The following is a 60,948-nucleotide window of genomic DNA, read 5'->3' as shown; positions in this document are numbered from 1 at the left end:
CAACTAAAACCCATCACAGAATTTTAAAATGCTTGCTGACGTCACATTTAAACGTGGCAACTGAACACGCCATTGTGCTTTGAGGAGTGGTTTTAAGTAGATGCGGGGTTATTGAACTAAGATTTACCTATAATTCTAAGTTCCAAAGTTATTAAATAGTTATATTGTAGTCATCCAGGATCAGTGAACAGTGAATTTGAAGAATTGTACCGCATAATGGAGTTCCACCCCGGTAAATAAAAAACAATTATTAATTTTATTCAGCCATGTTGAATGTCCTTGACTAATTTGCTAATTGAGTTTTATGTAGGCTATTTTCATGGTTCGATCAAACTCATCTTGAGAAAACTGTGTATTCTTTGTGGATTTTGCTTTTACTTGGAAAATAGAGCTCATTTAAATTAATTTTTTTTATACTCCTTTCAAGTTCAGATCTCCTATCTTTTGAAAGATGATCAAATAAGTATCCATTGCATAGTCATACTATTTCAGCCTAATATAATATGTCTGTATACCTGTATATTAATGAAATATTATTTCACAGTAATTATATCTTGTATTCAAATCGAAAATTACATGTGTTATTTGACCAAGGTCATCCGATAACAACTTGATAAAGAGTCGAACTGTCTAGTCATTCAAGTTTTTGGACTTAATGACCTATTTCTTCTTATTCCCATAGGAATAAAAACACCTCCTCGTATTTCTTGCTTCTTTTTTTTTGACATTGGTAGATTGGTAGTAACACCATACTGTGTTTTTTAGCATCTACTATGAAATCTTAAAAAAACAAAAAAACACCTAACACCACCAGGGACAGACCACTCCTCGAGCAACGATCATTGAGGAACAACAAAAAGGAATCACTGAAACACTGGACAGCTTGTCTAAAAAAATAGAAAAGTTTAGGGGAACTGTAAAGGATACAGAGTATGCGCGATTAACATCTCGTCTAGGCCATATTTCTGCCCGTGTACACTTGTTGCATTGTCCTACAGAAGAACAGGAACCTTTCAAGAAATCTGTTTCTCTTAGAATATTAACACTAGAGGGTGAACTTGATTCTAGAGTTAACCCCATAGTTACCTCTACTCCTAATGCTCCAGTCAATGTATCTAGCTTCACTTACTCCAAACCTGTACAAGTACACAAATGGGGTATTTCATTTTCAGGTGAAAAACAGCACACTGATGTGATGTCATTTTTAGAAAGGGTTGAATGTCTTCGAGTATCTAGAGGTGTTTCTGAAGAGGATTTGTTTGCTGCTTCTGCTGAACTGTTCATCGGGACAGCTTTTACATGGTTTAGGAATAATAGGGGTAATTTTTCGTGTTGGTTGGATCTGATTAAAAAGTTGAAGTAAGATTTCCTTCCATACTCGTTCCAGGACGACCTACTAGATCAAATTAAGAATCATAAGCAGAAACCGGGGGAATCTGTTACTATGTTTATTAATACTATATTAGGTATGTGTAGTCGTTTAGACACTCCTTTGTCAGATTTAGCTAAAATTAAAATCATCCTTAAATGTCTATTACCCTTTTATCATCAACAATTAGCTCTTATGGACATTCAGAACATTGATGACCTTACTATAAAGTGCAAACGTTTGGAGGAAACTTTATCCTGGTCTTCTCAACCTCCATCCACATCTCGATCCTCTTCTAACTCTTCTTCTCAGCCAACTTCCTTTAGGCAACGTTCTTGGCCAAATAAGGGCCATGATCATAATGTTTCGGTTGTTAGTTCTCTTGTCTGTTGGAATTGTGATCAGCCAGGTCACCCGTTTTACAATTGTGGGATTCCTCAAAGTCGTATTTTCTGCCATGGTTGTGGCCGAGAGAACACCCTTAAAGGAATTGTTCTAAGTGTTCGGGAAACGAGACTTCGGAGGTCCGTCCCCTGAACGTTTCTCCGTCCAACACTCAATCAGGGAATCCAACCCCATCGTCAAACGAAACTGCTGGACCAAGCACATCCAGCAACCCAAACCCATCTTCACGAAAAGGGAAGGGGGTGTCATTCAAGAAAGCAGCACACACCACAAAACAAAATTAAACCAGAAATTAATTTCTATAGATGATACGTTAGATTCGCTTGATTCAAATGATCACAGATGGTCATTTACAAATTCTTCTTTGATTGGTAGTGTTCAACGTAACAATAATAATGGTGATAGTGATGTAGTTCCATTAACTGTATTAGCTTCTAGTTTTGTTAATGATGATGATACGTCTAGGTTAGTTCCATATTACGGTTGTAGACAACCAAATACTTTAGATCTAGATATTAATTCTTTATTAGTTAGGAAACAAAATGATAATAGGCCATATCTTCCTATTCAAATTTTAGGATAATCGTGTTTGGCTTTGTTAGACAGTGGCTCTAATATTTCATTGATAGGGGCACATTCGTTAAATTTATTGAAAAATTCTAGTATTCCCATTATGCCCATTTCATCCTTGCAAGTATCTACTGCAGATGGTACAGTTCAGTCCATTACGGGCAAACTCCAAATTGAAATCACTGTGGCAGATTTATGTAGAGAAATTACATTTTATGTTATTCCTTCTGTGCAGAATTCTATAATTCTAGGTATGGACTTTTTCAATGCTTTCAATAGCACCTTAAGTTGTTCTGATTTTTCTTTTTCCATATCTGAATTTAATTTGTCTACCCTTAGTGCTATTCATGATTTTGCTAGTTTATCAAGCTCTGAACAAAGGCAATCAGAGAGTATGATCTCTAAATTTACTACTCTTTCTTCAAAAGACAAACTAGGTCGTACGTCGTTAATATCTCACACTATCGAAGTGGGAAATCCCACTCCTTTTAGGTTATATCAGTATCCCATACCTCAAGCCTGGCAGGCAGATTTAGAAAAAGAAGTAGATTCGATGCTTGCTTTAAATATCATAGAACATTCAACGTCGTCCTATTGTTCTCCGCTCTGGCTAACGAAGAAGAAGGATGGATCCTTCAGGATCTGCTTTGACGGTCGGAAACTAAACAGTATCACAACGAACAGGGATGCTTATCCTATCCCCAGAATAGATGTGATTTTGAGCAAACTTCAGAATGCCAAATACATTTCTTCTATTGATTTGTCTAAGGCCTTCTTACAGATCCCCCTGAGTGAAGAGAGCAAGAAGTATACTGCTTTTGCTGTCAGTGGTAAAGGATTATTCCAGTTTGTCACCATGCCTTTCGGTCTTGTTTCTGCTCCTCAGACAATGTGTCCCCTGATGGATTTAGTCATTGGTCCACAGTTGGAGCCCTATGTGTTCTATTATTTGGATGATATTTTGGTTGTCACTCCTGATTTTTCCCTTCATATGGAAATTTTAGATAAGTTATTTTTACGTCTTAAGGAAGCTAATCTAACGGTCAATCTGGATAAATGTCAGTTTTGTCGACCTAGTCTTAAGTTCTTGGGTTATGTTGTGGATAACCAGGGGCTAAGGACTGATCCTGAGAAAATAGTTGCCATCAAAAATTTTCCTATACCTAAGACCACCACCCAAGTCCGTAGGATATTGGGAATGTGTGGCTATTATCGCCGGTTTGTACCGTCCTACTCTACCTTGTTGTCACCTTTTACTGATCTTTTGAAGAACAGGAAAAAGGGACAGACCATTACTTGGACTCCTGAGGCCGATGAAGCTTTTAGGCGCGTTAAAGATGCTTTAACAAGCGCTCCGGTCATGATGTCACCTAATTTTGATGAGCACTTTTATCTGATGACAGATTGCTCTAATGCTGCTTCTGGAGGCGTATTATTTCAGTTGAAAGATGGCTCTGAACACCCCATAGCTTACACTAGTAAGAAGTTGAATAAGGCCCAGAAAAACTATTCAACTACGGAGAAAGAACTCTTAGCTATCATCCATGGGTTAGAAGCGTTCCGTTATTATCTGGAAGGTCGTAATTTCACTATAATTACTGACCATAGTTCCTTAGTATGGCTTCATAGTATGAAAAACCCTTCTCAGAGACTTTCTCGATGGATATGCAAACTGGCTGCCTATTCATATAAGATTGTCCATAGAAAGGCAAACGGAGTAGTGGTCGCAGATGCTCTTTCACGTGTCCATGATATTAATGTTCTAGATCTGTCTTCTTTAACTCCTGATGCGTGGCATCAGAATATGATTGATAGGGTTACTCAAGACCCACAAAAATATCCTGATTTTAAGGTAGAGAATAATGTTCTGTACAAACACATCTTAAGTCCGATAGAGTCCTTATCCAATATGTCGGAGTGGAAAATAGTTGTACCTACGCCAAATAGGGAAAATATTCTGCATATGTTTCATGATGAAGTTACGGCTGGTCATTTTGGTTTTTATAAGACTTATCACCGTATTGCCGAATTATATTATTGGCCTGGTATGCGAAAGTCTATTAAAAGGTACATTTCTAAATGCATGGTTTGTGCTACTTGTAAACCAAGTAACCTACCACAGGCTGGACTTATGGGTTCCTTCAGGAACATAAATTTTCCTTGACAGATGATCTCAATGGATCTCATTGGACCTTATCCTCGGAGCTACAAGGGTAATACCTATTGCCTGGTAGTTGTGGATTATTTCACTAAATTTCCTTTAGTTTGTCCCCTTCGTCAGGCCACAACTCCAGCAATTTTGAAATATTTGGAGGAACAAGTCTTTTTGGTGTATGGTGTTCCCCAAATTGTGTCATGTGACAATGGTCCTCAGTTTGTATCAAAGGCCTTTAAAGATCTTTTAGCTAAATATAAGGTTCAGAAGATCTTTTATAATGCTGCTTACCATCCACAAGCAAATCATACTGAGAGAGTAAATCGCAGTATTGTCACAGCTTTAAGGTCCTATACATACCCAGATCATAGAGCTTGGGATCAATATATTCATTCCATAGCTCAAGCCATAAGGACTTCTGTCCATGAAGTTACCCAGTGCTCTCCAGCATATCTGAATTTTGGTAGGAATGTTGCTTTATCATGTGATTATTTTGGTGTAATTTCAGACAATTCCGAAAATCTTCCTAAAATATCTGAGAAACTTCATCGCTTAGATGATCTCCAGATGTTACCTCATATTTTCGCAGACATTAGGAAGAAGTTAAAAACTTCTTACCTAAGGAACCAGCAACACTATAATTTGAGGAAACGAGATCTGCGATTCTTTGTTGGTGATCGAGTATTAAAGCGCAATTTTGTCAAATCCAGTAAGGGTGATGCCATTTCTGCTAAGTTTTGCCAGAAATATATCCCATGTACTGTCTTAAGGGTAATATCTCCTTTGATTTATGAATTAAAGGACAATTCGACTAATAAGCGAATTGGTCAATTTCATATAAAGGATTTACTGCCTGACAATACCATGGACGATGCTGGTTCTTCAACTTCATCGGAAGAAGATTAGCTTAACAGGGTTGTTTGAGCTAATCTCTTCCTGTGTTTGCCTTTAGCTCGATTTTATTATGGTATAATATTGGTTTTGATTTTTTTTAATCACCTGATAGTGCAGGTCCATAGTTCAATTTTCATCCTTCGGCATGGTTTGATGACTTCTAACTTATTAATTACTAGGTACCGAATTATTATGTAATACTGCTTATATGAGTTATCATTTTTTTTGTATTATGAATTGCATTTTAATCATTAGGGATCAATACTATCAAGTATTAATCCAGCCAGTAGTATTACTAAGTTTGATAAACTTCACTTGTACTTTCAGTTTTTCTTACTGAACCTCTTACCAAAAAAGGGTTGTTGATTATTAGACATTTAGATATGTAGGCCCATACAGGTACTCTTGCTAATACAGATGGAACTATGTTACACTGCCATATCTTAGGTTGTCATATTTTGGTTATTTTATTATCTACTTATTATTATTTTTTATATATATATATATATATATATATATATATATATATATATATATATATATATATATATATATATATATATATATATATCCTTTTACATCATGTTATTGGACTTGCCATAATGGAAAGATGTGATCGGGAATTTGTTATTGGGTTACTCTATTGACATTTGTCACTGATATTAAAATAATTCAGATCCTTTCTTTTCTCCACAGTATAATTCTGGAATTAGTTGGAATTTAGAGGTATATATTATGAATTCTTGAGTCTTTCATATTTCTTCTTAGATACTAGTCTGTTGATGCTCAAAGTAGGTGAATACGTGGGTTCGAAGTTCAGCAAGGCGCCATTGCTATCCGATTTCGCAATCTATGTCTTTCATTGAAGAGTAGACAGATGTTTATCTATCATAATATTTCTGGTCAGGGAATGTCTGCAGCATGTCCTAACCACTCTTGTGTAATTAGTCCAAATATTCCATGTATACTACCACATGAGTTTGTTTATTTTATGTCTCTTGGTTAATAGTATATTGATGCTTGGACTCTCCCGATACTTAGAGTCATGAATGTTAGTAATTAACCTGCTTGGACAAATGATTGATTTTTTTTTGTATATCACCACTTCTTACCTTTGGCATCAGTCGTTGCTTAGATTCAGGAGTATTTCCTGGATAATTCTATGTATGCGAGAATGCATGAATCTGCAGTTTTATTCAAAATTGGTAGCTCGTTCTCGTCATATTTTTTTTCTATCATGGAGTCATAGAACATATATTATAAGTTCATCCTTTAGTGCTATTATTTAATTCAGATAGGCTCACATTACCGGATGAGGGTAGATGTAGAGCTAATTTAGTTTATTTACTTAGTATTAGTGAGAATTGGTCCATAAACCTTCCTGATCATTCTTCTTTGGATATGCTTTTGTGAATCTGGTGTCCACTGATAGTCCGATTTTGGATGAAGTGTCCGATTCTTCACTTATTTATTTATATGATTTAGTATTGATGTGAATTGGTCCATAAATCTTCCTGGTCGTTCTTCATTGGATATGCTTTTGTGAATCTGGTGTCCATTGATAGTCTGACTTTGGATTGAGTGTCCGATTCCACATTTATTTTGGTTAATGTATTTGCATTCCTTTGGTATGTTTAGTATTTATATTATTTGGTATTGGTGAGAATTGTTCCATAAATATTCCTGATTGTTCTTCTCTGGATATGCTATTACGAATCTGGTGTCCATTGCTAGTTCAATTTAGGATTGTGTGCCAACTAGGAACTTTGGATTTAGTGCCAATTCGACACTTATTTGTCATTATAAATTATGTCTCATCTTTAGGTTGTTTGGCTTTTAAGGAAAAAAAACAATCACTTTTACTAGGACTTCGGGTCACATTTTACAATTTCTGTTATTTGCTGCAGTGACCATCCTACTTTCCCTTGATTATTAGTTGTGATTATTTGTAATCTTGCGAATCAACCGGGAATGATACACTAAGCACTACTACTCTAGTTTAATATTTGAAAAAAAATTTTAAATAAAATTTTTTTTTCTCGTGGTTAAAAGGGAATGTGACGTTCCGCCCCTTATAGAATCAATTATTGATGGGAAGATATTATTTAATTATCGAAAATATTATTTAATTATTTTCAGAATTATTTTCTTTCAATGTTTATTAAAATACAACTAAAACCCATCACAGAATTTTAAAATGCTTGCTGACGTCACATTTAAACGTGGCAACATTGGTTTCCCCACTTTGACAGCTAGGGATTTTGAGAATTGCCACGAGGTTCTTGGGCCGTTGAACTGAACACGCCATTGTGCTTTGAGGAGTGGTTTTAAGTAGATGCGGGGTTATTGAACTAAGATTTACCTATAATTCTAAGTTCCAAAGTTATTAAATAGTTATATTGTAGTCATCCAGGATCAGTGAACAGTGAATTTGAAGAATTGTACCGCATAATGGAGTTCCACCCTGGTAAATAAAAAACAATTATTAATTTTATTCAGCCATGTTGAATGTCCTTGACTAATTTGCTAATTGAGTTTTATGTAGGCTATTTTCATGGTTCGATCAAACTCATCTTGAGAAAACTGTGTATTCTTTGTAGATTTTGCTTTTACTTGGAAAATAGAGCTCATTTAAATTAATTTTTTTATACTCCTTTCAAGTTCAGATCTCCTATCTTTTGAAAGATGATCAAATAAGTATCCATTGCATAGTCATACTATTTCAGCCTAATATAATATGTCTGTATACCTGTATATTAATGAAATATTATTTCACAGTAATTATATCTTGTATTCAAATCGAAAATTACATGTGTTATTTGACCAAGGTCATCCGATAACAACTTGATAAAGAGTCGAACTGTGTAGTCATTCAAGTTTTTGGACTTAATGACCTATTTCTTCTTATTCCCATAGGAATAAAAACACCTCCTCGTATTTCTTGCTTCTTTTTTTTGACATTGGTAGATTGGTAGTAACACCATACTGTGTTTTTTAGCATCTACTATGAAATCTTAAAAAAACAAAAAAAACACCTAACACCACCAGGGACAGACCACTCCTCGAGCAACGATCACTGGACAACCAGCCTTCCTGTACCTCCAGCAGGACCGCTGCAAGCGAAAGTTAGCACCACTGGGTGCTCATTACATCAGCCAGACGATTGTGTAAAAGGGGTTTGTTTGGGGACATTTGATGCGTTTTTAGTAAAGACAGACTGTTTTTGTGATATTCAGGACATTTTTTTTATAGTTTAATTGCACACAAATTTTCCCTGCTTCATATTTTTATAGTATTTTTTTTTAACATAATATTTAATTGATAGCGATCCCCATACTGCATAATCCCTAAGGTAAAGATCTCTGAGCTCAGATATTTTCCCCTACAAAAGTTGTTGGTACTCTTATTTTGATTATTTTTATGCTGGTTTTCCTTTCTATATAACAATTTAACATTATTTTAGTCTACTTTAAATTAAATTCTTCAAATTAACTTCAACTATTAGTCAAAATTTCAATCATTCACATTATTTAATTTTAAATTAAATTCATATAAACTTCTGGGCTCTATTCCTTCAGAATAGAGTTTGGTTTCACTTGTCATTATTATAATCTACGAGTTAGAAAAAGGATCTGTTGTATCCAACCGTAGGATTATTTATTAGGTAAAGGATTGTACCTGTCTAACTCACCTTGAGTTACTTATATATTATTTACCGTATCAGGTAATATTTAATTAAGGTGTACGTATTATAAACGTACAATTGTTATTAGGTGAAGGTTGTTATTACTAACCAGGTTTAAGTTGTACTTCCTGTATTAGAGGTACCCTTATTCAGATTTTCTAACCTTATTAAGATTATTCTTAGATTATATTTGTAAGGTAATTCTGTAACTGACTTTCACTAGTATCATTTTTTTGTCATGTTAGAGTCACATACTAGTTACTTGTCTTAACTCGGAGATTGTGTAAATCTAGTAGTTACATTCAATAAATATACATTTATTGTGATTTTCTTTCTTATTACTCCTTTATAATAACATACTTTATAACTTAATAATCTTTAATAACATTTAACATACTTGTACTAAAAATTTAATATACTCACAGCAGCGTAGAATACCTGGAAGAGGGTTAATCTAGTTAGCCTTCTTCTGGCGCCCAAAAATTTATTCTATTTTCATTATATTATTATATTTACTCTATCTATTTTGTGAACATTGTCTTAATATCTTCTTTTCTAGCCATCATTGTCATTTCCTTTAATTTATTGTCCAGCCAGAAATAGCCGTGCAAATTGGCCGAATCCTTCCTTGAGTGTCAAGTGGCCATTCTCTTGCATATTGAGCTAGCTATTCAAGTTACATCTATCTATTCATAATTTTCATCTTCAGTCCTATATCAATTCTATACTCTTCATCTTGGCATATTTCCATACAAGTACTACTGCAAAGTAGTATTTTTAGACTTCAGCTTCTTCAACGCAGAAGCCACATTGTTGTTCCTTTGGCTACATTAAGTAGATCTTCTTTTTCCTTCGTCTGTTGGAGTTTATCACTCTCTGTGCATTCACTCCAACAGAAAATCTTTTTCTTTCGGTTACAGCTTGTCCCCATTAGGTAAATTATTCCGATTCATTTTTTTGCACAAACTTACTCAATAAGAGGTCCTTATAACAAATTCACAAGGTGCCAGGCAGTACCGCGGTCGGAAAATTGTTTAAACAATTTTTACACGAATTCAAAAAATCAATTTTTTCACTTAGAACAAATTTGTTTCAGGTTCTCTGGATCAACCTGAGCAAAAAAGGTCTCTTGTGATTTTTCTATAAAATTGACTATTGTCGAGTTACATGCAATTTAAAATTTGAAAAACGCGAAAATAGCCATTTTCAAGGCTTAATAACTCGATTAAAAATTATTATAATGAAAGTCATAAAGTGACCAACTCAAAGTTTAAAGCCCGCCCCCCCTGCAAGAGCCTGAAGAAATTTTTTTCATTATTTTATTACTATTATTTTTAATAATTAGAAATGAGCGCTAAGGACGTATTGAAGCGGCCGTCTGCGAGAGAGATGTACAATTCATTGGACGTTTTAAAAAATATCGATTGGAAGTCAAAAATACGTTTTAAAAAAATAAAAAAGGAATTTTGAGGTTATATGTATTGTACACTCGACCTACGGGTATATAAAAAAATAGATATGTTTTGTAGAAGCCTCATAAAATTTTTAAATTAATTACAACTAATCATCATCAACTCGTACGCGTCCACTGCTGGACATAGGTCTCCCTCAGCTCTTTCCATTTATCTCTATTTTGTGCGGCTTGCATCCAGTTACCGATAACATGTTTCAAATCATCGGCCCATCTGGTTAGTGGGCGTCCTCTGCTCCGTAGTGCTTCTTCTCGCGGCCTCCACTCGACAATACGTTTTGTCCATCGGTTGTCTGGCAATCTGGCGACGTGTCCTGCCCAATTCTACTTAACGACGCGATTTTTTCGACAGCGTCTGTTGTTTTTGTTCTACGGCGTATTTCTTCGTTGGGGATTCGGTCTCTCAGGGAGACACCCAACATCTGGCGCTCCATAGCCCTCTGAGTTACTCGAATCTTGTTCACTACCTTTTTTGTTAGTGTTAATGTTTCGGCTCCATAAGTGAGTACAGGCAACACACATTGGTCAAAGATTTTCCTTTTGAGGCATATGGGCAAGTCCGATTTAAATACATAGTTAAGTTTACCAAACGCTGCCCAGGCTAATCCTATGCGACGTGGGAGTTCGCACGTCTGGTTATCTCGTCCCAACTGAATTTCATGTCCCAAGTACTTATAAGATGCAGTCTGCTCAATATTCATTCCATCAACAACAATATTACGATTTAGCACCAGATTAGTCATTATTTGCGTCTTGTTGATGTTAATCTTTAGTCCGACCTCTAAGGAAGCGTAATATAATTTGTTCAACATTATTATTGCATCATCCATACGATCGGCTATAAGGACGATGTCATCTGCGAATCTCAAATGACTGAGCTTCTCTCCATTTATATTGATACCATATTCGTTTAGACCTGCCTTCTTAAATGTGTGTTCTAAAAGGGTTGTGAACAGCTTTGGTGAGATGGTGTCTCCCTGCCGTACTCCTCGCTGTATACAGAATGTATTTGTTTGTTGTTCAGACAGTCTTACGCTAGCCGTTGCCGTTTGGTAGATATATTTGATCATGTTATTGTAGCGATGGTCTATTCTGTCAATGCTTTTAACATTTTCTGCTGGCTTATGGTATCGAATGCTTTCTCGTAGTCCACGAATATCAGTGCCAATGGTTTGTTGTATTCCGCAGACTTCTCTATTAGGTTTTTTATTACCAATAAGTGGTCGTTAGTGCTATATCCAGATCTAAATCCAGCTTGTTCTCTAGGTTGATAGAAGTCTAACTTAGCCTCCAGTTTTTTTTTTGATAATTTTTGTGAAAAGTTTATATATGTGTGATAGCAAACTGATAGGACGGTAGTTTTTCAGATCTGTTATGTCACCCTTTTTGTGTAATAAAACAATGACTGCATTGTTCCATTGAGAAGGAGTTTTTCCTTGGTAAATGCATTGGGTGAAAAGTTTGGCCAAAGCCTGGATAATTTTATTTCCACCTTGTTTGATTGCTTCGATTACTATTCCGTCATCGCCAGGGGATTTATTATTTTTCATTTCTGAAAGTGCCTTTTTAACTTCATGTGGTGTTACTTCTGGCATTAATTCTGATCCCTGGTTTGTGATTTTGGGCAGGGGCTGATCTTGCCTTTCGTTGGTGCTCTCATACATTTCGCGATAAAACGATTCGACAACCTTGAGGATTTCGGCTTTATCCGTGGCAATGTTGCCATCTTTGTTTCTGATTTTGTACATATTTTTGTTACCGATGTTATTCGTATTACGCCTCAAAACTTTTAAACCTTTGTTTTCTTGAATTATGTGAGTTATTTCTCTTGTGTTTTTTCTCTTATGTCTTTTCGGATTGATCGGTGGATATCTTTATTTAATTTCTTCAGTGTTGTGTAGTTGGAGCCGTATTTTTCCGTCAACTGTCTTCTTTTACTTATTAACTCTTTGGTATTTTGGCTTAATTTTTCTTTATGGGTCACGACAGTCGGGCAGCACTCCCTTTCTGTTTCTTTTAGTGCTTTCGTTATAACATTATTTGCTTGTTCAATGTCTTCTATGTCGTTTTCAAGGTCTTGTATACGTCTGGTTAGTACATCTTCATAGAGGTTGTTGTTTCCTGGGGGAATCCATTTCGTCTTTCGTGTTTTAAAGATCATCTTGGTTCTTTCGAAATTGACATTTAATCGTATCTTTGCTCGGATTAATCTGTGGTCGTTTCCTACCGAAAAGTTGTTAAGTATTTCAATGTCTTTAATTATTTCTTTTCTGTTTGTTATGATAAAATCTATCTCATTTTTGACACTGTCATCTGGGCTTATCCATGTCCATTTACGCTGAGGCTTTTTATCGAAAAAAGAGTTCATCATGGATAAATTTTCCTGGTGTAAGAAATTAAGCAGTCTTTGTCCTCGTTCATTTATGTCGCCATACCCATACTTGCCCATTGCTACTTCTGCATCATCTTGTTTGAAGCCAATTTTCGCATTAAAGTCGCCCATAATTATTGTATAATATGCTGGTGTAGTATGTAATGCTGTTTCTAGGTCATCATAAAATTTTTCAATTTCTTCATCGGAGTGGCTAGTCTTGGAGCATATGCCTGGATTATCTTAAGGTTATATCTTGCATTTAGTTTGAAGATGAGGTATACAATCCTGGGACTTATGCTGTTAATTTTAGTTATATTTTGGGTGTGTTTTCTATGTATAATGAATCCTACTCCACCGTGTGAAGTGTCTTCTTCTCCTCTAAAATGAAATAAATGTCCCGATTTAAGAGTAATTTGGGCGTCTCCTCTTCGTCTGATTTCGCTGAGGCCGATGATGTCCCATTTTATTGTTTTCAGCTCTTCCTCCAGTTCCATCATCTTCTGGTCCGATATAAGAGTTCTAACATTGTATGAGGTGATATGCATTTGTCGTTCTTTGTGGTAGCCTGATCTTTTCCGGGGATTCTTAGCACCCTTTGCTCCAACCCTTTTCCATCCGCTACCTTGGTTGGGGGTATTGGAGCCGCCGGAGACTGAGGGCCGTTCAGTACTATCGTATTTCATGAAAATTTGCCTTTGGGGTTTTAAGCCATTAAAACGCCACGCTTGGCTAGTGCGTGTTGGCGAGTTGGACTGGATGTGGAGAGAGGAAAGGGTGGAGATGGGATTGCTTTGGGTTAGGACATGGTTTCCCCGGTGAAGGGATGCTGGGGAAATCCATGAGCTCGCGTGGGCAGGTGTGCTATTCCTGAAGTAGATCTATTCCCTACCGGGATCGCAGAGAAGTATCTACCCGCTACCACCGTATCTACCCATTACAACTAAACAAAAAAAAAATTGAAAAATTGACGTTTTTGTGGGGTCAGGGGGAGGGGGTGGTGGGCTAAAAATGCAATTGGTCTTATTTTTTAATCACATAAAACGTAAAAAAAAACGAAAAAAATATTCAGGCTGTATCGATCTCAAAAAATATCATTAAGCCCGCAAAAACCCTTACATAACTTAAAAAACATGGTTTTTGGGGGGTTTAAAGGTGTTTTGCCCAATTTTGATAATCCTAAAATACTCAGTTATTTCAAATTATACATAATCTATTAACAAAACCTAGAGTTGTTCTATGTTGCAGTCTATAAAATGAAGAAAATCCCTAAAAACCCCCTAAAAATACAGTTTTCCTGATTTTTCAAGTTGGCGCACCTAACGGAAAAATCTGAAAAATATCAGAGATATAGCATTTGATAAAATACATAAAATGCAAAAAAACTGGACCTGCAGCCCCCTCAAAAAAAATTTATAGGTTTTAAAAAGTTAAAAAAAATTTGAGGTTATGTACACTCCACCTACGGGTCCATAAAAAATGGACATATTTTGTAAAAGCCTCAGCTACACGTATGAATTTTTTGAAATTTTTAAATCAATTTCAACCCAACTAAAAAAAATTAAATCTAAAAATTTACGTTTTTGGCTGTGGCGAGAGGGGTAAGGGGGTGGCGCGCTGGAAATCCGCGTTATCTCATTTTTTAGTTGCATAGAACGTAAAAAAATTAATAAAATTGAATTCTGGAAGTGAGGGCATTTTGCCTATACGGGGGGTACCGCCTGTTTGGCATTTACCGGGAGAGATTGAAGGAAAAATTTATTTCATTTTATGTCTTAAGAGATTTGCTGTGACATCTTTGGAACCATATCGCAGTATCACTTATACAATGAATCATCATACTCATCCTCATCCTGTACACTGTACACTGAGACGACATGCAGCGTGACCACAATGGGATTAACAGTGACGAATTTGACGTACTTACTCGAGTCAGACAGAGATGAGGGATGCGTGCTTTCTCCGTTTCTGTTTAACATAGCTCTTAATTATGTTCTTTCCAAACTAGACTTCGACACAAATGGGATTCAATGGACGTTAACCACACGCCTAAGTGATCTAGAATACGCCGACGATATCTGCCTGTTAGGTCAAAGGTTCCAGGATGTGGCCGACCAATTGGAAACACTTTCCACCGAGGCCAATAAAATAGGTTTGAAAATCAATATTAGTGAAACCAAATCCATGAGAATAAATGCAAGGAACAACACGCTATTTAATATCGACAACATGCAGATTGAAAATGTGGAAAACTTTACGTATCTTGGAAGTGTCATAACAGAAAGCGGAGGTACGGAAGACGATATTCGTATGAGAATATGAAAAGCTCAACAAGCATTTAGCATGCTTAACGCTGTTTGGAGGTCTGGAGAATATACTACAAGGACAAAGATCCGAATATTCCAGTCAAATGTTATGTCTGTTCTACTCTATGCATGTTAAAACATAAATTGGAAATAAAATTTGATAAGATGTTGATATGTCATAAGGGGATCTAAACGTGTTACACAATTTGAAGAACAAGTCCTCGGTTGCTCAGAATCGGAAGAGATATAGGGGTGGTTCTTAACGGGATGTTATTAATATTCTCTTATTAGCTTAGACACAAAAAAATAGAAAAATTAAAATAAGAATGTCAAACAAAAAGAAATAAAATATTTGACGCCACTAGTTACCTTATGGGAACCAAAAATATACAAAAAATTAAAATATTAAAAGAAAAGATAGCTAACTCAAAAATTAATCAAAAAAACATAGTCAATATAAAATTTACAAAATACTTATGGCGTGACTTACCTTATCTATGTCTTTACTCCGCCAAATCTTTGTTGTACTTAGGAAACAAGAGAGAAGGAAAATACAAATAATAAAATTGTATTTGGCAAATTAAACATTATTTATTATTGAAACAAAATGAAATTAAATCTGAGATCTCTTACGGTGTTACAAATAGAGATCGTGATTACCAAAAAGAAAATGAAAAGTTTTACATAGAAAAAATAATACCTTGTACATCATAGTCCTGTATCTTCTTGGTTGGTTTTAAGTCCAAGGCACAAATTCACTCCACTAAATGTCACTTTACGTATGAATAGATACAACAACAGTACATCAGGTTACTCCCATTGTTGGAAATTCCATACCATTGATTTGTTGTGTAAATAGTTCGAAATCATGTCCCTTTTTTCCCTTGTCGACGCCAGTGTTGTTCCTGGCGATCAGGTTATCGAAATCCACATGTGTCGCGAAGAAGAGGGCGAACCACTTGAAATCCAAAAATTCTTCCCGGAAGGGATGCATTCAGACGATTCGAGTGTAAAGTTGTAAAGTAGTGTTGGGTTCGTTGGCGCGTCCTAATTGTAAGTACCCTGTATTTTTACCTTGTATTTTGTTGTTACCTATATGTTTCCTTTGTTTCGTTTTTGAGCTATTTAACCACCAACCAATTTGAATATGTTTGTATTATTATTATTTTATTGCACCTATGAGAATTTCCATTCATCTCTACCAATAGAAGCTATCGAAGGCATAGTAAATTGTAGGTATTGTAATTATTGTTGATTGCTCGTTTTGATTTTATTATTGTTTTCGTTCAATACCTGCTAGTAAACATACATTTTTTTATCCTTCTCACGGATGTGAACTATTTGTTAATATTATTTGATACACTATTTAAAATTTTAAATGGTGGTTTGATTGATTCGTCGCAATTATAATATATTCGCTTATTATAATATATTACAATAGGTTTATAATATAGAGTTGATTAATTAATATATTAATTAATAATATATTTGTTTGATATCGTTGAATACTAGGGAACATTTTATCGTTGGTCTTAGGACGCCGCGTCGGGTCGAAGCATATGTTACCGTGACGAAATTGTGGGTCGAGTCGAGTGTTGTGATTATATCCAAAGTAGGTAGTTTTTTGTGTTTGGGTTCCTTGAATGAGTAAAGATTTAATTATCGCTTATATCCGTTTAGAAACAAAATATTACGTTGTATTTTTGGGAGCGTCGCCAGGGGCGCAGATAATTATTTTTGTTATACTTTGAGTTTGTGGATTTAGGTCTATAATCGCCTTTCGTGTTAGTATTTTATTATTATTTTATTATTGCATTTTTTTATCGTCGCATTTATAGTACATATAATATTATTTTATTTTGGTCATTTCATTTCGGTTTGAAATTTTTATATAAAAAGTTAGAATGGATAAATCCAGGAAATTAAAATTCCTTCGGCATACAACGCTTAATGATATTCAGTCGATTTATGATTTAGGTAGTAGGGCAGTTTCTGATCAGAGTTTTCGATCGTTGTTTAAAATAAGATGTAGCGAATTAGACGTGATCAAGGAGGAATTTTTAAAGCAGCATACAAGCATTATTAATAATGTTTTGTCGATACCGGATTCAGATACGGGGGACGAAGAAAAAGTTCGAGAATTATTCTTGGACTTATTCTACAAAATAAAAGTTTTTAACGCGGAATTCTTCGGGTCACCATCTAAAAGTCCAGGTCCAGCGTCTTATGCTTCCGGTGGAGCTCATCCATCCCACATTCGTTTGCCTCGTATTGATCTTCCTCGTTTTCAAGTAAATTTTATTAATTTTGCATCCTTTTTAGACCTTTATAATTCGATAGTGCATAACAATGCACCCCTAGGAAACGTAGAAAAATTCAAATATTTGAAAGGTTGTTTAGACGGGACTCCGCTTAGCTTAATTCGCAATTTGCCCATAACTAACGATAATTACCAAGTGGCTTACGATTTAATTGTTAAACGGTACACAAATGTTCGTCGTTGTGCGACCGCCCATTGGGATGCGATAGTGGGCGTTCAAGAAATCTCCGCGGCTAACTCGAAAAATCTAGCTAAATTGGTAGACACCTTTTTAGAAAATTTAGCCGCATTGAAAACTTTAGGCCTTCCCACTGAGCATTGGGATTTCATTATGTTCAATTTGCTTTTGTCCAAATTAGATGTTAATTCCATTAAGTTATTCGAGTTGGAAAATAAGTCTAATGAAATTCCGTCATTTAAAAAATTAGTAGCGTTCATCGAAACACAATACATCGCGTATGGTAATTTAGACAGTAGTATAGGTAAGGGAAAGAAGTCGTCGCGGGCCCCAAATAACACGGAGCCAAGGGCCAACTCTCAACACCAGGCTAATGATTCAAGACGTAATCGTAGTAGCTCGTCGTTCGTGACAAATTCGTCTTCAGTATGTTGCGCTCTATGCAAACAAAGCCATTATCTCAACCAGTGTTCGTTGTTCTTGAAAAAATCGCAAAAAGAGAGATATCAGTTATGTAAAGAGTCTTCTTCCTGTTTTAAATGTCTTAATCAGGCTAACCATTCAGTCAAGTTGTGTCCTAAATCCTTCAAATGTAGCAAATGTAGCAGTCATCTCCATAATAGTTTGTTGCACTTTGATAGAAACCGTTCCAATAGTCAGTCGTCTTCAGAAAATAATAGTCCAGGGACATCGGGAATCGAATCGTCTCCTGAAGTATCCCATTGTGCCGCTAGTTTTGTAGGAAAGAAAACTGAAACCAAAAGGGAAATCTTGCTCGGTACTGTTTTGGTTCATGCAATGGACAGTAAAGGGTGTAAACAACCCTTGAGATGTCTTCTTGATTCGGGTTAGATGAGTTCGTTCATTAGTCGAAAGGCTGCCAATCGATTGGGATGGCCTAAAACTCCTTGCTCGTTTGAAATAAACGGACTCAGTTCGATGCAAACGAAACTGAATCAGGGTCAAATAAGTTTCTCTATCCAACCTCGTCATCAGGAGTCACCGGTGTTTCATTTGGAGGCTATTATTACAGATCGGGTTTGCTCGGATTTGCCCAGCGCCCAAATAGATAGTTCTGCTTGGAATTATATTAAAAATTTAAAGTTAGCGGATCCCAAATTTAATTGTATTCAATCTGTCGATTTGTTAATTGGTTGCAGTATATTTTCGAAGGTGTTGTTAGAGGGTAAAATTGAAGGTAAACCGGGACAACCTGATGCCCTAAATACCGTTTTTGGATATATTTTGTTGGGCCCAACTAGCACACCTAACCTTTCGTCAACGTCGCTTGTTTGTCTTTCAAGTGTGGAAGACTCGTTAGATTCTTCGTTAAGGAAATTTTGGGAACTGGAGAACATACCGGAAGCCAGTTTCAGAACCGGAAGACGTTCTGTGCGAAACCATTTATCGGGAAACACATAGTCGGGACGTCTCGGGGAAATATGTTGTGTCTTTGCCTTTTCGTGAATCACCGCCTTGTTTAAGAGATAGTTATGATGTAGCTTTAAACAGATTTATGTCATTAGAACGTCGCTTGTTTCGTCAGCCTAGTCTGCAAAAGGAATATTCGTCCCATATGCAGGAGTATATTGATTTAGGCCATATGCAATTGGTCCCTGAGGTCGAAAAGACAAAGGGAAAGTATTATATCCCACATCACTGTGTTGTTAAATCGGAAAGTGTCTCTACTAAAATTCGAGTGGTATATAATGCGTCTCAGAAAAGTCCCAGGCTTGGTAAATCGTTGAATGATTGTTTATTAGTTGGTCCTAAGCTACAACTGAGAAGGTAAAGGTAAAGAAAAGGAAGTTGAACTTACAATTAAAGAAAAGAAGCTACAGTATCTCGGACATGTGATGCGGGGCGAGAAGTATCGCATCCTACGACTCATAATGCAAGGAACGATAGATGGCAGAAGAAGCATCGGAAGAAGACGAATTTCATGGTTGAAGAACCTGAGAGAGTGGTTTGGATGCAGCTCGAAACAACTATTTAGAGCTACTGCCTCAAAAATTAAAATAGCTATGATGATTGCCAACCTCCGTAGCGGAGATGGCACCTGAAGAAGAAGAAGAAGCTACAACAGGACATCGTCTCGCTTTTGTTAAATTTTAGACTTAATCATTTTGCATTGTGTGCAGATATTCGTCAGATGTATCGTAATATTTTAGTATTTCCTGAGCATACGGATTATCAACGTGTGTTATGAAGATTTTCTAGCTTTGAGGAGATTCAGGAATATCGTTTGTTAACTGTCACTTTTGGAGTTGTATCCTCGCCGTATCTCGCTCTAAGAACCCTTCAACAATTAGTGTTGGACGAAGGCTCTCGTTTTCCTAAAGCCGCCTCGCTCATTTGTAATGCTTCGTATATTGATGATTTTGTTTTCGGTGCTTCGACTCTCGAAGAAGCACAAACTTTAGTTGAAGAATTAGTCGCTTTGTTGAAGTTAGGAGGCTTTGAGTTACAGAAATGGTGTTCGAACGAACCCAAATTGTTGTCGCAATTTCCTGAATCGCATATTAATCCTCATTCTATTAATTTTGATCCAGAATCAAATGGTCCTTATTTAAAAATCCTTGGTTTGAAGTGGATTGCACAGTCCGATGTCTTTCAATTTGCAGTCAAATTGCAGGATGTCCTTTGTACTAAAAGATCGTTTTTATCCGAATTAGCTCGAATTTATAACCCGTGTGGTTATCTAACACCTATTACCTTTTTCATCAAACATTTAATAAAAAGACTTTGGGCAACTGGTCTTGAATGGGATGATCGTCCTCCCTCAGAAATTATTCGTGTATGGGAGCAATATAAAAGTGAATTATCTCTTATTTCGCAGTTTAAAATTCCTCGTTTTTTGAATATTTCCTCTTGTCCCATCTTAGAACTTCATGGATTTGCTGATGCCAGTGAAAAAGGATACGCTTGTGTCGTTTATATTCTTAGTATTGATAGTCGGAACATGGTTCAAGTTAATTTACTTTGTGCCAAATCGAAAGTAGCTCCTATGAAACAGATTACAATACCTCGATTATAGTGGTCAAACTTATGTCGTTTGTGTCACAGTCGTGGACGAATATAATCTTTCAAAAGGTGTATGCTTAAGTAGACTCGCAAATAATATTGCACTGGATTAAAAGTTTACCTTCTAGGTTTAAAACTTTCGTCGCAAATCGCATTTCATATATCCAGACCCATAGTCCAAATTATTCGTGGCATTACATTGAATCTCAAAGTAATGCAGCCGACGCGCCTTCGCGAGGCATGCTACCGGCCGCTTTTGTATCGAAACGAGACTGGTTGACAGGTCCTTCGTTTTTGTATAAGGTTCCATTAATCTTTCCAGAGGTTCCTCCATCATTGCGGGAAAAATCCCCTTCGGAAGAGGTAAAGAAAAGTTTAGTGTTTGTTTCCACTCGTGAGGAACATTTTTTGTCTTGTTTGTTAGAAAACCAATCGTCTTTTACCTCTATCCAAAGAATTTTGGCCTTTATGTTGCGATTCGCGCACAACTCTCGTTTTAAAAGGTCAAGACGTGTAGGATCCTTGAGTTCAGTAGAATTGGAAAGCTCGTTAATTATTCTTGTTAGGTTTACACAGGAACAGTATTTTGAAGAACAGCTTCAGTCGAACTCGTTTCCAAAACCATTTCGCAAATTAGGAGTATTTTTAGATGATAATACTCAGTGCTTAAGAGTAGGTGGTCATCTGTCGCCTTCCTTGTCGTATGAGGCAAAACACCCCTTTTTGTTGCCAAAGAAATCTCGTCTTACGACTCTCCTAGTTCGTAATTATCATGAAAAGTACTTACATGCGGGGTTTAAAAGCACTCAATTTTTGGTTAGTCAAAGGTTTTGGATATTGTCTTCTAAGCAGTCCGTTAATTCAGTCTTGTCTAAGTGCATTAGATGTTGGAAGCAATCTCCTAGGGCCTTACAGCCCCCTATGGGTGATTTGCCTAAATTTCGTCTCGGGGCCATTAAACCCTTTTCGATTTGTGGGGTAGATTATGGTGGACCCTTTTCGATAACTATGTCTCGTTATGGAGGAGTTCGAAGTCAAAAGGCATATTTGTGCCCCTTTGTTTGTTGTGCCACAAAGGCTTTACATCTTGAATTGGCTAGTGATTTGTCCGCAGAAGCCTTTTTAGCCTCTTTACAGCGTTTTATTGCTCGGAGAGGTCGAGTATCGCAAGTATTTTGTGATAACGGTACCAACTTTCATGGCGCGTATCGACAATTGCGTAGCTTTATGGAGGGTACTCTCGATAAAGAAAATATTAAATTTTCTTGTGCGCCTCCTGCGGCTCCACATTTCGTTGGTATTTATGAACGCGGCATTCGTTCTGTAAAAGAACATATCGCTCGGATAGTCGGGGCTCAAATCTTGCCGTATGAAGAGTTTTACACTGTTTTGACGTTGATTGAGTCCGTTTTGAATTCGCGTCCGCTCACCCCATTGACCAATGATGTTGAAAATCTCAACGCTTCGGCCCCTGGGCATTTCCTGACTCTTGAACCTTTAACATCATTGCCTGTGCCTGATTTTTCGGAGGTATCCCTCAATCGTTTGTCCCGATGGCAGTTGTTACAACGCATCCATAGGGATTTTTGGGCTCGATGGCGTAAGGAGTATTTACATACCTTACAACAAAGGTCCAAATTATTCTAAAAGGTTAGATTCTGGCTTTGTACCTAAAATCGGTAGTTTAGTTGTTTTGAAGGAGGATAATTTGGCTCCGTGTAAATGGCCTCTCGCGCGTCTTGTTGAATTGCATGCGGGCAAAGTCGGGTAGCCACCGTGCGTACGACTACCGGAACTTTGAAACGGCGTCTTGTCCGACTCTGTCCCTTGCCGATAGAGGACTAGATGCCATTTTATTGTTGCTTTAGATTTACTTAAGATTTACGTTTCGTTACTTTAGACTTAGTTGTTTTTGTTCGGATTTGTTAGTACGACTGCGACAAAACCACCATTTTAATTTTAGTTTTGATTTGAGCTTAAGTTTTCAATATTTTTTGTTTAAGTATTTTAGTATTTTTTTTGTTTATTGGATTTGTTTGTTTTGTCATTGCTTGTTGCCCAAGTAGTGATATACAGGGTGAGGCAGATAAAGGGCATATTAGAAATATCTCGAGAACTAAAGGTAAGAGAATCATGAAAATTGGAATACAGGGGTTTTGAGGTATGAGCTATTTAACGAAAATATTTTGGTCTCTTTTCTACTTCCGGTTATACCGGAAGTTGATTGTAACTTCGTTTTTTTAAATGGGATACCCTGTATATTTTTATATTTTTGGAGTCTGCTCGATGTCTTCTTTCTTAAAATATGAGGTTTTGTAATATTATACAGGATAGTTTAAAAGATAATTACGGTTTTTTATAAATTTTGTAGCAAACTTCACACCCTGTATAATTGTACTGATTTGATATAAAAAACTCCATTTATATTCAAATGATTTTTAATATAGTCTATTATTATTAAAAATTAATAGTATAGCGAAATGTTTAATTTTAGTATACAGGGTTGGTCGAAACTCGGAATGAGTATTTTCTGAGTTTTCTTAAATGTAACACCCTGTATTTTTGTATTGTAATGAAATGATATTTTATAGTACTATTTTATTTCTTAAGCATTCCCTATACCTAACTGCTTTAGTTTGTAAGTTATTCGTAGTTCTTTAAGCCAAACATTAATTGCAACAAAAATTACGTGAAATTTTATTAGGTTTGCCGTGAAAATATTTAATCATAAATAATTTTTCGAAAATAAACACATAATCTCGATTGACCCTTATTTTATTAATACTGGTTTATATATCAAAATACCTACATAGTTAAGATTGTTGGTCGGTTAAATATTAATAAAAACATACAATATTCTATCTAGTTGGCTATAACTTTGACACTAAATTCTTAAACATTTGCTTTGCTTAAACATTCTACTATTTTTGCAGTTACAGTTGCTTTGCTACCATTACTAATATGAATTTTTCTAATGAGGAACTGATTCAGATGTTTTTTTTTTGTTCTAGGAGAGTATAACAAATAAAAATGTGCTACTAGCAATATGAATTTATCATCAGCAATTCCATGATAGATGACAACCAAAAAGAGAAACTTTTCAAAACTTACTATTAGAGCGGTTTCAACGAACTGGACATTTAGATTACGAGAAATTTGATCGGACAAAAACTATTGTAAATGATTAAAATGAATTAAATGTTAGTGTCACTGAGAATCTGCATATTAGTATATTAGTATGAACGTTCTCGTAATCTAAGTGTCTAGTACGTCGAAACTATTCTTTAAAAAGTTTTTCTTCTTGGTTGTCGTCTATCAGGGAATTACAGATGATAAATTCTTATTTCTATTAGTAGTATATTTTTGTTATACTCTCCTAGAACAAAAACTTTACTAATAAGTTTCTCATTACAAAAATTTATATTAGTAATGGTAACAAAGCAACTAGAACTATAAAAATAAATATATTGTCTAATGTTTAAGCAAGATTAGTGTCAAAGCCACAGCCAACTAGGTATAATATTATGGTTTGTTTTTATTAATATTTTATGCACCAACAATGTTAACAACGTAGGCATTTTGGTATCTCATCCAATATTAATAAATTAAGGATCATTCTAGATTAACATGTATATATTTTCAAAAAATTATTATTTATAACAGCCCTACAGGCCTTAGAGGCCCTTGGCAAAAGGCCTCTCCAAAAAATTATTATGATTGAATATTTTCACGGCAAATCTAATAAAATTTCAAGTAATTTTTGTTGCAATTAATGTTTGGCTTAAAGAACTACGAATAACTTACATATTAAAGCAGTGAGGTATAGGGAATGCTTAAGAAATAAAAAAGTACTATAAAATATCATTTCATTAAAGTACAAAAATACAGGGTGTTCCATTTAAGAAAACTCAGAAAATATTCATTCCGAGTTTTTACCAACCCTATATACTAAAATTAAACATTTCGCTATATTAATAATTTTTAATAATAATAGATTATATTAAAAATCACTTAAATATAAATGAAGTTTTTGATATCAAATCAGAATAATTCTACAGGGTGTGAAGTTTGCTACAAAATTTATAAAAAACCGTCAGTACCTTTTAAACTACCCTGTATAATATCACAAAACCAATATTTTAAGAAAGAAGACATCGAGTAGAACCCAAAAATGTAAAAATATACAGGGTGTCCCATTTAAAAAACGAAGTTACAATCAACTTCCGGTATAACCGGAAGTAGCAAAAGACCAAAATATTTTCATTAAATAGTTTATACCTCAAAACCTCTCTACAGGGGCGGCCCGTCGGGGTAGGCAAGGTAGGCGCCGCCTACCCTCTTCAAATGTAGTACAATAATATAAATTATTAATATAAATTACTTATTTCAAAATTGTAATTTATAAATTTTGACACAATATCTACAATAAAATAGCAAAAATTATCCAAATTATTTTTAAAAATATCCAAAAAATTTTCTCCGTAGTTATAATTATTGTACGCTCCTTGTAGTATCAGTAGTACTGTATAGACTCTATATTCTCCTTGGTCAGGCACTCGGGAACGTAGCCTGAAATAGAACGACGCCAACACCGAATTGACGTGCGATCTCTCTCTGTTTACGCGAGCAGGCCTGCTGCAGGTCTGCTCGTAGCGACCGTATTCTACGATTTTGAACGGGCGGATAGGCACAGAGTCTTATAGCCGGACCTACAAAATTTTATCAGTTGCTTCTCTTGTGTCTTGTGAAACTGTTTTAAAATAATTGTTTTTTGATTTTGGCTGTTATTAGTAGGTTAAGTATTGAATAAAACTAGGTAGGACAATTTAAATTTGTTTATGAAAACTGAATAATGTGTTATTAGATTATATAGATAATTAAAAATTTAAAGCGAGGTTAATTGTTAACTTATCAATTTATTCGAATAGTAAATTATTATTTGATACATAAATAAAATAAGTAATATTTGACGTTGTTGAAACGTAGGTGTGTTAGTTTTATTGGTGGAAAAACTTTAGTCATCGAATATGAATATTTTAAACGATGTAATATGCAGTTTGATCGAGACGCCTTTTTCAAGGTGCCAAAATCAAGAAAGATTAGTAATTATTTCAATGGGCCGGCCTTTACAAAATTTAACAATTTTATCACAGATAAGACAAAAGACAATCAACCATTTTCGAGATCGTTTAAAACAATATGGTATGAAAATCATAAATGGCCAAGCGGAAGTTATTTTAAAAATTCACTTTTCTGTTGGCCTTGTCTGTTGCTCTCAAATTTGAAGCAAAATGTTTGGGTGAGTCAAGGATATTCAGATTTGAAAAATTTATCAGCTAGTGTAAAAAAACATGAATCTTCGAAAGAACATTTAAACAATTGCTTAGATTTAAAACGGTTAGAAAAAAATAAACAAACTACTGACAGTGCTTTCGCTGGACATCTTTCTCTATCTAATAAGATATATAATGAAGAAGTTGAAAAAGATTGAAGAAGTTGAAGAAATTGATGTTACAATTCTTTTAGCAAAACAAGAACTTACATTTCGCGGTCGTGATGAGAGCCATAATTCTTCAAACATGGGTAATTTTAAAGAAATTTTTAATTTAGTAGTTAAACGCGATCAGGAAATCCAGGATCATGTTAAAAAATAGAAGGGGTGTTCACGGGTTTGTCAAAAACAATACAAAATGATTTAATAGATTGTCTTGCCGATTACGTAAAAAATGAAATTTCAACAGAAATTAATGAAAGTCAATTTTTTTCTATACTAGCTGACGATACTACTGATATAACCGAAAAATCACAGTGTACTTTAACAATCCGTTTTATTAACAAAGTTGGTCAGGTAACAGAAAGATTTTTAGGGTTTTTTGATGTTAGCGATAATAGATCTGCAGACGCTCTATACAGGGTGTCCAGAAACTCTACCAACAAACGAAGACAGGAGATTCCTCAGGTAAATTTAAGATAATTTAACCCAATTCACTTAGTCCGAAAATGCTTCTTAAGGGAGCTAGAGCTCTTTGAAGATGGCGTCTTGTAATTAGTTTTTCTTAAATACCTCCAGAACGCTTCTATTTAGAAAAACAAAAATTGGTACGCGTATTTATCTTCAAGATATAAATCTAATCCATACATTGCAAATTTCTAGTACCGATCATAGGCGTCCGTTTTGGGTAGGGCAACGGTTATTTTATCGCATGACTTTTTTATGTTTAACTTTTATGCATTTCTGACACTGGATTATTAAATTGTGAAGTATTCTAGTACTAAAAGGTACTCTTGTTTTAAATCGGTAGGACACACCGTTTTCTAGAAAAAATCGATTTGAAAATTTTTCACTTTCTGAATTACAAAAAAAAAAAAAATTAAAAAAAAACTATTTAGAAAGACGAAAGCTGGTACATAGGCGTCCGTTTTGGGTAGGCCAACAGTTATTTTATAGCATAATGTTTTTGTCTTGAATTTTCGAGCATTTTTGACACTAGATTATTAAATGATGAGGTATTCGAGTACTAAAAGTTACTCTTACTTCATGTTGGTAAAATACTTCGTTTTTTGTTGAAAAGTTCTTTCAATTTTTTTTTCAAATTCCAAAAACGAAAAACTTTCAAATCGATTTTTCTAGAAAACGGTGCATCCTACCGACTTAAAGCAAGAGTACCTTTTAGTACTAGAATACCTCACAATTTAATAATCCGGTGTCAAAAATGCATAAAAGTTAAGGACAAAAAAGTTATACGATAAAATACCCGTTGCTCTACCCAAAACGGACGCCTATGACCGGTACTAGAAATTTGCAATCGATGGAATCGATTCATCTCTGAAAAGTAAATATGCATACCAATTTTCGTTTTTCTAATTAGAAGCCTTCTGGAGGTATTTAATAAAAACTAATTTCATGACGCCATCTTCAAAGAGCTCTAGCTCCCTTCAGAAGCATTTTCGAACTAGGTGAATTGGGTTAAATTGTCTTAAAATTATCTGAGGAATCTCCTGTCTTCGTTTGTCGGTAGAGTTTCTGGACACCCTGTATAGTTTAATTTCAAACGTGCTTGAGCCATATGATTACAAAAATAAATTAATTGCTCAATTTTACGATGGTGCAAGTGTAATGGCTGGCTCTTTAAACGGATTACAATCAAAAATTAAAGCAGACGCTCCAAAAATTTTTACACATTGTTGCGCTCGTAGATTACATTTAGCATTGCAAGACGGCTCAAAATGTATTACAAACTGTAGGATATTTTTTGTCGCCTACCCGAAGTATATGTGTAGCCTACCCGCATACTGAGGTCACGAGCCGCCACTGCCTCTCTATTCCAATTTTCATGATTCTCTTACCTTTAGTTTTCGAGATATTTCTAATAGGCCCTTTATCTGCCTCACCCTATATAGTATTAGTTATTGTTAAATGCCTTATGGCCTTTAAAGGGGGGAGAATATTGGAAATTCCATACCATTGATTTGTTGTGTAAATAGTTCGAAATCATGTCCCTTTTTTCCCTTGTCGACGCCAGTGTTGTTCCTGGCGATCAGGTTATCGAAATCCATATGTGTCGCGAAGAAGAGGGCGAACCACTTGAAATCCAAAAATTTTTCCCCGAAGGGATGCATTCAGACGATTCGAGTGTAAAGATGTAAAATAGTGTTGGCTTCGTTGGCGCGTCCTGATTGTAGGTACCCTGTATTTTTACCTTGTATTTTGTTGTTACCTATATGTTTCCTTTGTTTCGTTTTGGAGCTATTTAACCACCAACCAATTTGAATATGTTTGTATTATTATTATTTTATTGCACCTATGAGAATTTCCATTCATCTCTACCAATAGAAGCTATCGAAGGCATAGTAAATTGTAGGTATTGTAACTATTGTTGATTGCTCGTTTTGATTTTATTATTGTTTTCGTTCAATACCTGCTAGCAACCAACACCCATAGTTTATAGAAAAATTCAGCATTGAATTTATTTCTCAAAGAAATTGGCACTACTCGAACAAAAATATTTAAAAAAAATTGTTTTCTAGTTAATTAAACGGGATTAAAAAATACTAAAATAAAAGCAACTCCGTGCTTTAATTGTGGTGTTAAAACTAGTAACACAAAGAAAACTTTTAACTTCTGCTTGCATGTAAGAAAAGATTATTATACCAACATTGGTATAAAATAGTCGCGTTCGCCTAAAACATCGAAACGCGGTGGCCTACGGCTTGCTTAGACCATACTGGAACAAACATTTTAACTGCAACGCAAAGACTTCTGCAATAAAATTGCACTACAATACTCAAACTAAACTGGAACTTCCTCCTTTCAGGTGCCGCTACAAGCAGCGAACCTTCCGAGGCTAACTCAACTTGACTTCTTGATGGCTCAAACTAGACTCCTTTGCTCGTCCCAATTCAAGACAAGATTCCTAAACCAAACGCCCCTTCCAAAAATCGTTCGATCTTCCCCATCAACAATTCAACGACCAATTACAGACTTCAGACACTCAATTAATCAAAATCTTGACCAATAGAAAAATGCAAATTACGCTCTAGGTTAAACCCTCTGGCGCACACTAAAACAGCTCGTCCAATCCTGAAGAGAATAAATAAACAGGTCTCAATAGTTCGTACCACCAACTTTCCCATGAAATTAGCTAAATCGGCTCAAACAACATCTGACCCCGCTGAACACTCCTAGAGCTCTTATCGTCACAAGATAAACATTTCCCACAGTCTCAAAGTCGGCAGCGGCAGTAATCTGAGTCTAATGAGTACCACTTATCAACAAAATTTCAGACTCTCGTCTCGAAAAATCATTAAACCTCTTTGAAGCAATGCCACCTCCTCTGTAGGATATAAACAATTTGAGACACTTACGATATCTACGTCAAATTCCTGAGAAAAGTTAGATAAACAACACAATATCCGATGATCGATCCAATATTATGAGAAACGAAAAAGAATCAGATGACCGAATTATTCGCAATCACAGTACAATTTACGAAACGGATTTAGCATACAGGGTAAACCGATAATACTAGGGTTCCGAAAACGTTAATGAATTTCGTACCCGTTACAATGTGAAACCTGGAAAGTGACAAAATCCCTTACAGACAAATTGCAGGTCTTTGTTAACAAATGTCTACGAAGAATTGTCCGTATTTTCTGACAAAACACTATCAGCAACGAAGATCTGCTACCCCTGACCCAACAAAAGAGGGTAGAAAATGAAATAATGTCCAGAAAGTGGGGCTGGATAGTGGGGTAGTTCAAGTATTGCAAAAACTGCCTAAAAAAAGAAAGTGGAATCCTCAAGAAAAAAGAAAAAAAATCGCCCAGCACAAACTTGGAGAAGATCCATCATGGACGAGATAAGAAATCAAGAAAAGTCTTGGAATGAGGTGAAGGTCTTAGCGCAAAAAAGAACCCGATGGCTCGTTTTCACTGAAGCCCTATGCTCCACTTAGGAGCATATCATCCTCATCATTAGCTCCTTTAAGTCCACTGCTGAATATAGGTCTTCAATAAATAACTCCATTGCATCTGATCTTGAGCACTCTGTATTCAGTTGTGCTGGTTGCGCTTGATGTCGTCCAACCACCTTGTTCACCTTGTTGAAGAACGTCCACGATTACGATAAGCATCGTGTGATCGTGTCTAGGTCTTCATTTTACAATCTTCTTTGTCCATCTTCGCCCATATTACAAAATTCACCCACACACCATATCAAGAAAATTACTTATAAATATAAAAACAGAATACTTATTTTATTTCAATTTTTGCTGGATTATATCGGTAATTATATATGCCTAATTAATACGTATAAGTTTCTTAAACATGAAATATAATTAAGTCAATTTGTACTCTACGAGCCTCCTAGTGGGAAAGTTTTGGGGCAGTTATGATTTCTTTCATTATACAGGGTACTCTATTTATATGTATATGGGCAGTCAATGTAGATCAAAAACTTCAATTAAAACATGCTTATATTTTTCTAAAACCTTTCTTGTTGGTTTATAAACATGTTAAAGTAAAAAGCTCTACACACGGATTTTTCAGCAAATTGTTTATTAATTTTTAAACAATTAAAGCTCCTTTGTATAAACAATTTAAAAGATATCGGTGAATTCATCATTTTGCCTTGATCAAAGATGTTTCTATTTTGTATAACGCGACAACTCGCAGACACTATTTTAGATAACCTACCTGCTACAAAGTAGTCGTCGTTCTTCGGTTGTCCCCCGGGTCTTTAACCTTTACGGCCTTCGGCTTTACTCAAGTGGAGACGGTCGTGGATCAAACTTAGTATTCCCGGAATTCCACAACTATATATTTGATCTTAAAGGGTGCCAGCTGAATTACTCCACAGGCCCAAAATTCCCAATTCCCTAACCCAGCAAGAGAATGAATAACAAGACAAACCTCGAACTCACAACATTTATTGTTTGTCACACAATAAGAAATTGACAGGTGTTTATTCCGACAGACATCAATACGTGAAATCCGCTTATATTCCCCCCAGTTACAATATTTAGGCCATCAGGATTGTCATCCGCAAATCGTAGATTACTGAGGTAGCGGCCATTGATGTTTATTCCCTTCTTCTTCTTCTTCTTCTTCTTCTTCTTCTTTATATGCCGTGTCCGTTGCGGACGTTGGCTATCATCATAGCAATTTTTATTTTGTTTGAGGCGTTTCTGAGTGTTTTGAAGCCATGAGTGTCTTCTTCTTCCGGGTCCGCGTTTGCTTTCTATTTTACCCTGTATTATCAGTTGGAGTATATGATATTTTTTATCATGTCTCATAATATGACCGAGGTATTCAAGTTTCCGTTTCTTAATTGTGAAAGAGATTTCTTTTTGTTTTCCCATTCGGCACAGTACCTCTACGTTGGTGGTGTGAGTCGTCCAGGATATTTTGAGGATACGTCGATACACCCACATTTCGAAAGCCTCCAGCTTTTTCATTAATGTTTCCATCAGTGTCCATGCCTCTGTGCCATACAGCAAGACTGGAAATACATAACACTTTAGCAGCCGTATTTTTAGTGGGAGAGATATGTCGGAATGGGTGAATATATTTCTCATGTTGTTAATAATGTTGCTCTGGCCTTTTTAATTCTACATCGTATTTCGGTTGTTTGATCTTATTTCGAGTTGACGACTGTTCCAAGGTATATACATATACGAGTCAACGTGTTCAATTAATTGGTTTTTTATTTTCAATTGTCTGGCAGGTTTTTGAGTTTTGCTGACCAGCATCCATTTTGTTCATTCCCTTATATTTCCAATTTAGGTTCTTAAAAACGTCCTCTAAAACTAAGGTGAAGAGTTTGGATGATAGAGTGTCATCCTGTTTGACTCCCCTCTTTAATGGTACAGGGTTCGTATATTCATTTTTATTTAGGTAGTATGTAACTGTAGCTTGGTTCATAGTTTCTTTTATGACGTTAATATACCTGCTGTCTATTCTACAATTTTGCATTGCGTTTATTACGGCCGTTGTTGTATAGTGTCGAAAGCTTTTTCGTAGTCTACAAATGCTATAAAAACTGGAAACTTGTATTCGTTACATTTTTCTATTAATATTTTTGTAGTTAACAGTTGATCGGAAGTCGAATAGCCTTTCCTAAAACCTGCCTGTTCATATGGTTGGTATTCATCTAGTTTCCCTGTTAGTAGTTATGACTTTGGTCAGTATTTTAAACAGGTGTGACAGTAGACTGATGGGCCTATAGTTTTCCAACTTTCGATTATTACATTTCTTGTGTAATAAGATTACTTTAGAGTTGTTCCAGTTCTTAGTGACTTTGCCCTGGTGTAAACAACGATCTATAAGCTTAGTTACAATTGCAATTAGCTCCTTACCTCCTTCTAATATCATATCTGTGGTAATCCTATCTTATCCTGCAGCTTTATTTCTCTTCGAGTTTTCCAATGCGGTAGTTACCCCTGAAATTGTTACTTTTGGCTGTTACTTAAATTAACTGTTATTGCAATATAAATACTAATAATGAATCAACCCAGGGTCGTTAGCATTGGTACCAAGGCGAGCGACGCGAAAGAAACGAATTTTAAGGCATTAGTTCCTATAGCTTTACATTGTCATGTATATATGTATGACTATGAGATATTGTACATTGATAAGTTAAAAAACTATATATTTAATTAAAACTTCAAGTGATACTCATCATCCCGCTGAAGTTGTACCATCCCTAGGCCTTCTTCGCTGCCTCCCATCAGAAAAAAAGAAATAGACTAGCGTCCAGTATGTAAACTGTACCATCTGGTACAAAGCTACCAAATTCTGGTACAACATTATTGTCCCGTACAATCACTATCGCTCGGTACAAGCATCCATAAAACAAGAATAAAATCCCATTACTCCATGTCATTAAACTATATATACTTTATACATATGTATTTAGTAGTACATCAATTTATACTACCAAATTAGGTCCCCATTTTTTTTTTAAGTGAAATGCAAATCAATAATTTCTACCCAAGAAAAATGAATTCACAAGTGAGTGACTATACGCCGTGTTTAAACAAATGCAAAATAAAAAAATATAAAAAAATTTTTTTAAGAAACGCTTTTCTTTAGTTACGAGTGACTAAAATTAAAAATATTATAAAAAAATCAACTAAAAAGCAAAAAATAAAAAAAAAATTGAAAAAATCTAACACATCCGTCAAAGAAAAGCGTGGCGCGTGTTGGATTTTTTCAATTTTTTTTTATTTTTTACTTTTTAGTTGATTTTTTTATAATATTTTTAAATTTAGTCACTCATAACTACAGAAAAGCGTTTCGTAAAAAAATTTTTTTATATTTTTTTATTTTTTACTTTTTAGTCTTACACTTTTCAAACATTAAAATATATCGTCCTGTTTATAAAAATATGTATAAAACATATGATGTATTAACATGAAAAGTAGTCGGAATCGGCAAAAAATTTGAAACTTTATTGTTTATTAATGAAGCATAACGTAAACAATTAACGTAAAAAGTGAAATTATGTATTGTTCATATCATTAGCTATGCAATCCGTAAAAGTTTCAAGTTTTTACATTGTAAAAAACAAGAGAATTTAAGCGTTTCCATTAAAATCTTTTTTTTTTATTTAAACAATTAATAAACATAAATTTTTTAGATTAAAAAGGGTTCAAGGCAGGTTTTGTTTATATTCGATTCAGAGTTGGACTACCATCTCCATATAGCAACTATTTCAGCCTCCTTATGCATCATCAGTGAAGTTTATGCAGTCACAACTCTGAAGGGAATATAAACATTCTGCCTCTTTTAAGGCAAATCATCGCGATGCAATGAACCCACCTTTTGAGACGCAATTCAGCGACATCTCTCGTATTACGAGGAAAACAACGAAAAGCCCCAGATACAAAGTTTACTACTTTTTAAACAATGAGAATAATTGAAATAAAAATATAATAAACAATATTTTAAATCTAAGACTTTTCGCTAATAAACTGCTTTCTGGCTGCATCCCATATCTCCGGATTTTACAATATATAATCACGTAGAGACGACGAAAATAGGAGAAAGCAAATAGAGGACACTTAGGCCACGCATTTACCTTCTCTTCGTCTAGGAAAAGGACCGAAAGACAGTTTCTAAATACTCAAAAACTGAGTAAAATGAAAAAGATTAAAAAGGGTTCAAGGCAGGTTTTGTTTATATTCGATTCAGAGTTGGACTTCCATCTCCATATAGCAACTATTTCAGCATCCTTATGCATCATCAGTGAAGTTTATGCAGTCACAACTCTGAAGGGAATATAAACATTCTGCCTCTTTTAAGGCAAATCATCGCGATGCAATGAACCCACCTTTTGAGACGCAATTCAGCGACATCTCTCGTATTACGAGGAAAACAACGAAAAGCCCCAGATACAAAGTTTACTACTTTTTAAACAATTAGAATAATTGAAATAAAAATATAATAAACAATATTTTAAATCTAAGACTTTTCGCTAATAAACTGCTTTCTGGCTGCATCCCATATCTCCGGATTATACAATATATAATCACGTAGAGACGACGAAAATAGGAGAAAGCAAATAGAGGACACTTAGGCCACGCATTTACCTTCTCTTCGTCTAGGAAAAGGACCGAAAGACAGTTTCTAAATACTCAAAAACTGAGTAAAATGAAAAAGATTAAAAAGGGTTCAAGCCAGGTTTTGTTTATATTCGATTCAGAGTTGGACTACCATCTCCATATAGCAACTATTTCAGCATCCTTATGCATCATCAGTGAAGTTTATGCAGTCACAACTCTGAAGGGAATATAAACATTCTGCCTCTTTTAAGGCAAATCATCGCGATGCAATGAACCCACCTTTTGAGACGCAATTCAGCGACATCTCTCGTATTACGAGGAAAACAACGAAAAGCCCCAGATACAAAGTTTACTACTTTTTAAACAATTAGAATAATTGAAATAAAAATATAATAAACAATATTTTAAATCTAAGACTTTTCGCTAATAAACTGCTTTCTGGCTGCATTCCATATCTCCGGATTTTACAATATATAATCACGTAGAGACGACGAAAATAGGAGAAAGCAAATAGAGGACACTTAGGCCACGCATTTACCTTCTCTTCGTCTAGGAAAAGGACCGAAAGACAGTTTCTAAATACTCAAAAACTGAGTAAAATGAAAAAGATTAAAAAGGGTTCAAGGCAGGTTTTGTTTATATTCGATTCAGAGTTGGACTACCATCTCCATATAGCAACTATTTCAGCATCCTTATGCATCATCAGTGAAGTTTATGCAGTCACAACTCTGAAGGGAATATAAACATTCTGCCTCTTTTAAGGCAAATCATCGAGATGCAATGAACCCACCTTTTGAGACGCAATTCAGCGACATCTCTCGTATTACGAGGAAAACAACGAAAAGCCCCAGATACAAAGTTTACTACTTTTAAACAATTAGAATAATTGAAATAAAAATATAATAAACAATATTTTAAATCTAAGACTTTTCGCTAATAAACTGCTTTCTGGCTGCATCCCATATCTCCGGATTTTACAATATATAATCACGTAGAGACGACGAAAATAGGAGAAAGCAAATAGAGGACGCTTAGGCCACGCATTTACCTTCTCTTCGTCTAGGAAAAGGGCCGAAAGACAGTTTCTAAATACTCAAAAACTGAGTAAAATGAAAAAGATTAAAAAGGGTTCAAGGCAGGTTTTGTTTATATTCGATTCAGAGTTGGACTACCATCTCCATATAGCAACTATTTCAGCATCCTTATGCATCATCAGTGAAGTTTATGCAGTCACAACTCTGAAGGAAATATAAACATTCTGCCTCTTTTAAGGCAAATCATCGCGATGCAATGAACCCACCTTTTGAGACGCAATTCAGCGACATCTCTCGTATTACGAGGAAAACAACGAAAAGCCCCAGATACAAAGTTTACTACTTTTTAAACAATTAGAATAATTGAAATAAAAATATAATAAACAATATTTTAAATCTAAGACTTTTCGCTAATAAACTGTGTCGTCTCTACGTGATTATATATTGTAAAATCCGGAGATATGGGATGCAGCCAGAAAGCAGTTTATTAGCGAAAAGTCTTAGATTTAAAATATTGTTTATTATATTTTTATTTCAATTATTCTGATTGTTTAAAAAGTAGTAAGCTTTGTATCTGGGGCTTTTCGTTGTTTTCCTCGTAATACGAGAGATGTCGCTGAATTGCGTCTCAAAAGGTGGATTCATTGCATCGCGATGATTTGCCTGGCAGAATGTTTATATTCCCTTCAGAGTTGTGACTGCATAAACTTCACTGATGATGCATAAGGATGCTGAAATAGTTGCTATATGGAGATGGTAGTCCAACTCTGAATCGAATATAAACAAAACCTGCCTTGAACCCTTTTTAATCTTTTTCATTTTACTCAGTTTTTGTCTTTCGGTCCTTTTCCTAGACGAAGAGAAGGTAAATGCGTGGCCTAAGTGTCCTCTATTTGCTTTCTCCTATTTTCGTCGTCTCTACGTGATTATATATTGTAAAATCCGGAGATATGGGATGCAGCCAGAAAGCAGTTTATTAGCGAAAAGTCTTAGATTTAAAATATTGTTTATTATATTTTTATTTCAATTATTCTAATTGTTTAAAAAGTAGTAAACTTTGTATCTGGGGCTTTTCGTTGTTTTCCTCGTAATACGAGAGATGTCGCTGAATTGCGTCTCAAAAGGTGGGTTCATTGCATCGCGATGATTTGCCTTAAAAGAGCCAGAATGTTTATATTCCCTTCAGAGTTGTGACTGCATAAACTTCACTGATGATGCATAAGGATGCTGAAATAGTTGCTATATGGAGATGGAAGTCCAACTCTGAATCGAATATAAACAAAACCTGCCTTGAACCCTTTTTAATCTTTTTCATTTTACTCAGTTTTTGAGTATTTAGAAACTGTCTTTCGGTCCTTTTCCTAGACGAAGAGAAGGTAAATGCGTGGCCTAAGTGTCCTCTATTTGCTTTCTCCTATTTTCGTCGTCTCTACGTGATTATATATTGTAAAATCCGGAGATATGGGATGCAGCCAGAAAGCAGTTTATTAGCGAAAAGTCTTAGATTTAAAATATTGTTTATTATATTTTTATTTCGATTATTCTAATTGTTTAAAAAGTAGTAAACTTTGTATCTGGGGCTTTTCGTTGTTTTCCTCATAAATTTTTTATTGACTATTCGTGTATTGTTCCCGCGAATACATATGTCTGCAAATTTTCATTCATTTGCATTGAAGAAAAGGCAGTCAAATTAACGTCTAAAGATTTGACGCAAACTATTGAACTAAATTAAAGCGTTTAAAAATACATGTGCTCTTTTTAAATATTTACCGAATTTAGTACGCCCCAAAAATGGCATTTAGTAATGTAATCAAAAAAACTATTACAGTTAGTGCAGAATAGATTGTCCGTCGACTAAACTACCAAATATGTAACGTCCCCCCGTAAAACTGTACAATAAAAAATGTTTAAATATCCTTACTTTCCATCTACATAGAAGCCCCAAAAATTAACCCCCTAATATATACAATAATAATTACCTTGTTCGTCAAGGGTCTCCCTATAGAATAGTATAGTTGATCCAAAAGATGGCATAACCCAGACATTCAAAGTGAAAGTTATCCTTCAACACCAAATTGTTCTATATGGTCCACACAATGTCCAGAAAAAGTCACACCATTTTGAGCATCGGATTTGGGGTGGAGAGGGGGGAGAAATCGGTAAATTCGTAGTTTTTTAAGTTTTTCGCCAATATTTCTAAAACTATGCGGTTTAGCATGAACAATCTTCTATACAAATTTTTTCTACATTAAATTTGAAATAAAAAAGGTCCTATGCATAATCTTTCTAAAATGAATGGTTCCAAAGTTACGGAGGTAGTATAGTATAACTGGTCCAAAAAAAGGCCGAACCCAAGCATCCAAAGTAAAAGTTTTCCTCCAACACCATAATGTTCTATATGGTCCACATATTGTTCAGTAAAAAGTTACACCATTTTGAGCGTCCGGTTTGGGAGGGAGATGGGAGAGAAGCCGGTAAATTAGTAGTTTTTTTACGTTTTTCGTCAATATTTCTAAAACTATGCCTTAGCGTAAACAATGTTATGTAATAAAATGTTCTACATGAAATTTAAAACAAAAAATGTTGTATACATAATTGTTATAAAATCAACGGTTCCAGAGTTACGGAGGGTGAAAAGTGGAGGTTTTCGATACTTTTTATATTTTTTGGGCAATATTTATGATATAACTATACCAAAAGCCCAGACATCCAAAGTGAAAGTTATCCTCTAACACCAAATTGTTCTATATGGTCCACATAATGTTCAGAAAAAAGTCACACCATTTTGAGCGTCGGGTTTTGGGGGGAGAGGGGGGAGAAATCGGTAAATATAAAAAGTATCGAAAGCCTCCATTTTTCACCCTCCGTAACTCTGGAACCGTTGATTTAATAACAATTATGTATAGAACCTTTTTTGTTTTGAATTTTATGTAGAACATTTTTCTATAGAACATTATTTACGCTAAAGCACAGTTTTAGAAATATTGACGAAAAACGTAAAAAACTACTAATTTACCGATTTCTCCCCCATCTTCCTCCCAAACCGGACGCTCAAAATGGTGTAACTTTATACTGAAAAATATGTGGACCATATAGAACAATTTGGTGTTGAAGGAAAACTTTTACTTTGGATGTCTTGGTTAGGCCTTTTTTGGACCAATTATACTATACTACCTCCGTAACTTTGGAACCGTTCATTTTAGAACGTTATGCATAGGGCCTTTTTTATTTCAAATTTAATGTAGAACAATTTTGTGTAGAAGGTTGTTCATGCTAAACCGCTTAGTTTTAGAAATATTGGCGGAAAACTTAAAAAACTACGAATTTACCGATTTCTCCCCCCTCTCCCCCCCAAACCCGACGCTGAAAATGGTACGGCTCAAGAAGAAAATATCCATTCATCCAAATTCCCCAATTTCTTCAAAACCTTTTAATGATAGGTACCACATATTATCCCCCACTAGGGATGTCAAAAACCCTCAAAGCCTAACTCTTAAACAATCCGAGACACCATCTTTGGGCGATCAAAAAAAGATCAGTGAGAACTCGCTTCCGCCGTCTTCCCCAAAACGAGACTGTGTTCGAGAGACATACTTCCGTTATCTGTCATTCGTTGACGACACTCCTAGAGTACACCGGGGTACTCCAGCACCAACAACCTTGTCGAATCCGTTTATATATTATTAACAGGAGAATGGTATTTCCGCATCTGTACACCCTGCACGGTCTGCCATCACCCTCAACCCCTTTATAGTCGGGAAGAATAATTCATTTCCCGATTAACCACTCAATGACGTCATGCTGCTACCATTATACCCGTACCCATATACAGTGATGAGCGTGCTAATAACCGGCAAAATAGCACAAAAGATGGAAAACGTATTAAGTTGTGAGATAAAATGAAATGAAACTAGTCGAGCTGGGAAATTTAGCGATTGTAACTTTTTTATTTACATTATATTGATTGTTTTCCAGCTTTACACGTATCAGAGGAGTATGTCAACGAAAACTGTCACTGTGACAGTAGTATTTGCCAAACTCGTTCGATACGTCTAAGGGTGGAAACAATCAATATAATGTAAAATAATAGGTTAATATCGCTAAATTTCCCAGCTCGACTAGTTTTATTTCTTTTTATTACAAAACTTAATACGTTTTCCATCTTTTATGCTATTTTGCCGGTTATTAGCGCGCTCATTACTGTATAGTGAAGCAATATGTGAAGCAATACCATATAGTGAAACCCATCAACGAAATATCTATAACCATTGTCGACATCAGTTTAGAAAAGAGAAGAAGACGACGAATTTCACGTCCTACATAACCTCCAAATGTTAGACGTTTTCAAATGTAAACACTTTAATATTTTGGTTGTACCGTGTGTGGTTATCAACGAACTGTCAATACTGATGGAATGGCCCCGTCCCATTCAAACAATGAAGCGAGATTGCGGCCAACATACAAGAGAGAGGTCCTAGAGAGACAGAGAATTTGTCAGGTAAAATTTGCTACCACTACAACCAGAGTTGCCAGATGTGATTTTATAAATCCCTCACTTAGAAACTGAAATTCCCTCAAATTGAAGCTCAAATCCCCCAAATTTAAATTTTTACTGCATCTTAATAAATTAGTAGTCAAATGTAGAAAACAGTAAACCAAAATTATACTACTTATCAACAGCGGGTCCTGGAAATAATTCATAGGTCCTATCGTGTTCGATTATATGATAGTATAACATTGTATATTCGCAAATTTAATTTACCATGACCCCTTAAAATCCTCCATAATTTTCCCTCCCAAAAATCCCCCAACCATTTCTGCTTAGGGAAATTCCCACAACCGCTTTTAAATTACCCCAAAATTGTGGGAAAATACCCTAATCTGGCAACCCTGACGTCCCTGACTAGCACTATCAATTTGTTTGTTTACGAAAGATGGCGATTATCTTCCCTCCTTCACCTGACTATCGTCTATCTCATCATGGCTGCATTAACTTCGCTTCATGGCGATTCCATCAGTATTGACAGTGAGTTGGTGGTTATCGGAAATGCAGTGTACACCAGTCACCTGGGCTACCAGAGTCCGCTTATAAATCTCAAACAACGGTCCACGACATAGATGAGGGGGTGGGGGTCCACGATAAACAGAAACCTACTGAGTATTTGGAAAATAGTAGAATCTACTCCTGCTTACTAAATCCATCCGAGGCTTTTTCTAATAGTATTGTTAAGCAGGAACGCAGGAATACATCTCACTATCAACCTAACCCCCACACAGGACTCTGAATCTATCGAGACACCATTCAAGAACACAAACAACTCAAAAGAAACAACAAATATTCACACATTACAACGTAAGGTACGCATATATTACTCTTCCTAAACCGCTAGACCATAAGTCCCTATCAACAAATTTCGAAATATAAACATGAATTAAACTTTAAAACCGAACAATGGGTAATCAGTGTCATTAGACCGTCACTATTAGACATGCATTAAGTTAAAAAAATTGTCATGTTACGACGCAACGGGGTCGTTACATTTGTTTTTGATTATGCTGAATTCAAATGTGACGTTAAAATTAGAAAATTCAAAAAAAAATGTTTGATATTTTATAGGTACAGAAGGTATCTCTGCGTAACTTAAATCATATGGGAAACTTTTTTTATTATCAATTTTACGAAAAACAGTTGTTATTCATAAAATGCTCTGCATTGTTAAAATAAAAATTGTGATAAAATAATAAAAATAAATTATAATAAAAAAGCTTACAATAGGTTCCAAGTTACGCAGACTTACTGTACCTATAAGAGCTCAACATTTTTTAACTTTTATTATTTTTTAAGCTTGTTATTAAAAAGGTATTTTAGGTAGGTTGTACAAAAAAAAGTTTAGATGACTTTGTAAATAGTACATTGTTTACCGGGTAGGAAAAGCTTAACATTCCTGGACGACTGTGAAGATTGCTAAGTCGAGGCGCAAGCCGAGACTTAGCAACACAGAGTCCAGGAATGTGGCTTTTCCTACGAGGTAAACATACTATTTTTCCGCAAATCGTTTAAAATTCGACAGATATTGATTGATTTAAAAAAAACGCGATAATTTTATTCCCAAATAAATGGTGCTTTGAAATTCCTAATAAAATTACTTGGGTTACTATGGAAACGTATTGAGGTTGAATTGTCAAACTTGACGCTTATAAATTTAATTGCTGGTGTTCTCGAAAGTAAAATGATAAGTGATGATGAAATTTCCATTCCTGGGACTCCTCCAGAGCTGGTTGAGGCAGTGAATACTGCTTCATTAGAATTATTGCCAAAGAAATCAAGAGAAAAGTACGAAAATGCATACAGACGTTTTATGGATTATCGCATGAGTAAAAATACGAGTTCTTTCTCAGAAAATGTTGTAATGGCATACTTCCTAGACCTTTGTTTAAAGATGAAATCTTCAACATTATGGGCCAATTATTCAATGCTGAAGTCAACCCTTGCACTTAAACACAATGTAGATATATCTACATACTCAAAACTTCGTTCTTTATTGAAACGGCAAGCTCAAGGTTATAGGGCAAAGAAATCTAAGATTTTAACGAAGGAAGAAATTGAAAAATTTATCCAGGAAGCTCCAGATAAAGAAAATTTAATGATTAAGGTAATTTACAAGGTTTTAATAGCAATGTGTTTTCTATCATTTATGTAGAACACTAACAACTGTACGGAAATATCATTTCCTTACAGTAAGGAAATGACATTTCCTTACAGTAAGGAAGTCCTAACTTTTTCTTCAAGAAATTTTGACAGGAATGTCAAAATTTCCTGGCGATTTGCGGAAAAATATTTTTTTAACTGATATTTTTCGATTATTTTATTACAGTTTTTAAATTTTCTTAAACAGAAGTTGTTTATTTCATTTTTAAAGTAAAATAATCTAGTGCATTTTAAAGACTTCATCTTAAGCTTAAAAAACTCGTATAAAATTGTAATATATCTGTTTAAACTTGAGTAATACCATCTTAAAATGGTAGTATTTCTGTAAAACAACGAAGTTTTCAAAAATTACATTTTTTGAGACGTCGTATCATTTGAATTAATTTTTAAGTTTTTTTTTATTAACAATATTTTAGTAAGGTATTTGCAAAGTAAGTTGTGCAAATTTGAGAGTTTTATAGATAAAATTGTATCAGTAACACATTTTTAACATTTCGTCAAAATTACTGCCAAAGTCGTGTTCATTTTTTGGAGTTCGTCCCAAAGAGTTATTAATTTTGGCAGTTTTTTGGTACATTCCGGTCTTGTTTTCACGTGCAGAGTTTTATCAATAGTTTCTGTTTTGTGGTACTTAGTGGAAAACTACAGTTTTGCAGACAGCTTTGTTGTACAGACAATGCCAGGTAACGGGGGCGGTCCTGGCTCGCCCTCGGTTAATTTAAATACTAATAATCAAATAAATAATAATGATAATCAAATTAATGTTTCTTCAATGGATACAGTATCCTCAAATTTCGGAAAATATGACTTTGATAATAAATATCAACCAACATATGCAGGTCCGTATCAGGTATTTTTTGAACATACCGATAAGAACCTTGGTCAACTTTTTCCAATCAGGATTGGTTTTTATTTAAAAGTAATTAAATTTAGAAATTATGTTATTGATATTCATTCTGTAGGTTTAAAACGTGTTAAGGTAATTTTTAGAACATACAAAATCGCTAATTTATTAATTAATCACGAAACACTAACAAAAAATAAGTTGATTGCTTATATTCCAAAATGTTTCACGCAAAAACTAGGCATAATACGCCTTTTTTACTGAGGAATACTTGAAACAAGCAATTAATTCCATAGTTCCAGTGGCGGATGTGCGAAGAATGAAACGAAAAATTATAAACCCCGAAACCAAAAAAGAAGAATTTGTCAATAGACAATTGTTAGTAATAAATTTTAAAAGCAATAAAATTCCATCCTTTATTAATATAAATATGGTTAATTTCTCTGTAGAACCATATAAAATGTTTACGTTACGGTCACAATAACGCTCAATGCAAAGGGAAATCTCGTTGTTCTCGATGTGCAAATGAGCATTCTTCCACTGAAGGTAATTCCGAGTTACAAATGTGCGTTTATTGTAAATCTTTTGATCATCCTTCAATGTCAAGAGACTGCCCAATATACAAAAAACAACACGACATAAAAAGAGTAATGGCTTTCGAAAATAAGAGTTTTAAGGATGCCGAATTATCGATTAACAATTTAGCTTATTTCAAAATTAATACCAACAATAGGTTTAACATATTAAATAATCTTGGAAACTTTCCCGATTTAGCACCAGTAAACAAAACAATTTATTATGCTCCTTTAAATAAACCAAAATCAAAATCAACTAATGAAACCGCGTTAGAACCAAAAACAATTAAAAGGCGGAGAACTGAGACTTCTTCTCAGACTCCAAGCACTAGTAATTCAGATTTAGAAAATTCCCATCAAAAAAGACAAATCTCTCTTCATCCATATACACCCCCTCCACAACAGAATAATTTCATGTTTTGTCGAGATAAACTTATCTCACAGATATATTCTCTAATTACAAATATAATTAATGGTCAAGGAAAACTTGAATTAAATAAGATCAGGGACAATATCATTACAATATTCGATAATAATGAAGATAATTTAGAATCCATTCTTACAGATAGTGAAAATGGCTACTACAAATATTACAAAAAAACTAACCATATTGCAATGGAATCGTAGATCTATTTATAGTAACAAAGGCAGTCTTATGCATCATATTAACAATTACCATACAGGTGTAATAGTTATATCAGAAATATGGCTCATATCCGGTCATCATTTTAGACTTACAGGATATAACTTTATCAATAAATGTCGTGAAGATGGTTACGGTGGCGTAGATATTTTCATCAGACACGGAATAGATTACCAAGAATCCGAAATTAATAATAATTTCGATGACAGTATAGAAGCATGCGCAGTTTCTTTGAACAAAATTAATCTCTCATTAGTATCAATCTATAGATCGTCAGATATTAGAATATAAAGAAATGACTGGATCAATCTATTCCTTCAGTTCAATATAGCAAAAACTATTTTTCTGGGAGATTTTAATGCTCACCACGGTATGTGGGGGCCAATTGCAGACGACCCAAATGGTAGAATATTAGTGGAGGCCATGGATTATTGTGAATTAATTACATTAAATGACGGAACACCAACAAGAATATCCCCAACTAGTAATCATTCAGCAGTTAACTTAACTCTAACATCTCCCCTCTTTGCCGACCGTATAGCTTGGTCAGTAGATTCAGATCCATTAGGCTCAGATCACTACCCAATCAATGTAGAAATTCAAATCAACCCCTCCTCCTTTGTCATCAACCCATCAACAAAATGGAATAACTCTCGTGCTGACTGGTCTGTTTTTGAGAATATGTTTGAATTAGAAATTAGTGAGCTTAATAATTTAGAAAGGAATTCAACTGCAGTAGACAAAATCGAATTTTTCCTCAATGCAATCACGGTCGCAGCATCGAAGTCTATGCCTATTAAGAAATCTTTCACACCTTCTATACCAAGACCTTATTGGTGGGACGAGGAATGTTCTGCGATTGTTAAAAAACGAACAGAAGGTCTCAACGAGTTTAAAAAACAAGGTAATTTTATCGATTATCTACAATAGTGATGCTAATGGGATGTTAAGGGATAGTGATGCGTAAGATATAGCCTCTCCTGTTCAAATGCCAACCTCACCTGCTCGTATGGTGATCTAGATCATGGTCATCTGGTACATCCTGCTAGACAACTAACGAGGCTCTGACGTCCGAGTGTTTGCCGGGATAAGCAATCCACCATTTACTGGCCAACGGCTTCGGGCGGACGAGCTGGTAAATGGAAGGGCACTCTGTTGTCCTGAGACTGGGAAACTGGTCTCAAAGGCGGAAGAACCAAGAAAGTGGTCAACGGCATCAGAATGCTGAAGGCAACGAGAAACCACTGCATTAAAGGTCCCTGATGACATCTCTAGAAAAGCTATCATGGCAAATCCAACTAAAGTGGAAATAGTTACTAATCATGGAATACGGAAGCCAAGATTCGGCAGGGGAGGTGATCCACCTTTAGACCACAGGGCCTCCCAGGTCGTAACCCAGCGAAACCCCTGTGACAGAATTGGAAAAGTGTCTCTAAGAACAGCAGAGTTGATTATTAAAATATGTACCTGGAATGTGAAGACAATGTATCAGGCTGGAAAAATTCATAATACCATTCAAGAAATGACCAGACTCGGAATCGGTATAATGGGCATAAGCGAAATGAGGTGGCCAAATAGTGGTGCTTGTATTGTTGACAACCATATGGTATACCACTCAGGAAATGACGATGGTCAACATATATATGGGGTTGGAATAATCGTGTCTCCCCAATTACGTCAATATGTTACAAATGTTATACCTATTTCTGAAAGATTAATAATAATCCAACTGAATACTAGCCCCGTCAAATTAAATATATTACAAGTGTATGCCCCCACGAGCGATAAACCAGAAGAATATCTAGAACAATTCTATGAGTTGTTGATAAAGTCACTTAAACGACTTAAAAAAGAAGATATAACTATCATTATGGGTGACTTCAATGCGAAAATTGGTAAAGGGAGGAGCGGTGAATTCATAGGTGATTTTGGTCTAGGACAGAGAAATGAAAGGGGAGACAGATTAAAACTGTTTGTAGAAGAAGAAGAATTTACAATACTAAACACATTCTTCAAACTACCACCAAGACGCTTGTACACCTGGGTCTCCCCGCAAGATCAACCAGGAAACGTAATACGGAATCAAATTGACTACATAATGGTGAAAAAGAGATTCCGTAATGGATGCCTATCGGTTAAGGGTTACCCCGGTGCTGACGTATCATCAGATCATGTTCCTGTTGTTGGTAAATTTAGGTTTAGATTCAAGAAGGTTGCAAAAAAGAACAGCAACAAAAAGTGCGATATGAGAATACTAAAAGATAAGAAAACAAAAGAGACAGTCGCACAGATTCTTTCAGAGAAGCTAATTAATATGGAGCAAACATATAATGCCGAAGAATCACTCCAAAATATATGTGAAACCTTTAACAACATCAGAGAAGAACATCTAATAGAAAAGAAAGAGATGAGAAAAAGTTGGATGAACGACAATATACTACAACTTATAGAAGAAAGAAGAAAATCAAAAAACAACAAAATAATGTACAACACGATTCAGAGACAAATAAGAACTGAAATAAGAAAGGCCAAAGAAAATTGGTTAAAATCACAGTGTGAAGAGATAGAGTCGTTAGAGCAAAAACATGATACGTTTAACATGCATAAAAAGGTGAAACAAGCAGCTGGTCTTCAGAAATCCAACACAGCTAGCAAATTGCGAGACCAACAGGGGAATATCATCACAGACAGAAATCAAGAAATCTGCATATGGACAAAATACATACAGGAACTTTTTGATGATACTAGATCCGAACAACCTCCATCCTACATATGTGATGACCACTTACCAATCACATCAGGTGAAGTGGAAAGAGCAATATCACAACTAAAAGATGGCAAAGCTCCTGGACCTGACAATGCATATGCTGAACTCATAAAACTATTTGACACCGACGGTACTCAACGCCTAACCAAAATATTTAACGACATATATTTAAGCGGAGTAATACCAAAAGCATGGTTGAAGTCGACGTTTGTTGCTTTACCAAAGAAAACAAAGTCCATATCCTGCAGTGATTTCCGAACCATCAGCTTAATGAGCCATATTTTAAAGCTATTTCTAAAAATTATACATCAAAGGATATATAGACTGTGCGAAGAAAAAATCAGCCGAACACAGTTTGATTTTCGAAATGCAGTGGGTACAAGAGAGGCTCTATTTAGTATACAAGTGCTATTTCAACGATGTAGAGACGTGAATTGCGATATTTATGCATGTTTCATTGATTACCATAAAGCGTTCGATACAGTAAAGCACGACAAGCTGATGGAGATATTAACCAATATTGGAATAAACACCTGTGATTTAAGGATTATCAGCAATCTGTACTGGAATCAAACATCATCTAACCGGACAGAGGCAGGAGAATCCGACGATATCAAAATCAAACGTGGGGTCCGTCAGGGATGTATACTATCCCCACTGCTGTTTAACATCTACTCTGAGGAAATCTTTCAAGAAGCATTGGATGATGTTAAAGCCGGAATTAGAATTAACGGAGAATGTATCAATAACATAAGATACGCAGACGACACTGTGGTATTCGCTGACAGTTCTGAAGCCCTACAGTCAGAGATACGGACTTTCACTAAACACTGGGAGTGCAATTAGAACGAAAATATGCATTGTTTCGGAAAAATTCAAACAAGCTTATATTTTTCTAAAACTTTTTTTGTTAGTTTATATACATGTTAAAGTAAAAAGTTCTTTTCGCAGATTTGGCCGCTAATTGTTCATTAATTGTTTAAACGATAACAATTATTTTGTATAAATAATTTTAAAAATATCGTTAAATTCATCATTTTACTTTGATCAAATATGTTTCTATTTTGTTTTTGATTATGCTGAATCTGAATATGGCATTGCAATTTGAAAATTCTTATACAGAAGCTCTTATACAGTTTGTCTGCGTAGATAGGAACCACATGGAAAACTTTTTTATTATCAATTTTACGAAAAAAAGTTGCTCTGTATAGAAGAGACTTGCTTATCAAAGAATAAAATGCTATGGATAGTCAAAAATCTAAAACTCAACCATCAGATATCAATTTTTATCAATTTTATACGAGTTATGTCAAAAATATGAATTTCGGTAAAGAGTAAAGAATCTTTATATTCCAGAATATCAAAAAATGCTAATGGGTCTATTGAATAAAAAGAAGTATTTGCTTTTACTTTCTCGTCTTTAAGTATTTACTTAATAGTAATTGAATAAAGCATTAAAGAAATGACTTTATTTAATTAGTATTAAGTAAATACTTAAATACTTGTAAGCAAAAGCCAATATTTCTTTTTATTCAATAGACCCATTATGAAAAGTTGTTTGAAATTAGTATGTTGTTAGTATTTGTATATTGTTTGAAATTAGTTTTATGTCTAAATATACAATTACATCATTATAATCGAAAAATTTTTTTTAAATTTTTTCCCAAATTACGGATATTCATCACCATTTTATTACAATTATGGTAACTATTTTATTATCACTTTTACGAAAAAAAGTTATTCTTCATAAAATGCTCTCCCTAGTCTAAAATCTAAGATACAATCATCAAATATCAAACTTTTTTACTTTTATACGAGGTATGTAAAAAATATGAGTTTTTCTTAAGAGTTAAGTGCCTTTATTATTCACAATATTTTAATTAGAAGGATGTTATTGAACACTAAAACAAATTTTTTAATTCCAAACAACTTTTCTTAATAACAATTTTCGATAGAATAGAATAGAAATACGCTTTATTCTCACTGAAAATTATACAATTTTATGGACAAAGCTTAACATAGATTCACGAAAAAGATATACATAACAATAACAAATACAATTTTATAAAATTAGATAAATCGTCAATAAAAAAAATATAAACAATTTAAAAAAGTGAAGTAAAAAAACAAAAACCAATATATTGCAAAATTACTATAAATTGCAAAATTTAACATACAACATAATAATATAATAAAACACAAACAAAGGAACTAATAAGTTTAAGCTGCTGTATGTGACACCCAAATATATATAAATACACTTTTGTTACTTGTACATTACTGTGATTTCTTAGTTAGTCATTAAGAAACTCTTCTACTGAATAATATGGTCTTTTAGATAAATGAGCTTTTGTCATTTTACGGAACTTGAGAAAGGATGTTGCAGATTTGAGTTGTAAAGGGAGATGGTTGTATAGTTTTTTTTTGCGGAATATAGTATAGATTTCTTTACTAACTCAGAAGACGGGATCGGTAAATAGACATCAAAAGTTGAATTTCTGGTGGAGTAGTCATGATGAGGCCTTGCTGGAAAGACATGTATGTGTTTACGAATTAAGCAAACAGTTTCTAAAATATACAAAGATGGAAGAGTTAAAATTTCGTGATCTTTAAAGTAACTTCTGCAATGGGTTGTTCTTCTGAGGCCAAACAGATATCTTATTGCTCTTTTTTGTAATTTGAAAATAACATCAAATTGGGCAGCTGTACTAGACCCCCAAAAAGGAAGACCATATCGAAGATGAGACTCGAATAAAGAAAAATATGTTATTTTAGAAGATGCTAAATTGAGTTCCTTCGAAACAGATCTTATGGCATAGCAGGCCGAGGCGAGTTTCTTACTTAACAAATCGATATGAAGGGACCATTTGAGGTTGCTGTCTAAAAGAATACCAAGAAATTTTACAGAATCAACGGTAGAGATCTGGCTGCTATTTACAAGCAGGGGTTGAAGAGCACCTTTATACGATAATGCTACCGTTTTATCCACGTTAAAGGAGAGTAAATTAGAGTCAGACCAGGTTTTTATCGTAAGAAGATTAGAAGTTATAGTTGCATGAAGAGTTGCAATAGTTGAGTTGCTCCAAGTGATACTGGTATCATCAGCAAAAAGAAAAATTTTTCCATCGATTTTTAAATTAGTGATGTCATTTATAAAGATCAGGAAAAGTAGAGGACCCAATACTGAACCTTGTGGTACTCCACATATAATGTTTTTGAGACTAGAGTCAGTATTATTTGCTCTAACCAATTGTTTCCTATTATCTAAGTAAGATTTGAACCAATTCAAAGAAATACCTCGAATTCCATAATAATTAAGTTTTTTAATCAAAATGTTGTGATTTACACAATCAAAAGCTTTGGAATAGTCACAGAAAACAGTGGCAGTATAAAGATTATTGTTTAGTGCTTGGTAAACCTCGTGAAGTACAGAAAACATGGCATCAGTTGTACATTTATTAGTTAAGAAGCCGAACTGATTTTGTGATAAAATATTGTTATCAAAGAGAAAGGACATAAGTCGGGTTTTTATGAGCCTCTCAATAATTTTGGAGAGTACCGGTAGTAGGGCAATAGGTCTATAGTTGCAGGCATTAGATTTTTCGCCACCTTTATGAAGAGAAATAATAATGGCTGTCTTTAGGCACTCTGGAAATTTACCGTTTTCAAAGGAATCATTAATTAGTGACACGAGGAGTTCTAACACATTATCTGTGAGATTTGAGAAGATTTTTATGGATAGTCCATCAGTACTACAAGATGATTTGCTTTTGATACTATTGATCGTTTGGATTAATTCAGATTTATAGATTGGTCTTATAAAGAATGAATTCGAGACAATTTCTGAATTAGGGAGATAGGAAATGGGATCTTGTTGAGACTGAATAGTTGATGTTATATTTTTACTCACGTTAATTCGTGAGATTTTCGTTTAGATTTTCAGGGTTTGGAAGGGCAAATGTTTGAGCTGCGTGGGTTTTATTTCGAAGATCGTTTATTATGGACCAAGTTTCTTTTGCAACACTTTTGGAGCTTCCCAGACGATTTTGATAGTAGGCTTTTTTAGCTGATTTGATGAGTTTTAGGTATGTGACTCTGTAATTGGTGATATATTTAGTGACAGAGACGTTGGTAGTAAATTTCTTGATATAAAGTAGTGAACGCATATTTTTTGCTGATATGCGGATACCTTTGGTAGTCCAGGGTTTGCGACGTTTTCGCTTAATCGTAATTAAAGGAAATGCCTTATTGAAGATACATACAAGCTTCTCCAAAAAATCACTGAAATTATAGTCCACGTCCGTAGAAGGAAAATGCCAGTCAGAAGTTAAACATAAATTTTGAAATTTATGAAAATTCCGAGCGGAAAAAATCCTACCTAAACGTCGGGTTTTCGAGGAGGGTTTGCTGAAGATGTTAAATTTCGTATATACTGCTTCATGATCCGATAGTTCCGCATTAATAACTGTAGAGCAAACATTAAGGGGTGAGAAATCGGAGACAATATAATCAATTATGGTAGATGTAGTTTTTGTAATCCTTGTAGGAGAACTAACGTGCATTGAGAGACCATATGATTCAAATATGTTGACCAAGAACATTTGGGTAGCACAAACAGCAGCATAATTTATGTTGAAGTCTCCGCATAGAATTTTTCTGCTCTTGTGAGGCAAGTCATCTAACAAATTTAGCAGGTTCTGAAAAAATAGTTCCACGGAAGAGTCAGGTGATCTATAGATGCAAATAATGTAAAGATTAAGATTTTTATTAAAAACTAAGGAAAATTCAAAGAAGGCTTCATTCAACAAAAAGTCATATTTTGTTATCAGAGAAAAATCATTGTTTGCAGAAAGAATTAGGGTGCCTCCATGAGCTGAGTTTGGACGATCATACCTAGCAATTTTGGTATATTTCTCTACAAAAAAAGGCTCGTTGACTGCAAGCCAGTGTTCTGTAACAGCAACTATCTGGGGAAATCCTAATTCCTCTAGAAACAAAAACAATTCGTCAGTTTTATTTCTTATAGAACGAATATTAATCAGAACCATACTAAAGTTGTCATCACTAAAATTATTCGAGGTTTCTAGTTCCTCAGAACACGTCGTATTATTTAAAAATTTCGTCTTGGAGAGCTAGTGGAATAATAATTTCGGTGACATTCCCTTGATTTTTTCAGGTGAATAATTCTTTCCGAAGTGAGAAAAGACCTAAAAGCAGCAAGATCAGCGTCTACTTCATCTGCACCGATTCCATAAGCATCGTTGAATTCTAGAAGAATTTTTCTTAGATCTTCACTCTTAGTCGGAAGTCCTTCGGAAGCCAGAAACAGTTTAACACTTGTGTTGGTATACCCATCATAAAATACTGATGCAGGTTGGTCGTGTAGAAAAGCAAGATTAATTTTAATGGCCTTCAAGATATCCGGTTCCCTTAATCTGGCTAAAAGATATCGACTATTCGAGTTATTGGTCAATCTAACTCTTGGTGGGGTCAAAGGATCCAGATTTATCGATGGTTCTAAAGTATCCTTTTTAATGAAATTAATATGAGAACGGAAAGGATCTTTAGATTTGCACATTGCAATGGCCTGCTTGTCTGTCAGTATATTTGTGGTATCAACTTCATTCTTGTTGTTACTTGGAATGGTAATTGGATTTTCCAAGTTAACCGTGCTTCTGATGTTCTTCCGATTTATATCTGTCTCAGATGAAGTCGTTGGTTCGGAGTATAAGGATTCTGTAGACCACTTAACGTTTACACCCGGTGGCCAAATTTCTTTATTAAATAATAAGTCAATAGATGTTTTAGACTTAATACCTATTTTGAATGAGGAGCCAGTATCTGAGTTGGCATCTTTAAGGAGGGCGTATATATATAAGCAATATTTTTACTTTTTCGAAAATTTTGGGGGGAGGTCTACCGATTTTCCCCAAATTTTAATATGTTATTGTACTATACACAAAAAGACATTCTGAATTTTTTCAGATTTTTCTAAGCCCAGGCGGCCATTTTGTGAGCCTTAAAATATCAAGGCATAGCCCTTTTTAACGCTTTTTTGAAAATTTTTTTTCTCGTCTCCATCTAAACAGAAAATAATTTTAAGAACGTCATATTTTAGCTATTCAGGTCTACTTTTAACGTGAATTTTTTAAACTTTTGGCAAATATTAATGCGCCTTTTTGGCAAACATTAAAATAGGTCCACTTTTTACCAAAAATGACCATATTCAAAAGCAATAAAATAACTTTTATGTACTGTATCCATATTTAGCAAGTAACAAATTAAAAGATCTCTAAAAGATCTACAATTTGACGTGTAAAGTTCTTTTTAGGCTTTACAACTTTTTGAGCTATGGAGGTTTGAAAAGTGCCCTTTTTACAAAAAACGCGTTTTTTCGCATTTTCAAAGAGGTGGAACTTTTTTCTGCCAACTTCGAATTGCACAAAAATTTATTTGAACGTAGTTTTTATCATATGTTATAAGCTCCCAAAGAAATTTCTTTGGCTATTTTCTTTTAAATCCTTCATCTGAACCTCTAAAAAATCGAGAATTTTGATACCTTCGTGAGCTAATATACCTTAACTTGTTGACCTACCTCGCTAAAGCAGGCGCTGTTTAACCCTTTCATACATCATGAATTATGAAAGTAGAAAAACACCTTTAATTTAAGCTCCGAAAGAAGTCCCTAGCGTTTACGAAACCAAAGTTATGACAATTTTAAGATTTAACTAAATTGAATGTATAGTCCATATTGTGAAGTCGTTCCTGTATGAAAAATTAATCACATTTTTTGGCTCTGGAAAATATTTTTTTAGGTTTTTGGATGATTCTAAACAAAAAAGGTCTCTTTTCATTTTTCTCTGTTGATAGTTTTCGAGTTATAAGTGGTGTAAAACTGAAAAATGCGAAAATACGCATTTTCTAAGCTTGAAAATTCATATTGTAAATTACAATTTTTGAGGTTGCTAACTGCCTACAATAAAGCTTAAATTTTCAGTTTTGAGATTCTTGTGAGAAATGTGGCCTTATTTCAATATGTACCGTTGTTTTTTAATTATTTAATACAACGGCCGCACGCTCGTTGCACGCATAGTGTGGAACGTATACGGAAACTCAATGCTCTATACAGGGTGTCCAGAAACTCTACCGACCTAGTCCGAAAATGCTTCCTAAGAGAGCTAGAGCTCTTTGAAGATGGCGTCTTTTAATTCGTTTTTCTTAAATACCTTCAGAACACTTCTAATAAGAAAAACGAAAATTGGTACGCATATTTATTTTCTAGAGGTTAATCGATTCCATCCATTGCAAATTTCTAGTATCGGTCATATGCGTCCGTTTTGGTTAGGACTACGGTTATTTTATCGCATAATTTTTTGTATTTAAATTTTTAGCATTTTTGACTCTGAATTATTAAATTGTGAGGTATTCTAGTACTAAAAGGTACTCTTGCTTTAAGTCGGTAGAACACACCATTTTCTAAAAAAAATGAATTAAAAATTTTTCGTCTCTTGAATCTGAAAAAAAATTGAAATTTTTTTTTTAAATACCGGTGTATTTTGCCAACTTAAAGCAAGAGTATCTTTTAGTCCTAGAATGCCTCATAATTTAATAATCTAGTGTCAAAAATGCTTAAAAATTAAAGACAAACGAGTTATGCGATAAAATAACCGTTGACCTACCCAAAACGGACGAATGTCACCGGTACTAGAAATTCGCCATTGATAGAATTGATTTATCTCTGGACGATAAAATATTTGCTTGCAATGTATAAAAAAATTAAAAGAGGATTTGTTCATCTTTAAACATTTTGTCGTCAGATTTCGTTAGTTTCATATTTACTTAAAAAAGTTGAGTGACAAACATTTTAGTTTATAATTGTAACCAACACAGCATTAAAACATAAGCCATGAAGAAGTTTTCTTGAAAAGTTCAAGTAAAAAATGCAATAGGAAAAAAGTTATGTGAGTTTATAGACGAGTAGTACTCCACCGAAAAAACGATTATACTCACGCTCGAGATACTGACCATAGTGTGGTGACGACGCGGCGGTTTAATAGTAGAGGAGGCGCGAATAATTAAGAGTTAAAAAATAGCACTCTTTATTAAAATAAGCCGCCATTTTTCACCAGAATATCAAAACTGAATATGTAATCTTTAATTTAGGCACTTGTCAACCTCAAAAATGATAACTTGCATATAAGTTTTCAAGCCTCGAAAATGCGAATTCTCGTATTTTTCAGAATTAAATTGATTTTTAGAGGTTCCGATGAAGGATTTAAAAGCAAATAACCAAAGAAATTCCTTTGGGAGCTTATAATATATGATAAAAACTACGTTCAAATAAATTTTTGTGCAATTCGAAGTTGGCAGAAAAAAGTTCCACCTCTTTGTTTTTTGTAAACGCGTTTTTTGTAAAAAGGGCACTTTTCAAACGTCCATAGCTCAAAAAGTTGTAAAGTCAAAAAAAAATTTACATGTCAAATTGTAGATCTTTTAGAGATCTTTTAATTTGTTACTTGCTAAATATGGATGCAGTACTTAAAAGTTATTTTATTGCTGTTTGAATATGGTCATTTTTGGTAAAAAGTGGACCTATTTTAATGTTTGCCAAAAAGACGCATTGATATTGTAACAAAAGAGAAATCTTGGCCGACCGCTGTATAACAGTAAACACCTCGAGAATGACGTCATCGAATGATCTAGGCCTCGGCGGAAAGGAGGAGGAACTTCTCGAACGTACGACCCGTAGGCGGAACACGCTGATAGCTAGAGATGGGCGTCGATTGTTCCAGAATAACAACTGGGTATAAATACGGGCATATTTGTAAATAAAGTTTAGTCTTAAGCTAAAGTTTGTAAAGTAAACTTGTATAAATTAATAATAAAGTCGTATATAAATACCCGAACGCTCGTTTATTACAGTTGGTGTCAGGTGTGGGGTAAACTTAGTGCGATATAAATAAGTGAATTACAGAGAGACTTTAAAAGACTTTTGAACTTTATTCGTCGGGAATAACCGGAGTGCGTTAATTGTTCGATATTCGGAAAGACTTTAAAAGACTTTTGGACTTTATTCGTCGGGAATAGTTAAAGTGCGTTGATTGTTCGGTATTCGGAAAGACTGTTAAAAGACATTTTGGAAAGTACGTGTGTGCCGACCAAAGATGTTGCTACAAGAACTTACAGTAAAACAGCTCCGTGAACAGCTAGAGGAACGGGATCTGGACAGCAGTGGGCTCAAGATAGTCCTACAAGCACGACTCGAGGATGTCCTCACGAAGAACGGAGAAGACCCAAAGACGTTCCACTTCCAGTCAGCAGAACAAGCAATCTTATCGAAATTAAAAACTGTTTCTGAAACGATCGATGAAACTTCTAGAAAAAGCGACGAGAAATTCGAAAACGTTGCTAGAAGATTCGACGAGACTTCTCAAAAGATTGATGAAACTTTTAAAGAGGTCTGTAGACAAAACAACGAAAAACTTGAAGAAGTTTGTAAACAGAACAATGAGAAATTTGAAGAAGTTTCTAGAACATTCGATAAGATACAGAAAAGTGTAGACGACAATAAAGAAATGTTAGACGAGAAGATCAAACAACTAGAGACTATGGTAACCAATACGAAAGTTCTACCTTCAGTTAATGCAGTAGTTTTGGCCGTAGAAGAGAAGATCAAATAATTAGAAAGCATGATAACCGATACAAAAGTGCAACCGTCAGTTAATGCAGTAGCTTTAGATCCTGTAGTGAAAGATGAACTACCGAGAGACGAAATGTCGCATAATATGAGATTTAAATTACCACCATTTGATGGAAAGTCTTCTTGGTCCATATACCTTAGACAATTCGAAGCTATTGCGACCGCCAATCATTGGACCGAACAGGAAAAGGCTGTTTCCTTGACTGCTGCTTTGCGAGGTGATGCTGCAGATATATTAAGATCAATTCCTAAGGGTCAAGAAAATTGTTACCAGACCTTGTTCACTCGTCTAGAAAAACGCTATGGAGATGCCCATCTACAACAAGTATACAAAGCACAACTGCGAAGTAGAAGTCAACGAGCAAGTGAGAATCTGCAAGAATTTGAAGCAGATGTGGCTCGTGTGGTGCGGTTGGCTTATCCAGAGGTGCCAGACAGCGTTTTAGAAGAAATTGCAGTAGATACCTTCGTCAATGGGCTGAAAGATAGTGAACTACAGAAAGCTTTACGACTAGCAAGACCGAAAGTTTTAGATGAAGCACTTGCTATTGCCTTGGAACACGAAGCAGCTAGCCAAGCTTCACGAAACAATCGAGTAATAGCCGTGGAAAAAGGCGATAAGAGAAAAGATGAACGTTTGGTGGAAATGGTACGGAGGGTGATTCGTGACACGATGCCGAAGAGACGCGTGAAGAGGGCTGGAAGAGTTCGTTCAAATACAGATGCTTCCTCGATACGGCCATGCGGTGAAAGTTGTAATCACCGGCTTAAAGTAGAGGAACAGCGCTGCCCTGTGAGACGAACTACCGTAGTTAATGAACAATGGCAGCCCCAACAGCTACAACACGCCCAAGAAGATGATCCATGTATAAAAAAGTATTGGATTGGATGCAGCAAGGTGAGAGACCTAGTTGGCAGAACATTAGTGCATGTAGTCCAGAAGTCAAGGCCTACTGGAGCCAATGGAATTGCCTGGTACTAAAAGATGATCTTCTGTACAGAACCTTTGAGAACGATGATGGTACAGAATCTAAGCTGCAGTTGATTGTACCTAAAAGTAAAGTGTCAGAAGTATTGCGTCAGTTGCATGACGGTACATCAGGTGGACATTTTGGTATTACGAAGACTCTGCAAAAGGTTCGAGAACGGTTCTATTGGGTGAACTGTAAAGATGATGTAAGAAGATGGTGCCGGAAATGTGAACTGTGTGCATCCGGTAATGGTCCAGTTGGTAAAAAGAGAGCACCCATGAGACAGTACAATGTTGGAAGTCCTATGGAAAGAGTAGCAATCGACATTGCAGGTCCATTTCCAGAAACCGATGCTGGAAATAAATACATTCTGGTAGCCATGGACTATTTTACGAAATGGACCGAGGCCTATGCATTACCGAATCAAGAAGCTGCTACCGTTGTAGAGGTACTTGTTAAAGAATTCTTCAGCCGATTTGGTGTTCCCTTGGAGATCCACTCCGACCAAGGGCGAAACTTTGAGTCAGCTCTTTTCCAAAACGTTTGTAAATTGATTGGTGCCAATAAGACCAGAACAACACCCCTGCATCCTCAATCAGATGGAATGGTCGAGAGGATGAACCGAACGATGGGTAAACACTTGTGTAAAGTTGTATCTGAACATCAGCGAGATTGGGACCAACACATTCATTTATTCCTGATGACCTACCGCTCGGCCGTGAATGAAACTACAGGTCAAACACCAACCTGCCTGATGTTGGGTCGTGAAGTTCGTTTGCCCTGCGACCTAGAGTTTGGCTGCAGACCTTCCGAGGAATATGTTGCAGGCGAAGAATACGTAGACCGCCTGAAGTTACGAATGAACAACATTCATGAACTTGCCCGACAACACATCCAGATAGCCAGTGACAGAATGAAAGATCAATATGATTCTCGCTGCAAGAATGAAAGCTTCGAAGTAGGTGATCTTGTCTGGCTTTATAATCCACAACGTCGTCGAGGCCTGTGTCCTAAACTGCAAAGACAATGGGAACAATTAGTTATATGCTGGCTCAAATGAAACAGAGGAAGCCCGAGTCCTCTAACAGGAGATGAAAGATGCACCACAGCCAAGTTTTAAGGAATTTATGTCAAATTACGCAGAAAGAAAGAGTGCTAGATTCGGCGTGACCACAGAAGTTCAGCAAGATCTGTTTGGTGTTCCAGAAAACGTCTCTCTAGCCCACTGTGTTGCCCAAGACCTCGAGATGACTAAAGGAATCTCGTCCGTATTCAATAGAAAGTTCGGCCGCCTGGACGAGTTAAGGAATCAACAACCTAAAATTGGAAGAGTGTTGCGATTGGAAGATGGTCCTCGATCTTTGCTGTATATGGTGACCAGGAAGTCTTATACGGACACGCCAAGCTACGAGAACATATGGCGTGCTCTAACTAATTTGAAGAAGATTTGGCTATACCAAAAATAGGCCATGCAGTAGAAAATCTGGATTGGAAGATTGTGAGAAGCATGCTTGAAGTGATCTTCAAAGAAACTGGCGTACGAATTACTGTGTGTTGCATGAACCCGAAGATGTCATACCCTTCAAAGACAGTAGACTGCTATTTCTTCTTGAAGGGTGTATGCAGAGCTGGAGAGTCGTGTAGATTCCGCCATCCTGGGCCTTCATCTAGAGTTGCTGATCGGGACGCTCAGATCTTAAGAGGTGAGCAGTGTAACAAAAGAGAAATCTTGGCCGACCGCCGTATAACAGTAAACACCTCGAGAATGACGTCATCGAATGATCTAGGCCTCGGCGGAAAGGAGGAGGAACTTTTCGAACGTACGACCCGTAGGCGGAACACGCTGATAGCTAGAGATGGGCGTCGATTGTTCCAGAATAACAACTGGGTATAAATACGGGCATATTTGTAAATAAAGTTTAGTCTTAAGCTAAAGTTTGTAAAGTAAACTTGTATAAATAAATAATAAAGTCGTATATAAATACCCGAACGCTCGTTTATTACAATATTTTCCAAAAGTTTAAAAAATTCACGTTAAAAGTAGACGTGAATAGCTAAAATATGATGTTCTCAAAATTATTTTCTGTGAAGAGGGAGCCGAGAAAAAAAATTTTCAAGAAAGCGTTAAAAAGGGCTATGCCTCGACATTTTAAGGCTCACAAAATGGCCGCCTGGGCTTAGAAAAATCTGAAAAAATTCAGAATGTCTTTTTGTTTGTAGTACAATAACATATTAAAATTTGGGGAAAATCGGTAGACCTCCCCCCAAAATTTTCGACAAAGTAAAAATATTGCTCATATACATATATATATATATATATATATATATATATATATATATATATATATATATATATATATATATATATATATATATAAAGGGTTATCTACAGCTAATGCCGTTTCCCTTCCGTCAGCCAGGACTTCCATTTTTTCGATCTTCCCAGTCTCCGTCTTCCAATCCTTTCTTAGACATGGCTTCGTCGACTTCATTTTTCCAAGATCTTCTAGGAGGGCGTAACATCTTATAAATTCCTTGATACCTAGCTTCTCTTTAATGTAATGAACTACTTGTATAGGTGTGTATATTGGGGCTAAGTTGCTAATGACGACAAAGTGACATTTATCTTCTGCAATTTTTGTTTTTTTGAGTGTACTGGTTTCGAAATGCTGGGTGTCTTCAGTTTGGGTACTTGAAGTGGCATATACTATGTTTTTCTTCGATACCTCTTTCTTCGTTGGTATAGTAGGTAGTTTGTTGGAAAGATTACACATTTGATTAGATATTTCACTGATGTGTGAAGAGAGCCTCTCTAATCCCAACTTTATCTCAGATGAATTTGTATCTTGGACTTGTATTTTAATCGTGTCATTTGAACAGCCGAAAAGAACTGA

At 35.2% G+C, this 60,948-nt stretch overlaps 1 protein-coding gene across 1 annotated transcript; it reads left to right on the top strand.

The window, feature by feature from the left end:
- The first annotated feature begins 19,300 nt into the window (after positions 1-19,300).
- LOC126891822 (uncharacterized) lies at positions 19,301-29,267 on the top strand. The gene is made up of 3 exons (XM_050661100.1): positions 19,301-19,512; positions 19,945-20,521; positions 29,064-29,267. The coding sequence occupies exons 1-3, from the start codon at positions 19,301-19,303 to the stop codon at positions 29,265-29,267; spliced, it is 993 nt and encodes a 330-aa protein (XP_050517057.1).
- The last annotated feature ends 31,681 nt before the right edge of the window (positions 29,268-60,948 follow it).

This window comes from Diabrotica virgifera, chromosome 1 (assembly GCF_917563875.1).
Source record: "Diabrotica virgifera virgifera chromosome 1, PGI_DIABVI_V3a".
In the NCBI taxonomy this organism is placed as follows: Eukaryota; Metazoa; Arthropoda; class Insecta; order Coleoptera; family Chrysomelidae; genus Diabrotica; species Diabrotica virgifera.
This window is presented reverse-complemented; position numbering and strand designations above follow the sequence as displayed.

Bases quoted from the DNA above. Each gene is read 5' to 3' on its own strand.
- LOC126891822 (XM_050661100.1), top strand. From the start codon at position 19,301: ATGCAGGAGTATATTGATTTAGGCCATATGCAATTGGTCCCTGAGGTC. The intron at 19,513-19,944 runs GTAAAGGTAAAG...AAGATTTTCTAG, and splicing joins CCTAAGCTACAACTGAGAAG to CTTTGAGGAGATTCAGGAAT. The intron at 20,522-29,063 runs GTATGGGAGCAA...TCCTCCTTTCAG, and splicing joins CTCCCTCAGAAATTATTCGT to GTGCCGCTACAAGCAGCGAA.